Genomic DNA, 72,089 nt, shown 5'->3' on the forward strand with positions numbered 1-72,089 from the left:
ACTCACATGACATATCTTCACCTATGCCCAGAGTATAACCAACATATACTTCCAATAAAGCATACTAAACCCAGGTGCACTCACATATCAAACATAATCAAAAAGTTACCTCAGATACCACACCAAACACATATGTACATATCACAACTCAGATTAAATCGACAAAATGCCTCCATCAAAACACCACCGATGTACTTATACTACATCTCGGATTTAATCAACAAGATATCTTCAATAATACCTCCAGATACATACACCGAACTACATATCTATGATCCACAAGGAACTTCCAAACCATATCAGAACATGGATACATATACTACTTGCAAATGGACCGGCTACCACATGACTCCTACAACACATAACAATCATAATATACATGTAACATAGACATGCAAAATCAGCACACCAGCTCAATCAAAGAGACCATCCTTATGCTACCAACACTCATGGGTTCCGGTATATCTAAACAAAATTCATGCATATGTATCAAGCATGAATACATCAATCAAAAGCAACCCTAAATAAAACAGCCTAATCATCCAGTAACAACCCTGCTCTAAGTTCAAAGGAACTGGTATCGGACAAGAACGATATACACACCGTGGTATAACATTGCCAGTCAATGTCATACACTACCAAGACTATATCCAATGGGAAAAATTTTATCATCATAAATCCAAATGTACTCTCCCAGTATACACTAGTAACGATTGTATCCCATAAATGTTAAGCAATTAGCTCTACACTTCCTTACACCAGCGGGGTCACATATCCCAATGCACCCTCTAAGTTATCCCACCAGGTATATACAGTCCACGGTCAAAGTCTTCATGGAATAGGATACATCGATCCTTTATAACCTATCCAAGCCGATAATGATATATGGCTAAATCAGTCATTTTCACGTCAGTACAAAACATGTACTCAAATGTGCTCTAGATACATAATTAAGCACAAATAACCAAAAGGTTCGAACCTCTAAAAATAGAATATGGCAATCCTCTACTGATCAACCAACAAAACTAAATCATTCATCTACTAACTAATCAAGAATACCTTAATCCTCCACAAGCAACTAAGGTATATCCAACCACATAATATCATACATATAAATGTGTACGACCCAAAAGAAAAAGTCAATATTTAGGAACATCAAGACACTCTCATTTTCATCCTCAAAAATATCAGCCCACATAATATCAGATGAATCAGTCTCTACTCCCCATGAGGGCAAGTTAGCATTCAAAACATCAAATCATTATTTATCCACGAAGTCCAATATCAGAGGAAGCAATTATCCATTTTATCATCCTTTTAACTAACCACAACTAACCAGATTATTAAAATCTCATAGGCACACTCAACCATAAACTCTCTAGCACCCAATTTATAATCTGATCACCAACCATAATCATCAAACCTGTGAATATTATAAATGACACTCACTATGTCACCATCAATGACAACCCAAATAATAGATCATCAAAAAAAATAATTGACACTCACTATGTCACCATCAAAACAAATATCCAGTAATAGATCATCAGACAACTACATAACATTTACTCTCACAAACCATTAGAAATCAACATATCACAATATCTGATCTCACAGTATCCCTTAACCTCAAACCATTCTCAACAATGATCAAACTTGCTAACTCCTCAATGATCAATTTTCATCGTATCGGGTACCTTAATATCCAAAATATATGAGTATAAAAACTCTACTGGCTAAGTCAACAGGAATATGTAGGTATCATCCATTAGCCAGCTAACAATAGCAGAGGCTGGTATGTGCCTCCATTTCCTAACCATCTAGTAGTAACAAAAGCTAAAACTACTAGTGATAAGATATATAAAATCACCAGAGACTATAATCCTTGATCTCTATGAGGGTCGACCCAGATCAGTGGCTAACCCATCACATGTAATATGACTACAACAACCAGACAGGTACTAAAGATAAAGTGCTAATACATGTCATAACTATCATAAAATAAACATCATACCTATTTGCTGTCTGGAGATGTTCCGTCGCTGTCATGTCCCCAACCTTTGACCTCAAACTCCGAACGAGAAACATCGCCGGAAATCCAAATAAATCTGAAACGGAAATCCGAAACATAACCATATCGAAAATCCGATAATGCCCAGTTTGACTCGCAAACCTGACTAACCCAAATATCTAGAATACCAACAACAGGTATCCGATAAATCTCCAGAACACCAAAAGCAGGTATCATAACCCGCTCTGATACCAAATAAATTGGTATCAGATAAATCCCGAAAATCCAAAATACGAAACAAAAGATCGTAAAACTGTGCTCTGATACCACTAAATTGTCACGCCCCCAGAGGAGTCCTTGTCCGAGAAAATTTCGGCAGCATCTCCCCTGTACGGTGGACAATCTGAAACTTTTCTACATCTCACAAATACCTCAGCCACAGGCGGCTGGAATAACAACAGTAAATAAAATCAATCACCACGCAGTTTATATATGTATTCAGCCTCTGGCTGTCACAACCACGCAGTTAATAAAAATAAACAACATAGTAATACTCTGAAAACAACCCTACTCAACTACACTCGTAAAGCCCAAATCCGATTTTTCTTACCTCTTACGCCAGGCGGGCATGTAGTAGAGTAAATCCAAATCATACTAAAAGTCCATCCAACGGAAGATTCCATACAATATCCATATGTAAGTCCAAAACAAAAAAAAAACTAAAACATAGCGAAAAGCTAGAATGAAACAACTCAAAAAACCAAAGAGGGTAGCACTACGTCTTGTGGGGACCAATGGAACTCCCTCCCGGCATCAACTCGAAAATAACAACAATGAGGGCGGGTGAGTCCAACACTCGGCAGTACAATTGATATGCAAAGTAAAGAAATAACACCTAACACTAATCATACGTACGCTCCCGATATAAGAAAGATATAAATATGCATATAAGTAAGAATGTTGTCTAGCACGTACCTGGTCAACAGAAGGTCCAGGGGTATAGGAATCCAGTATGCATGTCAAACATAGGTATCCAAACAATATCAGCATATAAATGCAGCAACCACAAACACAGCAATAAATGCATCATGCATATGATGCCAATGATGCGTCCGGTCCCCGACGCCAATCGATCATCTCATACAAAAGTGAGGCCGAGTGGGTAGGGTTGTGACAACCGTGCACTCGGCGTCACTACTCCTGATGAGTGACCGAGTGGACGGGATCTTGTCGGTACACCTATCCTCCTACCCCAAATCATAGATGGGGGAGCACAATGCTCTCAACTCCCGGTACACGATGAAGGGGAGGAATCCCTGTCGGATAACACGTTGTGTCACACTACCCATGAGCGGACCAACGGTGCCTAACAGAGTCCCTGCTGCAACACACTCAGCCTGAATCGACCACTAACCCATGAGTGGTGGTGTGTGCAGATCCATGTAACTGGCGATGTGCTCAGCAATAATGGAGCGAACTATCGCACAGCATGCAATCATGCAAATGATGCATGGCAATAACCATATAAACATCCTGACCTAATCCATATATATAGAAATGTGCACCCTAGGTCAAAGAATCATATCAAATCAAGGTACACAGAAGGTATAAAAACCTAGGTCCTGAACATGGTGAAGCATGGTATATCACTACCCACTATAAGCATGTATAAGCAAATAAAGTATACATGGGATGCAAATCAAGCAATCAATCAATCATGTATCAGATATTGGGTAGTGACTAACCGAAACAAACAAAGGACATAATTAATGCAATATGTTAATTTCATTACTAAGCATATCAAAGGCAAAAAGTCAAAAGTACCCGCCTCCAATAAGAAAGGTCCAATCGACTCGAGATACTCGTCTCGCGTCAAAATCCTGTGTCACGAATAGAAATATATTTTATTTAACTACAACCATATAAATAGCTAAATAAAAATCCTTTACACTAAATTAGGGCAAAACCTTAATCCATAAACCTTAACCAACTAGGGTTAGCTTCCTAAACCCTAATTCGTTCCACTATACAATTTGATCAAGGTCTATATATATATATATATATACATCCGGCCTAACAAAATAAATTCGAATCAAATTCCATTTCTTAACCTTTCCTTCAATTCAATGCATGCTACATCAAAAGAAACCACTGCACTACATCTTACCTCAATTTCCACAACCGTTCTTGGTTGGAAATCAAAGAATTTTGCTGAAAGCAATGACTGCCAGATCTAAGAAAAAACCCCACAGCAATTTATCCTCTTCTGGAATTCTAGTACCCTGTTCGGACCAAAAAAAATGAGGTAAATAGGGGAGATCACAAAACAGATTCGAGATTCAACCACAGTACAGAATTAAATCACTATAATCCCAATACCAACCATACTTACCTCCAAGATCCGGCTAAAACACAGCTCGGTATTGTCTTCGGCACTATCAAGCAGAGACACAAGAAGAACTCGTCACTGCTTGCTCCTGTCTGATACTAAACCCAAACAGATACGCACCGGCAAGAGACCCAAAACCAGATACACTATCCTGATCAAAAACAGAAATTCAAAACCAAGCATCCAACAAGGGTAGGCTGCTCACCTCACTACTGTTTTGTTCGGATCCAACAGCAAGAGAAAACCTAGGGCACAACGCAAGAAAACCAGAAGAAGGCGAGGCTAGGGCTCGGCTCTGCCCCTGGTCGAAGATGTGCGCCGGTGAGGAAAGAAATGAGGGGATCGCAAGTCCGAGAGGAGAAGTTGGCCGGAGAAGTAGGACTGAGGAGAATAGCTCGGCCGGCGGCGACGCGACAGCAACACACCGAGAGGGAGAGGTCAGGTTGTGCCAGGAGATGCCGAGCACTGCTGGGCGCTAGGGCTTTTTGGACCGGCGGCGCTGGGTGGAGTGGCGTCGACTTCTTCCCTTGGTCACGGATTAGGCACGAGGGAGAGAGGGAAACCGCCGGGGTCGCCGGTTAGAGCTCCGGCGGTTAGGGCTCGGCGTCGGCTTCGGCTTCGGCACGCGTGGGAGAGGAAAGGGAAATGGCACGAGTTCGGCGTCGGGGAAAAAAAACCAGAGGAAAAGAAAAATAAAAGAAAAAGAAAAGGAAAAGGAAAAATTAAAACTTTTCCTCATTAAAACAGGGTATCCTAAACAGGCTTTTCCGAGCCCCGTTTTTGTCCCCGTCAACTCGTCCGTACGAGCTCCGAAAAATTCCCGAAAAATGTCCAAAAATTCCGAAAAATTCCCTTATTCATATTTCCTATTTTTTCCGGTATTTTACATAGAGAATTTATTGCCGCCCACGGTGCAGAGGCTCTTCGGCAAAATTCTCCCAAGATCCGACAACCACTCGCGTCGTCTGAAGGTGCACTCCAAGACGAACGTCACACTCGGACTCAATCTCAGATCGTGGAACCAAGCCTCCGGACAAAAGCGTACGCACACAGAGAGAGAAGAAGGAGAAGAGCAGACCATGGAACAGAGGCGCAAAAGCAGTATTCCCTCACACGCGGGAACTGGCAAAAACAAACGAGTTGGGGATTTGCACCCCCCTGCGCGCGTCGCGCCCGATTTATAAATTTCCAACTCAAACCCCCCGAAACCACCTGATTTGGGCTCGGCCCGCGCATGCATGTAGGTCCCCTTAACTTTGCTAAGCAAGGATGGAAGGGATTCATATATAAGGTCTTTCAACCTTCTTAGTTTAGCAATGTGGGACTAAATGCATTCACATATGTATTACCATAACAACTAAAAACAAGAAAAATACTTTGAATTAAAAACACAAAACTCAACAATAGTTTGTGTTGAATTAGGAGACCGGAGGCTGTCGACAGTGGACGGGTCGCCCCTAGTCGGCGTCATATAGTCCGCTCAACCACCGGCGACTTTCGACCGCCTGACTCGACTTAAACTATAACCTAGGTGGGAAGATGAACCCACGAGAGATTGTAGTCAATTTTGACCAGATTTCATCTGCGATCCGACATACAAATTATGGAAGGGACTAGAAGGAGATCAGAGATTACGGATTAGAGGATCTGAATTCTGAAATCTGTGACTCAAAAATAAGAAAGATAGAAATAAGGAAATAAATAAATTTTTAACAAATAAAAGAAAAAGAAGAGTTCGGATGTTCCGATATCTTATTCCCGATTTTCTACTGATCCACTATAAATTTCGTATCTGTGAATTCATCTAAAAAAATAATTATCTTCTAAATTGTCTCCATTCCGTATATAAATTATATTTTTAATATATTTTTACCATATCAATATATTTAATTAGATTTTTTTTTGTCAGGGATCGAAAATATATTATGTACGGAATTGAGATAAGTTAGATTTTTTTTTTTGTCAGGGATCGAAAATATATTATGTACGGAATTGAGATAAGTTAGATGATAATTTGATGAATTCATTATATAAAAGACAATTAAAAAATTAGGAAGGGATCAGGGATATAAGGAAGAGATCCGCCTTTCTATCTTCTGTGGGATATTTTGGTTTAGTATTTTGTGCTGTGTGCGTGGTCCAATTACGCGACGATTCAATTTGGAATTTAATTTGTTCACGTTGTGGGCGTGGAAAAATGTATGGATGGTCCTCCATTGATCACTACTCCATCCATTTAAGATAATAAGATATCTAGAAGAAGTGCAAAATAGATCAAGTATAATAATAAATATCTATCTTGACAATTAATGTATCTAGAAGATTTGTCAATTTAAAATGTTATTAATTGAATCAATTGACAATTTTTTAAATATTTTTAATTTTATAGGCCGTCAAATATCAAAATTTTCAAATAGCAAGAAAGTATTGTTGAATTTTAAATTTCATTGGAACTTTACAAAAAAAGGGCGATGGATTAGAGCTCAGAGAAGGGATGAATAACATACATGATGTCCACAGGGTTTTGAATGCGCACCCACCGACATGTTGAACTAAAAATGTAATAATAATATGTATGGCAATGAAGAAACCGTGTGATTATGAAAACTGAGGTCAGACACTGGACCTTTGTGTTGGACCAATGACCAACTCGACTCACAGACTTAGATTAACTCATTGTTGTGACAAAAAAAAAATACACTCATTCCAGAGGCCACTCCACACCTGCCCTGAGACATTTGGAAGGTAGGTAAATGATTGAACGCGTCTCTTGTATGGGAGATATTTTATTCTCTAAAGAATTATTTCTTAAAAAATTTGATTTCTGTTCTCTTGTGATATTCTATCATCCAGTACCAATTCGACTTTGCCTGTTGAGATTAGAAGGTTTATATCTTTATGAAAACCAAAGTTTTTTTTGCCTAAAGACTAAAATCACTTGCAAAACGATTTTAAATTTTTAAACATTCAAATATACTTGCAGATAGTCAATGTTGATAATTTATAAATTTCACACACGCAATAGTGAAACTCTGAAAATTGAGCAACGAAAAATCTTGAGCTTTGACTGTTCTTTTAATAATATTAGTATTAGGAGAAGCAATTTGACAAATGGTAAACATCGAAAGGAGAATGAAAATTAAAATTGTTCTAAAACCATAAACTCATCTGTTGGGTTGAATCAAAATTTTATATCAGAAAGATTTGAGAAAGATCATAAATTTAAAAAAATTATATGATATTTTTATTAGTATGAGGTCTTTTGAGGAGAGCTTAAGAGTAATGACATGAAGATCTAGGTCTAAAGTGGATAATATCATGTCATTGTAGAGATATATGGACATCATTCGGTCACAACAAATAGTATTAGAGTCATGATCCAGACCAGATGCAATGTGGGGTGGCCTTGAACGAAGTTGAGGATGGGCCCGGAGTAGGTTAGGATGACTGGATGCTTACGAGGAGACCCAGAATAAGTCAGGGTGACCGGATATTCGCGGAGAATCCGGAGTTGGTGAAGGTGACCAGATGTTTGCGGGGAGACCTGGAGCAGGTCAGGGTGATCGGATACTTACAGGGAAGCAAGTAGGTCAAGGTGACCAGATGCTCGCAGGGAGGCTCGAAGCAGGTCAGGATGACCGGATGCTCACGGATAAGCCCGAAGCAGGTCAAGATTGACCGGATCCAACTGCTTGCGGGGAGGTCCGGAACAAGTCAGGATTACTGAATGTTCACATAGGACCCAGACCATGAGAGTAATGGTGGTCCTTCGTTTGAGGAGAAGATTGTTGGACTTCAATAAAAGTCCCATATTGAAAAGATTTGAAAAAAAATCATGAGTTTAAAAAAGATACATGATATCTCCATTGGCATGAGCTCTTTTGGGGAAAGTCCAAGAGTAAAGTCATGAGGACCTAGATGACTAGGTCCAAACTAGACAACATTATACCATTATAGAGATATATGAACATTCTTTAGGCACAACACCGGAAAAAAAAATACAATGGTTGCTTACATATTTAATATTTATTTTCTTAATAAAATGAATGCACGTCAGTTTTATATAGTTGAATTTTGAGTACTAAAAATATATTGATATCAGGAAATTAACAGCTAATTAATTATGATTGATATCTGCTAATAATAAAAGCATTTGCTCAGGACTTTCAAAATATCGAGAAAAAAAATAGAAATATGCATTCCTTGATGTCTATCATTTTTATCGCTCGGACTTGTATCAACATGTCAAGCTCCTCCTTTGTTAATATTACCGTGGTGAGTTGTCCAGTATCCTCCATCTTCTCATTTCGAATGCAGGTTATGTTCCCACAGACGGTGTCAATATGATCCTTTCCGAAAACAGGAAGGTGGCTAGATGGGGATGTGATTGCTATGTTGACTTGATATTGACCGCGCCCCGCTTTACAAAACAAGCAACGTCAGTGCCGAGCCAGGGAAGGGGTCCCCGGTGTTGGCCCTCTGACGCTCAAGTAAGTCACCGAAACTGTAGAAGAAAGTGGAGCAATAGTAAGACAAGCGCAAACAGTGAATAACGCGTACCTTCGCCGATGTATGGAACCCCCCCCCCCCTTGATATAGAGTCATGGTGGGCGGCGTGCATACTCATCGAGGCATGGGCATGTTCTCTAATGTGTTCTATGAAAGGACATATCAAGAAAGTGTTTCTGACACCATACCTTAACAGAGCGTGCATATCTGATAAGATAATAGAAGCTTTCGTAGTACGATCCATCTGTTGACCATGTCTTGTGTCAGCAGCACTATCTCCCAAAAGGATATTGAGAGATACGACGATGATCCTGTTACTCGACTGAGTGGGGTAGTCGCTCGGCTGGGGACTCCTCCACTCGGTCGGCCTCGACGTTCATCTTTACGGCGATTTAGGTATTGTAGATTGCCGCCTCCCGATCAGACAAGTGCTTCGGTCTCCTAGCGTTCTGCCGCTCCGTACTGAGCGCCTGGCGATCTTACCATACTGTTCAGAGCTAGACGGGTGGTCAGCTTAGCCAAGCCTATTTCCGATCGAACATTGTTTGCCCCGACCGACTCTTGTAATCGGCCTCCACTCGGCCACTGTAGGTGAGCCCTTTGACACTCTGGTGTTGACCATCTTGATTTTGACCTTCACTTTGACAATTGACCCATATCGGATGGACTCCCCTTTATCACCGTATCACACCCATATCTGATGTACATGTCGATCAGCATATTGCAAATGCGCACATTGTCCTTGTGGAGTGAGCATTGCACTGCGAACGCATGGATTCGCTTCACCAAATCGAGCTCTCCGAGGTCGGCACAAGCAGCGAGGACGGCGACCACCGTCACCTCATTTGGTTGCATGCCGATGGTTGGCCCATGTCTGTCTAATAAGAAAGAGGCCTTAAGCAGAAGATCTAGCAAGGAAAATTGACATATTAGCACTGGAATCTACACAACCCTAACTCTCACATATCAATCTAGGAATAAACCGACAAGAACTAACACCTAGTAATCCTAATACTCTTTAACAATGGATATAGATGGTGGTTAAAGGTGAATATATTCGTCTTTAGTTCTTCCGTCAACTCGTCTCAAGGTCAACACGGAGGAGGTAAATCACGGGCGGCTACTAACCTTTGGAATAGTGACTAGCACATAAGTGAGACATTTACCTTGACTTTATCGAAATTCGAACCTCAGACCTCATGATGATAATACTTTATGTGCTAACCATTAGATTGTCCCGAGGAGACAACAATGTGCATAGATGAGTCATATTGTGATGGAAGAATTTGACCCTAAGACTTTTAGTAATATCAGTATTAACTACAAAATATGTAACAACAGATATATAATAATATATACTGATCTTATCATTGTTAAAATTATTATTTCTTAATGAAATTACAATATAGAATTATTTTTTTATATTGGTATAAGTAAATATTCAACTAGTATCAAAACAACTAATATATTGAATTTGTCAACTATGGTCGAACAAAAGGAAGGAGTGCCTATATGAAAAGTTGGGCAATATTTTGCTTTTATATAATTTTATAATATAATAGTATAATATTGCTTAACAATTAATATATTACAAAATTAATTATTTTATTTGGTATAATTTTAAACCTATAATATAATATAATTTAGATTACAAAAGATAATAAATTTTGTAGTCTAGATTACAAGATTAATTATATGTAATCTAGATTACATTCCAATCCTAAGATTTAATATGTTAAATATATCCTTAGTTCATTTTCTATATCAATCGGTCACTACAGCTAGATGTCGTCGTCACCGTTGATCATCGTAGCAAAAGTCATAGGATATTTTTATCATTTTATAATAATTTGAATTATATTTTTTTATAAAAAATAATGGATATCAAATTAAAAAAATATAACTTTATAATCAAATATTATATGCATAATATACCACTCTTTCACTCAACGTAGTAATATAAAATTAATTACATTATATTATAAACTTTATTATATTACCCAATTTAGTAATGTAATATTAATTATATTATATTATAAAATTTTATTATACTACGAGATTGATTATATTACTTCTAACCAAATGCACGCTTAAAGTTTTCATAACATAAGCTGAATAAGATTACAAATGTAAGAGCCTAGATTTGAATAAGAAACATATCACCAAAAAAAAAAGTGAATTTTAAAAATGGTAGCATAGATTAAAGTACAACATTAAATATAAAGAAAAAGAAAGTACAAAGTACAATGAAAAGTGGTTCCTACGATTTTTTTTATCCAAAAGTCCGAAACAAAACATTATCGTGATTATCAAAATATGGGAATTACTAACATTCAAGATTAGTACATCACATTAAATATAAAGGAAAAGGAAGGCTTAGTAATTGATTTTTAGGTCAAAATCATAAAACAAAACATTACATTGATTATAAAAATATGAAATTATTAACATCCATGATTAATTTACTTTTTGATGGACATTTAATATCATAAATACATACAATAACAAAATCATTCACACCTCTCTCTTAAGCATCCCACTTCGAGAGGAATTTCTGCAAGTCATATTTTTAGCTCTATGTAAAGTGAGAACATATACTCACATTTTTTTCCTTCCGATTTTTTTTTCTAAAACAATTCTATGAACTATTCTATACTTGTATAATTGTGCACCATTGTGACATTTAAATGTCAGAAATCTAATAAATTCGAAATGTAATAGATATTTGGCAAATTTAAAATGTAATTGATATTTGGTTGTAATAAGACCACTATAATCCTTGACTAATTCATTCTAATGATAATTATTCTTTAATGTGTTACTTTGGGACATCAATTCTCTTTTAGAAAGACCATTAGAAGTTTATTTAATGGTAATCAACTGAAAGTTGCATGCAAGACGGCTATTAAAGTTAGTAGATTCTTTTTCGGATCAAAAATTGTTCAAAAGAGACTTTGTTATTGGCTTATTCAAAATAAATTAAGATTAAATTAATCCAAACATGTTTTTTCTTTACCAATTTGAAGTTCTCATATCTGTTCATATTGATCTATAAAATAACGCTAGTAGCATCAGATGTGGCATTTAACTTGTTAAAGGGACAAACAAAGGACGGGCTCATATCAAGATGCAAATTACCGTTGCACAACATCCGAGAAAAAGAACTAAAAGAGATTACAAAATAACGTTTATATTCTTGTTCAAAAGCCACCTAGACTGCAATTGAGTTGACAACAAGCTACTAGCGTACTATTTTAACGAACGCAGATCCAACTGATGCAGTTTACAAAATTAATAAATGCCTTACTCTACACCAAATAGAGAAGCAAAAACAAAACGACATATAATCACCATGACACAAGTTTACTAGTCATGCAGGAGAATTAAGAAACCTAGAGGTTAATTGACTACTAAGAAGTTGAATTGGCCCTGGGACGGATTGGCGGGGACGCTCGGGGCTAGCGTATTCGCCTTTTGCCACAAAGAAAGCTTAACAATAATAAAATATGATATAATTCATTTAAATATAGATGATAGTGGGACAAAGGTGTGATTGGTGTTGCCCCAATCATGCAAAATCAAAAATCCTCATAATCATGGTCTTCATCTCCATAATCATATTCATCATTACCTCCCTTGTAATCATCATAATTAACATCATAATTATCATTGTCAGATGCTCCTGGCCCATCATCATCCTTGTTATCTAGAATATCTGCATGATCATCTTTCTTGTCGAGAGTTTCATGAGGATCACCAACATCCAATTCAACTTTTTGCTTTTTTGCATGGTTTTGTTCGGACTGTTGAAAGAAATGATGATCAATATAATTGAATGCGATTTAAAGGACAATGAAAGCAGATGTAGAAGATGATGCTTAAAGGATAGAATTTTATATGATGTTTGACGATATGGAATCATCTATCCAAGTCTTAAAATTGTCACGAGAATTCCAAAAGGCTCAAGTTGCCAAGCAGTCAGTAGATAAACTAAAGACAGTGGCAACTAACTTGCATACAAAACCACTTAAGTCAGCCAAAAATATGAACTCTTGTCATCATATTCTCTTGAAATTTTTTAAAACACAATCGCATAAAGTTTACACATTCGTCATGTGGAAAATTACTATGATTGAACAAAAGCTAGAAGCACCTAAATGAAATGATTGACAATATTTTCATTTTAGGTAATTTTATAATACAATATTACAATATTGCAAAACAATCAAAGTTTTGATAACATGACTTAATAAGATTACCACTGCAATCCTAGATTTGAATAAGAAAAAAATCACAAAATAAATTAAAAATTTTTATTGGTTCAATCGCTTTAAATAATTGAGCATAGATAAAGTACAACTAGCATTAAATACAAAAGAAAAGGAAGGAGAAAGTACCGAGAACATAGTTTCCAACGCTTCGTAGTTGACTTTTGCACTGAAAGTCTGAAACAAAACATTATATTGAAAATATGAGAATTATTAACATTCATGATTAATTTGTCTCTTGATGGAAATTTAATATCATAAGTGCATGCAATAATAAAGTCATTCGTACCTTTTTCATAAGCATCCGACGTACCGCTTCAAGAGGAGTCCGTGCAGGAATCATATTTTTAACTTCTGCAATACGTCTTTGTTTCTTTTCCTGCAAACGAGATAGCATGATAGCAAGACAAAAATAAATTTTACAAAGAGGGGAAAACCAATTAGAAATAAATATATTTTGAATATAAATTTGATTAAAAAAATCATGATTTTTATTGTGCAAGAAGAATCCAATAGTGGCCAAATTTGAGGAATACACACACAAATGGATGTACATACAAACACGGTTTAAGTTCAAGAAGGCATAGAGAATAGGCAGATTGGAAAATTCATATTAGAAAAGTGAGGATAGAGAAAGAAGTTTGTCGGGAGAGGACAAGGAAATTGATCCCCCTTTGTCTTCCCTTAAAGAAAAACAAATGAGGACAGCAATCCCTTTCATCATTTCCTAAAGGAAAAAGAAAGAGGGGGCAATTGAATTTTGAAATTGACTTTTTCATAAAACAAAAAAAATAAAAACTAAATAACAAACAGATTAGTAAAAAATAATAATTATAATTTCTTTTAGTTTAAATCCAGAACTTGAAATGTATTTAAGCTTTCCACTCATTTAGCCATGGCCAAAACGAGGAACTCAAGAGAAATAATTCCTCCATTTCTTCCTTCAATCTCTCAACTTAGGCAAAATCAGATGGTCAGTTGGATGCCTTATACCATTTCATTACCCAGTTTACTTCCGCTCGTGTTTCTGCCCAAGGAAACACATCCTCAAGGAGCAACTGGATGGAAGATCAGACTCCACTATTGCTCAGATACAGATCTTTTTACTAAACAATCACCTCTTGATTTGTTGCTTAGTACTACTATAAGCTTATTAGCTTTAATACATTTTAGGTATTCATAGTTCATATCCCCAAAATGCATTGGGTGTCAACCTCTATTGTATATCCACATGGTTTGGCATCAAGACCATGCCATAGTCAAGGCAAGAAATGAAACTGGTCACACAACTGCAACATTAAAACTTTTTGCAAAGGTTGGAGTTAACACTAAACATCTACCATGCAGAAAGAAAAAACACTATTCTAAATTTAGATGAATAACTACGGGATATGTATAAATTACATAGAAAGTGGAACATGAACATACACCAAATACAAACACATCTTATATAATATTCAATTAACAAATACTAGTTTTGCATCAATCAAAAAGGTACACAAAAAGTATTTCATATTAATTTGCACCTTTTTAGATTTTACTAGAGCTGCATCAGTTGCTTCCACAAGTTCCTTTGCGGCTAGCAAATCTTCTGAAGCATTTGCATACATCGCTTCATATGCCTCCTTGGCAGCTGCAGCAGCAGCTTCCTTTGCTGCTTGTTCCTGCTCAACATTTATATCACAAAACCAAACCTAATATTCAAATGAAAAAAATTATGAACATTCAAGAAATTTACTCGTCACCTCAAGATACTCTTTGTTCATTTCTTCCCATATAATCTTTTTAAGTTCCTTCTCTTTCTCAGTGTGTAGATATCCATTTACCTAGCGAAAATGATTTTTCAGAAGGAACAAAAGTTCTTGGCATGCTGACAAGATAATTATTTTTCACATAGGTGATGAATGAACACAACATATATATATTATTAGTTTTAAGTTCAAGCAATTCATGCCCAAAATTTAACACGGATGACATACCTCAGCATCATCAATGTCAGAAAAATGATCACTCCCATCATTTTCAGAGTCTGAAAAACCATATTGTTCACTGAAAGTTGATGGGTCAATCGACTCATGCCCTGCAGGATCTTTCAAAAAGGAGAGAAAAATAACCAAGATAAACTACTATTAGTGCCCAACTTCATGAACTTACAAAATAAAAAAGGTGTATGGGTTTCCATTGTACCAGCACTTCGAAGTTCCTTTGATGGTTTTCCTTCAACAGGGCTAACATATGAAGTCGAATTAACATCACAGCTTCCCTCATTCTATAATAGCCCGTTGCACACGCATTTAGGTACCCAACTAAGGTTCTTCTTAAAAAATCAACAAAAGCACAGGAAAGCTACATTTTTGCATGCAAGGAAACTTGGAAATTCTTCCATGTCAATGTAGGAGTTATAAGCTGATTTTGTAGATTCAATGATGATTCTGGGCTCTATTAATGCATTTACCAAATTTTGAAACAAAAAGCATAAAAAAGACAATGAAAAATGATAGTGTAAGGCGAATATCCAAATAACTCTAAGAAGAAGAATACATGAGGAACACCTTAAACTATCAAGCTTTCAGAAAAACTAATGTAGTAATGATAGGTCTCTATTATTGGTGCAAATGGAAGCTGATTGCCCTAACATGCAATATCATATATCCAAGCTGCTAGAGAAAGGCCAAACTGGGACATACATAGTGGAAGAAACTGAAAACGTCACTCATTTACACTTTTAAAACCATCAAGGAAAACACAAAGATAGCCTTTTCCCCAAAATGTAATGAGTATTTTTAACAATTGGTTCAATGCTCATCAATTAGATGGTAGGCTTATAAAATGGTATGTAAATTGCCTACCTCATACATAAGTTATAGGGAATGCTGATACTTATGATGTGACTCATATTACCCTCACTGTAGAGTAGCCTCAACTTGACACTGGCCACATTGTTGTGCTCATTGTAACCAGTACTCATCCTCATTGCACATCCGAGAGGCTCAATGTATGAGTGTCATCACCGAGCTCTCTAGGTTGTGAGTTCATTGATTTCGTCATGAGAGAGTTCAGTAATTAGTTCTTGAAGAAGTGAAATATGATTAGCAAAGATGTCTCTCTGCTTTGTTCTATGTTTTGTCTTGTGTCACCCAAGGATTAGTGTCTTGTATATATAATAAGACCTTGCACTGCCCTATTTAATGCTTGGAATAGTTGAGAAAATAGCAATGGTGTTGTTGAGAGGGGAAGACAATGAGGGCTAGATTCATGTGTTGATACTAGGCATACAAAGTCCATAGACCATGATGACCAAACTATTTGACAACTCCAATATAAAAATTTGGGTTGATTTGGAGGAAGAATTCATTTATTTTTATCAAATGTAATGACTAAATTTCTTTTGGTGCGGATGTTGTGTTTGTTGTTTTGCTAGAAAGACAATTGTGGACAGTGGAAAGAATTTATTAGAGTTGTTAGGGATGGTGAGTTAGGTTGAGTTGATATTTTTTGGTTGTTTTACATTTATTTTGAAAATCTAATGATTCAAATGAGAAATTGTTCGAGTGAGAGTCAAATATCAAAGTAATCATTACTAACTTAACTTCTTGTTTGAAGTTGTTTTTAGAGTATGGAAACAGGAATGCAAAGTGATCTTGAAAAGGGTTTATAGGATAATTTTATCTTTTCTATTATTTAATCCCCTATCTTCAATTTATACTCCCAATAAAGCATGTTGAAAAAATATTAAATCGTCCATCCGCCCACCTCCTCCATCTCCCCAAGTAAATAAGATGATGGATAATTTTTCACAATCTGCTCTTCTTATTATACATGCTCTTATTAGCATCCACCACTCTCTCATCCATCCTCCCAATTAATTAGGCCCAACACTTGTGTGGCTAATTTAATATGCATCTTCAGCAATTTGTGGTTTCTTTATAATTATTATTATTTATCCTTTTTTATATGGCAATTTCATTTTAATTAACTATCTAATAATAGTATAATATCCACAAATTCAGTCACCAATACTGAAATCCACTTGAAAATTTTAAGAGGAAGAATATATGATCAATTGAAGGTGTCCAATAGTGTGAAACAAAAGTCCATTTTAATGTTTCAAAATTTTTAACACTTTACGAGAGGCATCTGACTTTTCATACTGCATAAAAATAAATAAATTAACAATAGGGGGAAATCATATCTTAATTGATTCAATAAGGAACAAAAGTAGAAGATAAATGCTATAAATTAGAAACAATAAAATTTGTTAAGCAGATGACTCACAGGGATATTTATATGCTTCTCATTTGTTTCCTGGTTATCTAGGTTGGATTCATCTGGTAATTTTATTTTTTCCATCCTCTGCTTCTCAGCACGTTGAAAGGCTGGAGGATCAGTACCACCTTGAAGTCCCCCGGATATTTCAATGAACTGGCAGAAACAAAAGAATATTTCCTATCTATATAACTCTTGGCAACATAATAAATCACTATTGTGTAAAAAAATAAGGTTGTACCTCATCATAACATTCCTTGCAAAGTCCATGAGCAAAATGAGGTGCATCAGTTTCTTTGTGCTGACATAAAAGTTTACCAGGCTTAGGTAATTGAATGGATGGAGATTCTCCATCTACATCTTCAGCCCTAAAAAGGAACTCCTCCATCTACACAAAAACCAAAAAAAAGTTAGTAAGGATGTAGTCAACTTCCTCTCTATTTACCCACACCCTAAGTCTCAAACTAATGTTCCCTATGTTGATACTTACTTTGTTTAGATATATTAAGAAAATTCCTGTGAAACGCACCTTGATCAAATATCTATGAAGCTATCCATAGTGGATTACTCGCCTAATTTACTACGAATCCCTTTTTTTGTTTTTGATATAATAAGTAGCCATCACGCTTTATTTAATCATCAAGTTTTATTTCATTTCATTCTTCGACACCATGTATCTGACTTGACACTCTTAGCAGGGTTAATTTTGTTCATTAATAAAGACTTGATAATCATAAGAGCAGTCCCAAGCAATAGAATTTATAAGAGATTGTCATCGTGTTGATGGTCATGTTAACCATGGGATGGTTTTCTAGTTCCTAACAATTGATACTTATTATAGTTGCATGAACTATGCCCACTACAAAAAAAATCATGGATTAGCGACCGAAATTTCGATCGCAAATCAGTCATTAAATACACTTAGTGACCGAAATTTTTGGTCGTGAATTTTTTGGTCGCCAACGTCTCCATCACTAATTAGCTACAGAAAATATATTACGTCACTAAATTTAGAGATAGAACTAAAAACCCGTCACTAATTTTAGCAATGGAATTAAAAACCGGTTGCTAGTGACCAAATATTAAATTCCATCGCTAAATTTTAGCAATGGAATTAAAAGCCCGTTGCTAGTGACCAAATTTTAAATTCCATCGCTAAATTAGCTTTTTATCTTTTTTTTATAAGTTACCCCCCTCTGCTAGAAGTTCATTTTTTCAAGTTACCCCTCTGTGAAAGTTCATTTTATTTTTCAATTTCCACCCTCTCTCGGAAGTTCGTTTGTCGTTGTCAAAAGAGAGGAGCTCGGACAGGGACACCCTTCTTACTCCGGCTCGCCGCCACCTCCGCGTCTGCCGCGCAACAAAGGTTGATTCGCATCTTTTGTCAGGCTCAGCAGTCGATCATTTCAAGAACACCATCTTGATGTTGTTCGTCGTGTAAGACTACGAAAGCCTGGAGAAGACAACGAGGGCGGTGAGGAGGAAGACAATGAGGGAAGAAGTTGGAGCAATAATCACGACAGAAGTTGTTCTTCTCGTTCTTCTTGGAGGTCTCATGGAGCTCGCCAGTCTCGTGGAGCTGCGCAGTTGGGGTACCGGCCTCGCATCGCCTTGCTTCCGACGCCCGGCATGGGACACTTAATTCCCGTGGTGGAGCTCGCCAAGCACCTCGTCGCTCACTATGGCTTCTCTGTCACCGTCATTACTCGCTTACTCCTGCACGGGCTCAACCCACATCTCCTCCCTCACCCTCCTGCCCATCGCTCTCAACGACCCCCGACGCCTTTTTAAGACCACATGCATGGCCAAAGCTGTCACCTGCTCCCTCCCTGCCATCCGCCAAGCCCTCTTTGCCCTCCTCCCTGACCTCGTCGTAAACCTCTTCGGCCGCAACATCTTCTACCTCACCACCAACCCTCCACCCAAGCTCCAGCTCTCGAGAGAGCAAGGTTGTAAGTGGCCGGGGTGCGACTTCGATGGAGAAAGGGAAGAGGGAAGATGGGAGAGGTGTAGGAGAAATGAGGGAAGATAGGAGAGAAGACATGAGAGAGGAGAGGAAAGCGAGAGAAATTTAGGAAAGTAAGAGAGAATTAGCAACCAAATTAAATTGGTCACTAATTTAGCACGGGAATTAATTTCCATCGCTATCTTAGCGATGAAATTAATTTGCGTTGCTATTTTAGCGATGGAAAATATATTCAGTCGCTATTTTAGTCGCTATTCACTAGTTTCCTTGTAGTGGCCCTCATGTTTTCAATTAACCCAAAATTGAACTAAAAACAAGCACCAATACAAACTCATTGAGTAGCATACATATCGAATCTCACTTTCATAAAAAATTATACTAAACAAAAATCTTTTTTTTAGATGTAGTGTCCAGTATATTTCAGTTAGATCATAATTGGTGTGATGGTTTCTTAATTTCCTAACAATTGATACAAATTATAGCTATGTGAACTATCTGTTCAAGTTTTCAGTTACATAATCCAAAATTGAGCTAATAAACGGGCATGAATAGAAACTCATTGAGCATCGTACACACAGAATTGTTGAGTATCTTGCTTTCATGATTAACATCAACTTGACTGAAAAGAGCCTTTCTAGACACAATGTATAGGATATTCGAGTTAGCTCATAGTTGGTTGGATAACAGTGTTGCTCAAACTTGAGTTAGTATAAGCTACAAGATCTTTAAGGAAGACAAGGGGATCTTTTTTATCAAAATGTCTTTATTGAACAAAAATGTCTTACTATTGGCTTTGCCAAATATTGATGAAAAAGTTCATGCAAACAATGAGTTAGATTCAAGGTTTAGTTACAAGATTCAACTAACTAGCTATTGAATAAGATACTTGAAAATTTAGTTATCTCTTTCATGTGATCCCACACCCAAGATAATGTGGAAGCACATCTAGTGATGCTTATCATTGCGATCTGAAAATCGTACATTTATTAACTTTTAAGAGTATCTTATGAATGTTATTGATGTGGCATTGAAGCAACTGTCTAGCATACCACATGAGATTATTCCTCCACTAGATACCCATAATCCATGCATATAAATCTAAACATATGTTCTTAAATTCAAAAAAAAATTACTATGATTAGTGACAAGTACCAAGCCTCCTTATATCCCTACACAAAGACATAGAAAATATGTTAGTCTCCTCTCTTCAAGCCTTGAAAGAATTGGATCTCCATATAATATCATTCTACTCTTGCACTAAACAATTCCAAAGTAACAGTATTTCACTACATTAAAACAAGTAACTAATTTGCATGTCACATATACAAAAAACAATGTTTATATAGGATAGCAATAAGCAGTCAAATAACCATGGTATGGCATATTCACACCATATTTTAAAAGCTAAGCCAAGCCGATCAACATATGTGAATTTTACCATTCCACTTGATCAACACCATATTTTAAAACTGAATTTATAGATTATTTTGTCATTAGATTTAAAAGTAAAATAAACACCACAAAATATGCATGAAAATTAAATCAGTTACACAATAAGCTATATCAACATTAATTAACATTTGTTCAAGTATATGAAAACTTACAGTTAAGCTACCAGACTCTGTACTTTCAAACTCTAGTAGTCGTCTAGTTAGAGTCGCTTCACAAATGTGTACAACAGAACCCTAAGTAAACACAAAAAAAAGCCTTGCATTAGTATGAAAACAATAGATAATATTTAAAATTTAGGTTTTAGGTTTGACTCTCAAATTCCATAAAATTATAATAGTAAAGGGGAATTCCACATGACATTGAATGAAATTTACCAATTATATTCTCAAAAATTCATATGGATTAGAGCCCAGAGAAATTTAACCCAATAAAGTAGCATGATCAACACTTTTGGCCAAAAAATAAATAAATATTTTCAAAGTCGTTATATGTAACACAACAAAGAATTTCTTCAACACCGCATAGGTATAATATAATTGCAAAAGTTTCACATCCATTTCATAAATTTGTAAAGTATTTAAACTTGAACAAAGCTATTAACATTTGTCCGCCAAACAATAACAAGATCAAGCTATTGCAAGCACAAAGGAAAAGGAAAAATATATATATAAGAAAAACATAAATTAACTTAAAAATTTACTTGATAAAATTTCCAATTGCTAAAAAAACAATTGGTTAAACTTATCTTATAAATTTTCTATATTCCCGCCACAACTTCAAGATTACTTGTGTTAGCATTTACACATTGTGGTGGAAATTACCTAGAAGGTTTTCCTTAAGATATTTGATTAGGATTAATTGAGTTCCAAGCTTTTAAGTTCAACATGAAACGAGGAATCTTGTGGAACATTGGATGATGACATCCTAAATATGGATTCGCATGGTAACAGGAAATTTGGTGTCTCGTAAATTTACTATATTTTGAGATGACATCTCCAAACATACGTATGTACACATTTAGAGTGAAAAATAGCTAGAAAGCTTTTTGCTTACAATATCTGATTTGGAGTAATTAAGTCCATGAGAATGTACAGATATGTATAATGCTGCACCACATAATCCGTTGGGTTTCCTCCCTGTCTAAAACCATTAAAAGTACAAGAAACAAATTTACTTATGCATAAGCAATTGAATTTACAAATTGAAAAGGAATATGCCAATAAAGAAGAATACCTGCATCCAATCTCTTTTCATGCTTGCAACCAAGCGAAGAGCCGTATCAGAAACTGCATTATTCTTTCTGCCTAAAAGTCCTATATTTCACAATTTTTACACAATGAATTCACTCTAGTATAGTATAATCTCATAACTGAGTTACTTTGATAAATAAATAGGGTGAAAAGCAAAAAAATGAATAAGGCTCTCTTTACTATAATAATTTACTAATTATAAAATACATATTTGCAGCCATGAAAATGTAAATATATCTTTACCTTGGATAAGTTTTCTATTAAAATGAAAATAATTTGTCACAAACAAAGAGCTAGCATGTTGAGCAAAGGTGTTATTTTCTACTAAGTTTGCAATAAACATGGAAGGGAAGAGAAGTTTCTCATAAATCAACAAACAATAATATCACAATTTAAAGAAGAAACGAATAATTGACAAATAAAACTCCAATGAAAGACAGGAATTAGAGAAACCAAACTATAAGTTTGATCACTAAAAACCAAAAGAGTAAATTCAGAATAAACCAAACTGCAATCCATGCAGTCATAGGAGTCTAAGACACTAGATAAATAATGAAAGTCAAACCTTAAGATTTTCTACAGCACAAGGAATCATGTCCTGAAAAAGAATTTTTAAATAAAAAATAGAAAACAAAGTTTCCTTACGCTCTGTAAATCGATTGATAAAAAGACTAGGATCCACTATATTCTGGACAATTGGGTGCTCCAAGAGCTTCAAAGTTTTACAAAGTTGCAAAAACACAGCTCCAAGCACATATCTGAAACAAAATATAAGTGAGCATTTTATCTTGTCTGCCTAGCACTAGTTGTGCTAAGGGAAAAAACCTAAGAAATTCTTGATTCAAAAGCATGAAGAGGCAAAAAGGAGGAAGATGTACATACACACTTATCTGCAAGTAGTCAGAAAAATCAATGAGAAGATAGGCCATTTTCCGTTGCCTGAAAAAAGAAACAATTAAATTGCCTGAACGAAATTCTAAATCAAGTTGCAACATTATGAATACAGCATTGATATTTGCTTCAAATATGACTACTGTAGATTGAGATAAAAAGAATATATACAACTTTATTGAAGGGCGAGACATATTTATATATAAAGTAGAAATTTAATTTAGGAAACTATAATTAGGTTAATTAACAATTAGCCTAATTGACCTATATATATTAACTAATTTGCACCAATAATATGATAATTAATATATAGAGATATATGAACTAATATACACAAATATGCTAACTAATATATACCGATAATACTCCCGTTGAATTTTCTCATGAACAAAATAACAATCAATTTCAATGTACTTAGTTCACTCATGAAACATAGAATTCGATGCAATTTGAAGAGCAACTTGGTTATCACACCATAGTTGGTATTGAAATTTTAAGTCCTACTTCAGTCAAGAGTTGATATATCCATATTATCTCGCACACAGATTGAGCCATAGCCAGCACTAGTTCGTGACACAACATTTTGCTTCTTACTCTTCCATGAAACTAAATTTCCTCCAACAAAGATGCAATAACCTGAAGTAGATCTTCTATCAATTTTAGAACTTGCCCAATCTGCATTTGAAAAACATTCAATATGAGTATGCTCATGATTCTTATATACGATACTTCGCCCGGGTGCTCCCTTCAAGTAACACAGAATTTGCTCTAACGCTATCAAATGATGAATTGTTGGAGATGACAAAAACTGGCTAACAACATTAACGGAGTATGCAATATCTGGACGAGTCATGGTAAGGTAATTTATCTTCCCAACCAACCTTCGATATCTCTCAGGATGTTCAAATAGTTCTCCATCTCCTGTAAGATACATGTTCTGAGTCATTAGAGCACTAGAAGACTTTGCCCCTAATTTTCCTATCTCAGTTAATAAGTCAAAGACATATTTTCTTTGAGATAGAAATATACCATTTTTACTCCTCACAACTTCAACACCCAAGAAATACTTAACACCCAAGTCTTTAGTATGAAACTGAGTATAAATGAAAGATTTAAGAGATAAGATTCCCGTAGTATCACTTTCAGTGATAACAATATCATCTACCTCCCGTAGGATCACTTTCAATGATAATAATATCATCTACATACACAACTAATAGAATGATACCAGCACCTGACTGCTTATAGAACACAGAATGATCAGACTTGCTTTTCATCATACCAAATTTTCTCAAAACCAAGTACGAGGACTCTATTTCAAACCATACAAAAATTTTCGAAGACTGCAAACTTGCCTAGACTCCCCTTGAGCAACAAACCCAGGAGATTGCTTCATATATACCTCCTCCTGAAGATTACCATGAAGAAATGCATTATTGATATCAAGTTGATGTAAAGGTCAATGATGAGTAGCAGTTATTGAAATAAACAATCGAACTGATGTCAACTTTAGGAGAAAAAGTATCAAAATAATCCACCCCATAGATCTGAGCATAGCCTTTAGCGACAAGATGAGCTTTAAATGTGGCAACTGACCCATCCGGATTGACTTTAACTGTGAATACCCATTTGCATCCAATAGCTCATTTCCCTAAAGATAGATCGACCAAGTCCCAAGTGTCATCGTCATCTAAAGCATTCATCTCCTCTATCATTGCATATTTCCAACCAGGATGAGATATGACCTCACACACAGTCTTAGGAATAGAGATAGAATCAAGTGAAGCAATAAAAGAACAAGAGGAAGAGGAAGAGGAAGGAAGACGACAAGTTGTTATAAGAAACAATAGTAGGATAAGTACACTGCCATTTACCTTTACGTAACACAATAGGAAGATCATCACTCAGGATTGGATCTGATAATGAAGTAGTAGGTACAGGACATGAATCTAGAGGGTGACGCCTAGAATAAACTTGAATAATAGGAGGCTTGACAAAAGCAAGTTTCGAGACAGGTGCTGGTTCTAAGACAGGTGCAGAGGCTGTGATCGAATGTTGGGAAATAAGGTGAGAAGAATATACCAACAAATCATCATCCTCCCTTTGATGAGTCAAAATAGGTGAGGATGGGAAATAAGGTGTATCTTCCATGAATGTAACATCTGTTAAGATAAGATATTTGTTAATACTGGGACAATAACACCTATAACCTTTAAAGACGAGAATAACCAAGGAAGATACACTTCAAATACTTGGGATCTAATTTAGTGACGTGTGGATAAACATTCCGAACAAAATAAGTGCTACCAAATATCTTGGGGTTAATATAAAACAATAACTTATTGGGAAAAAGGATCTTGTAAGGGATCTCACCATGAAGAACAGAGGATGACATGCGGTTAATTAGAAAACATGTTATAGAAACTACATCAGCCCAAAAGGATTTGGGAACATTCATTTGAAATAAAAGAGCCTGTGAACTTTCTAAAAGATGTCTATTTTTTCGTTTAGCTATACCATTTTAAGATGGAGTGTCAACACAAGAGGTTTCACGAAGCATGTCATTCTGACCCATATACGACTAGAATAAACCGGACACGTACTCCTTAGCATTATCACTCCGCAAAGTACGGATGAATGTATTGAACTGAGTTTTAATCACAGCACAAAAGCAACTAAACCGAGAAAATAACTCAGAACGATTTTTCATTAAATATAACCAGGTTACACGAGAGTAATCATCGACAAAGATAACAAAATACCTAAAACTAGGTTTAGATAAACCAGGACAAAGACCCCAAATATCAAAATGAACTAATTCAAAAGGAATAGTAGCACGTTTATTTACTCTAGGACTCGAACTAAGACCATGATGTTTTGCAAACTGACAAGTCTCGCAATCTAATGAAGACACCTTACCATATTGTGGACAAAGCTTTTTGAGCAAAGGTAGAGATGGATATCCCAACCTACAATGAACCTCAAACGGAGAAGTGATACTTGAGCAAGAAAAAAAATTTAAGAGTGGTGTGTCAAGAATGTAGAGTCCTTCAGACTCATATCCTTTACCAATAATTTTCTTCATCAAAAGATCCTGAAACAAGCAATGGTGAAAAAAAAGAGATGCAACAGTTACGATTACGAGTAAATTGACTGATAGAGAGTAAATTAAAAGATAAATTAGGTAAATATAAGACAAAGAACAGAGGAAGCAAAGGAGTAAGATTGATATTACTAGATCCACAAACACGAGATAGAGACCCATCGGCTAAGGTCACTGTATGAGTGTTAGCTTTGGACTGAAAAGTAGAAAATAGACTAAAATTACCAATCATATGATCCATTGCACCAGAATCAATGACCTATTTAGAGGATGAGGAAAGAAGACATGTCTTTACCTGAATCAGCAATAACAGTCACAGACGGAGATGACGACTTGAATGATTCCTGATATTTTGAAAATTTGGCAAATTCTTCTTCAGAAATAAAGACTGATTTATCAGAAGTATCATTAGTGAACGTAATATGAGCCAAGCATTTTTTGCTGATTTTTGTACTTAAGCTTTCTACACTCAAACTTTGTATGACCTAGCTTACGACAGTAATTGCATACAATACCACCAGAATTTGGCGTTCAAGTTTGAAAGTCCTGGGAACCTCCTCCTTTGTTTCCAATTTGACTAGTTGATCTTCTAGGCACATAATTAGTATTGTGACTTATTAGAACACCACTGAGCAAAGTGGGTATAGTATTTTCTGTACGGAGAAAGCGAGTAAATACATCTTGTAGAGAGGAAACCTCAAAATCAAAGAGAACTTGTGACTTAGCAGACTCAAAGTCAGGAGATAGGCTAGCAAGGAAGCTCATGACCGCCATCTACTCTCGTTGGATTTGTTGAACCTTCACATCAGGGCTAAAAGGCAACAACATATTAAATTCCTCATGTCTTTTTGAACGCCAGAAAAAAACTAAGGCTGATCTTGTTTTTCCACACAATAAAAGACTTTGCAAACCTCATACATGCGGAAAAGTTCTTTAACAAATTTACAGTGATTAATCAAACCAATTACCTCACTATCAATACTATTCTGGATCTGAAGGAACAAGTGAGCATCCTCTCTTAGCCATGTCTGTTTTGAATCGTCTTTATGGGGATCATCAGTCAAATGTCCATTTTTATCAATACTTCATAGATAAAGACGAACAGTCTTACTCCAATCCAAATAGTTTAAACCATTAAACTTGTGGTATATGATCTTAGAGATCACGGGCACTACATCCGTCACAAGATAGGGTTTATTCTCGGCCATAAGATTTTTCTCACGGGAATGCAGCAACAGGAAATGGAGTGCACAGATCTGTATCTTGTGTTGGAAAGACAAAACATAGTAAATGGAAGAAAGCGCAGCAACAGGGGAATGATCTCTTACTTGCGTCGGGAGGATCTGAGGGTAGACACTGGTGGTGGTGGTGAATTAGGACAAGAGACAACGTAGCAACAAGAAGAAAGCACAACTACCATGCACGGATCTCTTTCTTGCGTCGGGAGGATGAGGGCAAATTTGCCGTGGACAAGAGGAACAGACAGCGCGATTGACAATCTTAGCGTTGCTTCCTGTTGGACGATGGCAGCAGCAAGGGAGACCTTCCTCCTTGTTGTTGCCGTCCGACGACTATTACTTCTCTCCGGCAGCTTGGTGGCTAACAGAAGGCAGCAAGGAAGGTGGCCAAAGGTTGGTCAGCAACAGCAGGTCACCAGGGCGGCAAGGGCAGCGGCTGCTGCTGTTGTCTTCTTTGGGCAGCAGTGCAAGGAGATCAAATCTCCTTGTAGCTGTTGTCGGGTTGCATGCTGGCCAGAGGGACCTACTGGCTAGCCGACAGCAAGCAGTCCTCCAAAGGTGGCGGCAACAAGGAAAAGGGAGCGCCCTTTATCCTTCTTCGTGATCGCCAGAAAACGGCGAAAGAAAAAAAAAGAGGGGAGAAACCTAATCAAGAGGAGGCTGTCAAAGGCGAGGAGGGTTGGAGCTCATACGATGCTATGAGTCAATCCTTGTTTTGGTGAAGGCAGAGAGGGTGTCGACAGAGAGCATCGGTAGCAGGAGCAGAGGGTGTTGAAGGAGAACGAGGTGTTGTCGATGAAGCTGAGTCGTGTCTTGGCTAGCGAGCGAAGAGTGTCAAAGGAGAAGAGGAAAGAGCGGTCGAGGGAGAAACGGCGGAGAATTAACCCAAATTTCTAATCACAAAAGCTCTGATACCATGTAGATTGAGATAAAAAGAATACATACAACTTTATTGAACAGACATATTTATAATTTATATACAAACTAAAAATCTAATTTAGGAAACTATAATTAGGCTAATTGACAATTAGCCTAATTGACCCATATATATTAACTAATTTGTACCGATAATATGGTAATTAATATATAGAGATATAGGAACTAATACACACAAATATGGTAACTAATATATACTGATAATAACAACCAATGCTAATCACCTTCAAATTAGTTAGTTTTTAAGTGATAACATAGAATAATCTAACTTATTCGCTCTCATCTCTACAATAGAGAAGTATGATGAAAAAAGAAAAGCATGGTTGCATCGTGTAATATATAAAAGCAATCATATAACCCATAAGCACACTAGAAATTCTCAGGAATATTTACGAATAAAAATTAGAAACACTAACTAGATTGATATCAAAAGTAAAAAACATGTAAATTGAAGGCTTGAAGTTTAAAACATAGAGAATTAAGGAAACAACTCAGATTTTTTAATTGCAGATATATCTGGACATGGAAAGTTATGAAATGTTCTAATATTCATACAATGAGGCTTCGCCTACCCCTCCCCTACTCCAACATGATATTCTAAATGAACTGCTCATAAGTTTTTCAGATTTAGTATATTGATCAGTGTTAAGAAACAGTAGAGCAAAGGAATGGCCTTGACTACTAGGCAAGCTAAGCCACCACTAGTCAAAATGAGCAGAGTTAGATTGGGCACATATGCATCAATATCCCATGTGTAACAAAATTCTTGTCCCCCATGGTTAAACCACTTCTAAAAGCTTAAAAAACATATAAGCAGTGTGGCATTATTAATTGAGTGATGGCAGTCTACAACCAGATTCATGAATTAATAGTGTCATGCACAGTGAGTCTTTGAATGTACATTTACTTTATCTTGGTTGTCTGCATGCTAGCATAAGCAAATCCATCAGTAATCTATTAATATGTTTACATTGAAAGATTTGGATATCTTTTATCTAAGGTTGGTAGTGGAGAAAAAAGGGGATGACCTTAATGATAAAAGAGTGCATACAAATACTTGAAAAGCATAATTGAGACCACTATAGTGGTGGCATGACTTAATCATAACCAAACATTAACATGCATTTCTCACCTGCAAGCAAGATAGAGACAAGCTGCTGCAACATAAGGTAGCCTGCGTCCTTTGGTGAAATTCTTATCTACCGCCAACTTCAGAAATGGAAATGTGAGACTAATTGCTTTTCATGTATTGCAACCAAGCTATAAAAAAAAGTACCTGATAGAAAACATGTGCATTGTCGATTAAAGGATCTCCGCCGCTAATGTCCAGGCCACTTACAATATAGCTAATCTCATCTTTTCCTGGCCAAATAAGGGGTGAAAGGAAAAAAACAATATTCACACAAAACTAAGAATCAAATAGGAATTTCTAGAAATATTAGGCAGGAAAAGTTAGAGAAAAAGTGATAGGAACATAATTTGAAACTTAATGCTTATAAGAAATTTTAGTCTTAATTACATTAGGCAAAATAACAAATTAAGCGCAGAAATATGAACTACTTGTATGCAGAGCATACTTGGCGGTTTCTCAATCAAGAATCAGCTAATTTAGCTACAATATTTGTGTTATAAACAAAAGTTTTCTATTCCCCCATTGATTTGAAATGGTTTACTTGGTCGAAATTTGATCATCAATGTGCCTCCACAACAAGTAACTAGTAATTCAAATGAAAGCATTGATCTACTTGCAAATTTTAAATGAATTAAAAAAAAAACAATAAACAATCAAAAGAGTAGCTACATCTATCCTCTTAGAACACCAAAAGTCTAACAAGAAAAAAAAAGTCCTTTAGAACCTGGAGAGGGTTGAAACGTTGCCCTTGGGTCACAGTTTTTCTAGTTAAACCTCTCTGGTTCAACAATTTTGTAAACAGGAACTGAATGGGCTCTAATTCTAGGTTTAATAGGTTGGAGATGTTAGTCAACTAAAAAACACATCAAACAAAACCAAGCACAAGAAGATCAGATGATAGAAGACAAAACATAAACAGACAAGTCCTAAATCACACACGCCACGTGATAACTGAAACTAAAATCACAACAGGATGTTTGTAACTAAAAAATTAGTGCAGAAGTTTTTTACTAATTGATGAACATTAAAATTGCAAAACACAGAAGCATAACCATGGAATTCCATCACAAATACACCCAGATTTGCATAAACGATCAAATTACGTATCCTAGATTACAAAAAGTTAAGATTTTTTCCTATGTGAATTTACCTCTCTTTAGAGTTCTTTCATATGATCCAGATAATTCATGTTGCAAAATCTTCATGAGATTACCAGTTAGTTGACTCTGCGAAAAAAAGAAAAAAAAATAAGTTTAGGTGAAAAAATAAATTTAGGTTACTTTAAGGCTCCATGGGCCAACACATGACAAACCTGACCACTACTATCCTTCGCAAAAGTGGGACCAGTGTAGTAAATATCTTGATCGAGAATCCTTCCACATAAGGCACAGCACCTGAAACAGTATCAAAAAGAATTTAATGAAATACAATAAGAATAGGTTATCCTTCAAATCCTATTCAAAAAGTGCCAACATAAACAAACAAACAAACTTGCTCATATCAATAATATAGAACAACTAACACATATCCATTGTCAGGATCCCTAAAGATTGGGCATTCGTCGTCACAATGACTACACCAACCCATTGCCAATGACTGAAATCAACCTACACACGATCAGTAAATTAGCAGAGTATTGAGAAAAATGAAATATACTATTTACAAAGTAGTGTGCGCATTTATAAATAGAGAGTATTACAAATATCAATATGCTAACTCAGACCAATAGAAGGACATGTGAGAGAAATTAGACAACATCCATAGATCAAAAAAGAAACACACTAAGAATCTGAAAGGACATAACATCAACACAAACACTAACAACAATTGGCATGCCCGATCGCATGTAAGTACTAAGCAGCACAAGATAACAAGAGAAAAGATCACATACAACGATATCAAATGCCAAAATACCTTACAATAAAAAATATGCAGATTAATTACAGAAAATATCCATGAAGAATCATAAATAACAAGAAATGACAAATCTGACTGATGAGAATACCACGAGGTAACAAAATCAGTAAGTAAATAATCCAATTTTTCATAGTATGCCCTAACCTAATGTAAACATCTGTTCTACATCGGCCAACATTGAGAAAAAAAAATGCATGATAAATCTAAAATACCACATAACAGTCAATAATTAATAGCTGATAATGACAACATATACTAAACGTACAATAAACAATAACTAATTAACATGAATAGAAGTTTATAGGCTAACACGATGCAGATGATCAGCAAAAACAACCAGAGTTCATGAAGGATATATGAGCAACTACAAGAAAAAACTACATAAAGTATCACAATTCTAAGTGTGCATACGATGTGCTCCAGATTTAACCTGTAGGCGAACTAGGGGAAGGTCGTGAAACCCCTAATAAAAATAAATAAATAAATAAAGTATTACAAAAATCTCTTGTAAAGTTAGGCTTACCAATCCCCGATAATACAAGCTCGTACAATTCAATAAGAAAGATGAAAAGACGCTAACTTCTTCCTCGTGATTTACCGAAGCAGAACGCTCCCTTGCTACAAGGATCAATACTCGATCACAGAGGGTTTCTCAAGACAGAGAACAACGGTGAAACCATATCACATCGATCCTATTCAACAATGCCACAAGGAAACAAAATCTTACCCGACAAGGAGCACACGTTCTCACAGGCGTGTCGCGAACTCGCAGCTGCCGAATAAACGCCAGAAGGGGAGAGGGAGAGAGAGGCGGAGCAAACTGCGCGGAAAGGAGAAGGAGAGAGAGGCTCGCCGCGGCGAGAAGGGAAGTTTCGGCAAGATTGGCGGCCGACGTTTTTCCGAACGTGGGAGTAGGAAAGGGTTTTAAAAAGCCCCAAAACTTTTACTTAATCAAACCCGGCTAAACTGAATATTTAATTGAATATTATATAAGTTTTAATTACTCCATTGTTATTTTTAGAAATATTAAATTTACTTAATTCCGCCGGGTGTATTTGTCAGATTTACCCTATGTTTGAATGGGATATGCAAAAGTTAATTAAACGAAGGAAGGGAAAGGGAGGAAAAATAAAATATTTATATTTTTTTTGTTGGGAGGGATGGAAGGTTTAACATATGTTATTGTATTTGGGAGAAAAATGAGGATAATAAAGGTTAAATATATAAAGTTATAAAATTATCTTCACTTTTGTTAAAGACATACGTGTTCAAAAACCTAGTGCATCTTGCATACATTTATTAATTAAAACATGTGTTTAAGTAACTATAGCTCAATTGTTAAAGTCAGTGTCGGCATCGAAATCGACGTCGACGTTAAGTCGGTGTTGACGTCAAAATTAGCATTGAAGTCGGCATCGACGTCGAAGTCAGCATTGGCATCTACAGAGTGTGAGTGGCGGACGGTACAAGTCCAGCGGTGCGAGTATTTTTAGTCACACCACAAAGTATACCTAAAATAATAATTTTTGAAATTAATATAATAAAACATGAAAAAATTTGAAAGATAAATTTTTTTAGTTCACTTTGCTCTTACCTAAGAAATTCCTTTGTTTCATGGACAATGAAAGTTAAAGTTTAGCTTTCCTTTCCATAGCTCACTTTCTTCCAAACATAATTTCAAATTTCTCTTCTCCTTACTTACCCTTCCCTCACCTCTTTATAATTTTTTTTTTTTAAGTTTTACACTAATCCAACGGGTGTTCAATCCGATCCCACCAAAATTTTCCTTATCCTATTTACTTCAGAGCACAGATGATATAAAGGATAGATTACACATCAATGGATACATTTTCCATTGTTTTACTCATAATAAAAAACATGGACCGATAAATTTTACATACATTCATGGATCGAATTTGATATGTTTTTCCGTCCATCTAAAAATAGACAGAAGCAACTTTCCATTCGTCCTTTACTTCCAGATTATTCGATAGTTGCACAAACAAATGGAGGATGATAGCTGTGGCCTTGTTCCTCATGTCACGAGGTCACAAGTGAAATAAGACATCTCTGTGGGGTCGCAGACAAGCGCAACCTCACCTGCGACGACCTTGCCTAGCACGTGCTCGTCGCACCGCGAGGTCAAGGGTGCGACGAGACCTCTCTGCGAGGTCACAGGAAAGCACAACCTCGTCGGTGATGACCTTGCATGCGGTCGTGAAGTCAAGGGTGCGACGAGACTTCTATACGAGTTCGAGGGTGAAACAAGACCTCTCTGCGAGGTCGCGGGCCAGCGCAACCTAGTCGGTGAGACCTTTCCTAGCATGCCCTCATCATGCCGTGAGGTGGAGAGCGAGAAGGGACCTCTCTACGAGATCGTGGGTGAGAGCAACCTCACCGGCCACGGCCTTGCCTAGCGCGCGCTTATCGTGCATCAAGGTTACGAGGAGATAAGCGACCTCCCTCATGTTTGCAAGCGACACGTGACCTCGCTCGAGGTCGGGGGCGAGGCACAATCTGTCCACAAGGTCGCAACCACGGCCTCACACCTCGCCTACGACCTTGAACGAGGCAGTGATCATTGCAGCAAAAGGCGAAACCCTCGCCCCCAGGACCCCCACCGACCGGACCACGATCATTGTGAGGGAGGTAAATCGCAGCACCCGAGCTAACATGGGACGGACCGGGTGGGATACAGGGATAGAGGATTTATTCCCCCGTTGCCACTGAATTTCGACCCGGCGGCCTTATTGCAACAACCTTCACCCCATGTCATCTCGGATGACCCACGGGGTCAAAGGCGAGGCAGCGATCATGATCTCACCGAAGGAAGTCCAACAACGAAGAGGTGATGCCGTCGCTCACCTTTCCTTCCTCTTCTTCCCTTCCCTTTCTCTTTTGCAGTTTACTTTTATTGTTTTTCTCTTTTTTTCATCTTCCCATTCCCTCCTCTAAGGATATATTTTCATGGTTAGATTTCTTTCCCTCCTTGATCTGCGCCTTCGAATAAATAGAGCTTTAGTGATTTGAACGTGAGAGGCGAGTTTCTTATCCTCTTTGGATTTCTGACTCAGCCTTACAAAAATTTCCCATGGATTTTGAACCATGGGTGGATCGGGAACCCCACCTAATGAACTAAGATTCACGAACAATATTGTAAATAATATTCATGAATATTAATAATTCATAAATTAATTTATTATTGTTTTATATAAAATTTAACTATAAAAAACTTAATATTTATAAAACTCATTTATATTCATTCAATTGTAAAAAATATATAAAATAAATAAATTTATATTTCATTTTTGTGAATAATTTTAAAAAATATTTATTAATTTATATAAAAATGTAATTATCAAAAATAGCACATATAAAAATGTTTATGAATTATCTTATATTTTTTTTCAAATCTAGGGGTGACAATTCAAGTCGAGTTTGGATTGACGGGTAGATTGATTGGAACATCAAATGTGAACTCAAATTAATTAATATTTTAGATCAAATTATTCGACCCGAACCCATTTCGTTTATTTGTATTTGACTCGAAGGCGACCTGATATGATCCACAATCCGAATCCAATCTGAACCCGACCCGAAGTGACCCATTTATAAAAACATGATTATCTTAACCCGAACTCAACCCAAATCCGACCCGAAAAGATCTATTTTATTAAAATATACTTATTTTAACTAAATTTAACTAGAATCAGATCTAAATCTGACCCAAAAATATTTATAAATAGGTTTACGAGTTGTAATCAGATCATTTCAGGTTGATTCGAACCTGATCTATTTATTAATTGTGTCAATCAGGTTGATCCAAACTCGACTCGAACCCAATAAAACTTAATCCTAACCTATTCATGAATAAATAAAAATCTAAAATAAATTCTAAAAATAATAACTTTGATAGTTAAATTTGATTAAAAAATTGAACAGAATATTCATGAAATTAAGTTAAATTCATGATCATATGATGAAAATAAATAAATTGCAATTGTATTATATAACTAAAGAAGGCACATTTCAAACACACACATAAGAAAGCAATCTGTATTTCGTTAAAAAAAAAAAACAATCTTTAGTTGAACAGATTGATGAGAATAACAGACAAACGAAACTTTGTAGTCAAAATTTTATTTATTTTCCTTTCAAAAAAGGAAAATCATGACATCAAGGAGATACAGTGGGCGTCTCGACCGAAAAAGCACCTTTGCTACCTTTCTTTCATTCTTGCGTATGGATTTGTAGTAGCAAGCGTAGAGAATCAATTGGGCAAAACCGAAAAAATAACCCAAACCATTGGGAATCTGCAAGGCAAGAAAAGAAGTTTAGATCGATCGTCCCGGTGAGTTTAAGATCTATCGAAAAGTAGTAGTGATGCTTACGAAAAGGTTAATGTCAAAAGGCAGGAAAGCATAGGTGGTCCAACAAGCTGTAAGGGAGAGTGTGAAGGGAATGTACTCTACACTTTTAGTTTGGATCACAAGTTTTTGCAACAATGAATTATATATCATGCCAAAGTCATTTGAAATGAGAATTAAAATATCAAAATACACTCCACAAGGGAGAATATGAAAATATCATGCCAAGCTAGATTTTGGAGCTGCATGATTATTGATTCTGTCCTAGAGTTGAGTCGATGGACGCTGGACACGTGGCGCTCTCTGCTGACTCCGCGTAGACTCTGGGATGACATGGTCTCCGGTGAACCTGCAACAAAACCGAGCCGGGAAAGGGATCCCGGCGATGACCCTCCGATTCTCAAGTCAGGCGAGGGGAAATCAAAACAGCACAACGAGACCAAGAGCTACAGTATATGAGAATGCATACCTCCGTCGAAGGTTGGGGGCCCTTATATAGGGCTCCCCGGAGGCGCGTGCACGCTCTTCGAAGCGTGCATGCTCCTCAAAGCATACCTAGAAATGGTCGTGTCAGAAAAGTGCGTCTGACGCCATACCGCAACCGTCCGAGCATATCTCTGACGTGACAGTGGAAACTTCCACCGTACGATTCTCTGTCTAATCCAGCCGTTGACCCTGCTATCTGTCTCCTTTGTCCTTTTTTGCATCTTGTCTATTCCCGGGTCCGCCCAGGCGCCCAGGTGGTCGGACGCATAGGCGTGGCGAACCGAACGGGGAGCCCCTAGTTGCTCAGATGGGCATACGTTCTTTAGTTGGTCCACAACTTAGTCGAGCGGAAGAGTCGCTCGGCGCAGCAATTCCTTGGTGGGCTGATTGAGCGTCGGAAGCCCGACCCATGGTCGAGCTATATTCACGCCGCCTCCGGCGACTCCTGGCCGATCGGACTTTAGATCTGGCCGATCGGACTTTATATTCTCTCCACTCGGCGAAATCTTTAGGTTGGTCATGACCTCCACGCGTCGTTGACCGTCGCCCATGTGAGCCCCTCCCTACGCTTACCACCGGATCACGTGTCTCCCCCTCGAGTCTAGTCGAAGGAGGCTGTAAGTCTGACTGATTGGACTGGTTTAGTGTTTTTCTGGCCGTCCAGCAGCGATAGTAAAAGGATTGAGGTGGGCTTGGGCGACCCGCTCGACCGAACCTCCTTTAGCCAGTCGGCGAGGCGTGCGCTTGTACTTGTTTAAATATTTTTGCTACGCGTCCGAGTCCACTTGTGGTCAAAAGCTATCGTCATCGAGATCCCTTTGGAATTTGTGCAAATCCTTCGTATTAACAACGAGCACGCGACCACGCCGGATAATGGTCTTCCTTAAATGCTGCCTAGTAACCTAGTGACACGTGGAAACCCCGCTGTCATCGTACGACAAAGGTGACAGCATCGATGCGACACGTGACTGTTCGAATTTCACGGCCGGATGCAAGCCTCGATTCTGGTGACCTAAATCGAACGGTTCTGACTGGCCGGGCTAAACGCTTATAAAACCTCAATGTCAACCTCTGGTCCATCGCTACTGTCTTTGTGCTTTGGTGATTCCTTTCGCTTCCAGCTCTCCGGCGAATTGTTCATTCGGCGCTCCGGCGAACTCTCGACACCCTTCCCCTTGCGCTTTGCTTCCCTAGTAAGCTTCTTCATTGCTTTACCTTGTCGCCTTATTCCTTCGTTTTGGTTCTCTCTTTGTTCCTATTCTTGCCGGTTCTTCTCTGTTGAACCACCTGAAAAAACATCGAGTTTTTCCCTCTCCGGTCATGACCAGTTCTTCTGCCCCCTCTCCCGGCCTTTGGTATCAAACCATGGAGAGTCGGTTTGATTCGGGGGATGCCTTTAAACTGATCAATACCTATGACATCCCTGCTGACCACAAACTAACTTTGGCGGAGTCATCCGACCGGCCTTATGACCCGCCGACCGACACTGTTACCTTCTTCTGCGACCAGTTCGTAGGTGGCCTTAGGTTTTCGATCCACCCATTCATCATAGAAGTTTGCAACTAGTTTCGTATTCCGCTCGGCCAGCTCATGCCCAATTCCTTTAGGCTGTTATGCGGTGTAGTTGTGCTCTTCCGAGTGCATAACATTCCCCTTAAGCCCCAAATTTTTCATTATTTTTTACTACCCCAAGCAATCAGAGCTGGGCACCTTCTTGTTTCAAGCTCGGATCGGCTTAGTTTTCTTTGATAAAATGTCTACCTCCAACAAGCATTGGAAGGATCATTTTTTCTTTCTGAGTTTTCCCGAGCCACCACCCTTCCAAACCAAATGGCAAACTTCGTTGCCGACTCCCCCCGACCTGAAAAGGTACCGAACCGAGCCCACTTTTCTACACGTGGCTAACCTGCTAGCCAGGCTAAAGCTGGACATCCATAAGCTACTGCCCGAAGGGATGATGTACTTATTCGATTTAAGCCCGATCCGAACGCGGCTTCTGAACGGCCCTGGTAAGGAATAACCTTCTCTCCTTTTCTTTGCGTCTAACTGATTTCTTTTCTCTTTCTTGCAGCCGAGACCATGATGAAATCAGTGGTGTTCGGCATGCTGAAACGCAAGGCCACTGAGATAGAGGTGGCTGCAGCGTAGGAGGCGGAGAAACTTGGCCTCACCCCGATCGGCTAGCATGAAGGCGAAAGTGAAGAGGCACAAACGGCGGGCGAGGAGTCTGCCGCTCGGACGGTTACCACTGATGCAGCCGGGGAGACCGCTCCATCGAGTGCGCAACCGACCGCTCGGCCTGAGGAAGCCGAGTCTACTGACGATGAACTTCCGTTGGTTGGGCGCAAACACCGCTGAATGGGCACCCCAACCCGCTCGGCCACCTCAGCCATTCACGTGTCCGAATAGATGGGCGATCCTCCTCTAGCTCCAGCGTCTGTGGAAGCGCTGTCGTCCGATCGGACCCTATCTCAAGGAGACTAGCCTTCCGACCCCGTCGCTGCTTAGCCTCTCAGCTCGCTCCCTCCAGCTCGCCAGATAATCAAGCGATCTCTCATTCGCTCAGAGCCGATCGGACAATCTTCTGCCCCTTCTGCGTCCGCTCAGTCTACTCCGAGCCGGCACAGGACTATCAAAGCTTTGCTCCACTTACTGACAGAGGAATATTTACAGAAGGTCGAGCAGCTGTCGAGCCCCGAACACTTGATAACCATTCGGGGACCCCTCGTAAAAGTCTGGGAGGACGACCGAGCGCGCGTGAGCGTGATGCCCCCTGGGCTGCTCGGCAATAGTTATATGCAACAAACCACCGGGGTAATTCTCTCGAGCCTTTATTTTTACGCCCCTGTTCGACACTAACTGTTTTTCTTTTGACCGGGTTGCAACATTAGGTGGAAAGTATAGCGGTATGCCACCGCTTGGCTTTTCTTGAAGAGGAGTTCAAAAAGCTCAAGGTTTCAGGTGGGGCTCCCCTTCAAGGCCCCTCTTATGCAGAGCTAAAGGCCGATTTTGATAAAACCAACAAACTGCTGGAGGCTGAGCGACACAAATCTTCTGCCTTGCAAACTATGGTGGACCGGCTTGAAACCCAGGTCAAAACATACGACAAGAAGATCACTTTGGCCACCAACAGGAAGAATTAGGTCATCACCGACCTGGAGGCGAAGAATGCTGAGGCCTGGGCGCTTGAGGTGAAAGTCAACGAGTTGACCGACCTGCTTACTGCTGAGAAGAAAGGACGTTCGGCGGAGGTGGCCACTCTTCAGAGTGATCTGAAGACCCTTCAAGACGCACTGGAGGCCTCCCGAGCTGCCTTCAAAGAATATCAGGATGCCGAGCCGAGCCGGGTGGTTGTCATGCAGCAGAACTACATCCGCTTGGAGAAATTCGTGGAGAAAACCTGCGCTCGTCTTGTCCACACATTTGAGCTAGCCAATACTTCCACGGTCGACTACCTGAAGACCAAGGGTCGGCTGCTTAAAGAATTCACTATTCCCATCCGCGATCATGCTGACCTTCTGACCACGATTCTGGATGAGATTTTTAATTACTTAGAGTGAAGTCGTGGATGTATATTAGCCGTTCGGCCTATTTCACTTTTTGTACTCGCCACTCAACTAATTTTGATCAATGAACCTTCTATGGCCCTTCCTTGGTTGCACGTCCAACCGTCGTGTGTAGTCGAGCTGTCTATCTCTTGTGAGTCTTTGCCTCTCAATTTGCGAGTTACCGCTCGGCAGTCGAGTACAAGACCATCACTCTTCCGTAAGTTTCCTTACGATTACGCGATGCCAAGGCTAGAGCCTCCGGCTACCGCTCGGCGATCTACGAACCTGGGGGTTTATAGTCGCCGGTCCGACTCTAAAATTTAATGTCGCCGCTCGACGATCTTCCGAGCGGGATATTTATGGTCGCCGCTTCGACCCTAAAGTTTAACGTCGCCGCTCGACGGTCTTCAGGCCGGGGGGTTTATAGTCGCCGGTTCGATTCTAGAGTTTAACGTCGTCGCTCGACGGTCTTCCGAGCGGGGTATTTATGGTCGTCGCTTCGACCCTAGAGTTTAACGTCGTCGCTCAATGGTCTTTAGGTCGGGGGGTTTATAGTCGCCGGTTCGACTCTAGAGTTTAACGTCGCCGCTCGACGGTCTTCCGAGCGGGGTTTTTATGGTCGCCGCTTCGACGCTAGAGTTTAACGTCGCCGCTCAACAGTTTTCAGGCCAGGGGGTTTATAGTCGCCGGTTCGACTCTAGAGTTTAATGTCGCCGCTCGACGGTCTTCCGAGCGGGGTATTTATGGCCGCTTCGACCCTAGAGTTTAACGTCGTCGCTCGACGGTCTTCAGATCGGGAGGGGGGGGTTTATAGTCGTCGGTTCGACTCTAGAGTTTAACATCACCGCTCGAAGGTCTTCCGAGCGGGGAATTTTTGGTTGCCGCTTCGACCCAAGAGTTTAACTTCGCGCTCGACGGTCTTCAGGCCGGGGGGTTTATAGTCGCCGGTTCGACTCTAGAGTTTAACGTCGCCGCTCGACGGTCTTCCGAGCGGGGTATTAATGGTCGCCGCTTCAACCCTAGAGTTTAACGTCGCCGCTCGACGGTCTTCAGGACGGGTGGTTTATAGTCGCCGGTTCGACTCTAGAGTTTAGCGTCGCTGCTCGATGGTCTTCCGAGCGGGGTATTTATGGTCGCCGCTTTGACCCAAGAGTTTAACTTCGCGCTCGACGGTCTTCAGGCCGGGGGGTTTATAGTCGCCGGTTCGACTCTAGAGTTTAACGTCGCCGCTCGACGGTCTTCCGAGCGGGGTATTAATGGTCGCCGCTTCGACCCTAGAGTTTAACGTCGCCGCTCGACGGTCTTCAGGCCGGGGGGTTTATAGTCGCCGGTTCGACTCTAGAATTTAACGTCGCTGCTCGATGGTCTTCCGAGCGGGGTATTTATGGTCGCGGCTTCGACCCTAGAGTTTAACGTCGCCGCTCGACGGTCTTCAGGCCGGGGGGTTTATAGTCGACAGTTCGACTGTAGAGTTCAACGTCACCGCTCGTCGGTGTTCCGAGCGAGGTATTTATGGTCGCCGCTTCGACCCTAGAGTTTAACGTCGCCGTTCGACGGTCTTCAGGACGGAGGGTTTATAGTCACCGGTTCGACTCTAGAATTTAACGTCACCGCTCGACGATCTTCCGAGCGGGGTATTTATAGTCGCCGCTTTGACCCTAGAGTTTAACGTAGCCGCTCGACGGTCTTCAGGCTGGGGGGTTTATAGTCGTCAGTTCGACTCTAGAATTTAGCGTCACCGCTCGACGGTCTTCCAAGCGAGGTATTTATGGTCGCCGCTTCGACCCTAGAGTTTAACGTCCCCGCTCGACGGTCTTCAAGCCGGGGGGTTTATAGTCGTCGGTTCGACTCTAGAGTTTAACGTCGCCGCTCGACGGTCTTCCGAGCGGGGTATTTATGGTCACCGCTTTGACCCTTGAGTTTAACGTCGCCGCTCGATGGTCTTCAAGCCGGGGGGTTTATAGTCGCCGGTTCGACTCTAGAGTTTAACGTCGTCGCTCGACGGTCTTCCGAGCGGGGTATTTATGGTCGCCACTTCGACCCTAGAGTTTAACGTCGCCGCTCGACGGTCTTCAGGCCGGGGGGTTTATAGTCGCTGGTTCGACTCTAGCTCGGTCGTTCGACCATAATTATGTAAAACCTTTTTGATTCCCCTTCCTGTGGTCGAAGGAAATAAAAGATGATAACAAGTATATCACATATTACATTGGCGCACTTTTCATCCAGCTCGGTATGGCTGGAGGTGGCTTGCATTCCACGATCGCTCTATCTTCCGCCCGTCTTCGTCCTAGAGGTAATAGGCTCCCGACCGGAGTTGTTCTACAATCTTGAAGGGCCCGACCCAAGGAGCTCCCAGCTTAGTCACATCGCCAACCGGCTTGACTTTCTTCCAGACGAGGTCGCCGACCTGAAAAGATCTAGGAATTACCCGCTTGTTGTAGTTTTGCTTCATTCTCTGCTGGTACACCATTAGCTGGACGGCGGCCTTGGCTCGCGTCTCGTCCACTAGGTCCAGCTCCAGGCGCCTCCGCTCGGCATTGCTCTCGTAGTAGTGTTCGGTCCAATCAGATTCTATCCCGACCTCCACTGGGATGATGGCCTCTCCACCATATACCAAGTGGAACGGGGTCTTGCCCGTTCCTTCTTTGGGCGTTGTTCGAAGTGCCCATAATACACCGAGCAACTCGTCTACCCAACTCCCGCCGTTGTTGTCAAGCCGAGCCCGCAGAACTCGTAAGATCTCCCGATTGGCGACTTCTGCTTGCCCATTGCTTTGGGGATACGCGATGGAGGTGAAAGCCTACTGGATGTCGTACCCCTCGCACCACTCCCTAAGTTGTTGGCCCGAGAACTGCCTTCCGTTGTCTGAGATGAGTCACCGCGGGATGCCGAACCGACAAATGATGTGCCGCCAGATGAATTTTTTGACCATCTGCTCGGTTATTTTAGCCATTGGTTTAGCTTCGATCCACTTAGAGAAATAGTCGACCGCTACTAGTAAGAACTTCCGTTGTCCGATCACCATTGGAAATAGTCCCACAATGTCCATGCCACATTGATCGAACGGGCAGGACACTGTGGATGTCTTTAATTCTTCCGCGGGACGATGTGAGAAATTGTGGTACTATTGGCAGGATAAGCATGTGGCGACTGTCCGGGTGGCGTCCTCCTGTAAAGTTGGCCAAAAGTAGCCGGCCAAAAGAATCTTTCTCGCCAACGAGCGGGCGCCGGATGCCCACCGCATGAGCCTTGGTGTATCTCTTACAGAATATAGTCAACATCCTCCAGGCCAACGCATTTAAGCAGAGGCCTGGAGAACGCTTTTTTATAGAGCTGGTCGCCACTGAGGATGAACCGACCAGCTCTCCTTCTGAGCACATGCGCTTCCAACCGATCGGACAGCGTTGCTCCTGACATCAGAAATTCTGTTATAGCCGTCCGCCAGTCATTTGGAAATGTGAGCCCCTCCATCCGGTCGATGTGGGTGACCAGCGATACCTGTTCGATTGGCTGCTGGATGACGATCGGTGATATCGAGCTGGCTAGCTTAGCCAACTCATCCGCAACATGATTCTCCGCTCGGGGGATCTTCTGGATGAGCACCTCTTGAAAACTGGCCTTCAGTTTTTCGAAGGCCTCTGCATAGAGCTTGAGCCTGACGCTGCTCATCTCGAAAGCTCCCAAAAGTTGCTGAGCAACCAACTGCGAATCAGAATGAATCAAGACTTTGTCGGCTCCCACATGCCTAGCGGCTTGTAGGCCTGCTATCAATGGCTCATACTCTGCTTCCTTATTGGTCGCTCGATAGTCCAGCCGTATGGATAAATGCATCCGTTCACCATGGGGAGGGATCAACAGCACTCCGATCCTGCTTCCTTGCCGATTGGATGATCCGTCCACGTACACCTGCCAGGTGGCTTCGGGCTCGGGCTCTTGTACCTCCGTGACAAAATATGCTAACGACTGTGCCTTGATGGTCGTCCGGGGCTGATACCGTATGTCGACTCACTAAGTTCTATGGTCCATTTGATTAGCCGACCGGACGCCTCTGGATTGAGAAGGACCCTCCCCAGGGGCTGTTTATCATCACCACGATTAGTGCACCAAAAAATAAGGGCGGAGCCTCTGAGCGGCAAGTATCAGCGCAAAAGCTAACTTCTCGAGACCAGTGTAGCGGGACTCAGCATCCTTTAATATGTAACTCAAGAAATACACAGGTTGTTCTTCACCGTCCGACCTCACAAGAGCTGACTCGACGACATATTCAGTTGAGGATAAGTAAACTCTAAGGGCTTCCCCGGCGACCGGCTTGGCTAACACAAGTAAAGAATTAAGGTATACTTTGAGCTCCTCGAAGGCTTTGTCGCACTCTACACCCCACTGGAACTTAGTGGCTCGTCGCAGAATCTTGAAAAAGGGCAAGCTCTGGTCAGCGGTCTTCAAGATGAATCTGGATAGCGCAGTTATTCGTCCCGTCAGGCGTTGAGCTTCCCTCATATTTCTGGGAGGCGGCATGTCTTGCAGCGCTTTCATTTTACTGGGATTCGCCTCTATACCCCGCTCGATCACGATATACCCCAAGAAGCGCTCGCTTTTTGCTCCGAACAGACATTTCTGGGGATTTAGTTTGACCCCGTATGTCCTCAGCGTCTCAAAGGTTTCCTCTATATCTGCACAAAAGTTGACCGCTCGGACTGATTTAATAAGTATATCATCAACGTATACCTCCAGGTTTCGCCCGATCTGCTTCCGGAACACTTTGTTCATGAGCCTCTGGTATGTAGCACCCGCGTTCTTCAATCCGAATGAAATCACGTTGTAGCAGTAAGTACCATCCGTAGTTATGAAGCTTACTTTCTCCTGATCATGACGGGCGAGCGGCACTTGATGCTACCCCTGATATGCGTCCAGCATGCATATCAGCTCGCACCCAGCCGTCGAGTCCACCATTTGATCAATCCGGGGCAGAGGATAAAAATCCTTCGGGCATGCCTTGTTCATATCTCGGAAGTCGATGCAGACTCTCCATTTGTTACCCGGCTTGGAGACCAGCACCACATTTGCGAGCCAGCTCGGGAATTGCACTTCTCGTATATGGCCGACTTCCAGAAGCTTCTCGACTTCCGCTCGGATGATGACATTCTGCTCCGCGCTGAAGTCCCTCTTCCTCTTCTTTACGGGCCGAGCGTCTGGTCGGACATGAAGCTCGTGCTGTGCGACGCTCGGCAAGATGCCTGGTAGCTCGTGTGTTGACCATGCGAAGACGTCATTGTTGCGTTGTAGGCATTTGATCAGCTCCTCCTTTGGGCTGGCTTCCAGGTCGGAAGCAACGAAGGTGGTGGCATCCGGTCGGCCATCCTAGATCTGCACTTCTTCCTTTTCTTCATAAACTAAAGTGGGAGGCTTTTCAGTTATAGCATTTACCTCGATCCGGGGAGCCTTCCGAGCGGACCTTGACTCGACTCGGACCATTTCCACATAGCAGCGCCGTGCTGCCAACTGATCGCCTTTGACCTCTCCCACTTGGTCCTCGACAGGGAACTTGATCTTCTGATATAATGTTGAGACGACAGCCCGGAATTCGCTGAAGGCTGGTCGGCCCAAAATGAGGTTGTATGCCGAGGGCGCGTCCACTACGATGAAGTTAGTGGTCCGCGTCCTTCTGAGCGGCTCTTCTCCGAGCGAAATGGCCAATTTCATCTTGCCGACCGGCTGAACCTCGTTACCCGTGAATCCGAATAGGGGCGTTGTCATAGGCAGCAGCTCTGCCCTGTCGATCTGAAGTTGGTCGAATGTTCTCTTGAAGATGATGTTGACCGAGCTCCCTGTGTCAACAAAGATGCGATGAATAGTGTAGTTCGCTATTACCGCTCGGATAATGAGGGCGACGTCGTGAGGCATTTCAACTCCCTCGAGGTCGCCAGGGCCGAAGCTGATCTCAGGCCCGTTCGCCTTCTCTCGGCTTCACCCTACGACATGGACCTCCAACCGTCGGGCGCACGACTTACGAGCTCGGTTGGAGTCTCCACTGGTTGGCCCCCCCAGTGATGATGCTGATTTCCCCCCGAGCGGTGTTGCTTCTATTTTCTTCCTCCTTAGCAGACGGTCTGGCCCGTTCGTGGGAGGCTCGGGGGTTGCTTCTTGGTTGGTGTGGATGTCGCTGCTCGGGTGACTGTCTAGCTGTTCGCCGTCCAGCGTTTTGATGGTTATGATGCCGGTCAGGCGAAGGCGATCGACGGCGATAGTTCCTTGGCTTAGCGAGCGGGGTGAGACTCCGACAATCGCGGGTGTTGTGGGTTGCCGACTGATGAAATGAGCAAAACATGGGAGTCCATACCTTTCCTCGAGGCTTAGGTCGTTCGGCCTCCACGTGTTGGACAGTGTGCGGCCTTGATTCCTGATGCGACCTCATCCCCTCGACCCATGGTCTTCTGGGTGGTTGATGAATGGCTTGAGACCGTCGCTCGGCCGGTGCTACTAACTCTGCTGGTGTTTCCTTCTTTCGGGCCGCTTGCGCTTCCTCCACGTTGATGTATTCGCTCGCCTTTTTCAACATATGGTCATAATCACGTGGAGGCTTCCTGATCAGCGAGCAGAAGAAGTCACCATCCATCAGCCCCTGGGTGAAGGTGTGCATCATGGTTTCGGATGAGATTGCGGGAATGTCCAGAGCGGCTTGGTTGAATCGCTGGATGTACGCTCGGAGAGTCTCTCTGGCCTCTTGCTTCATGGAGAACAGACTAACGCTGATCTTTTGGTAACGCCTGCTGCTTGCAAAATGGTGGAGGAAAACCGTTCGGAAGTCCTTGAAACTTCGAATCGATCCGTCCGGCAGCCTCCGTAACCAACGTTATGCAGAGCCGGACAGGGTGGTAAGGAAGACCCTGCATTTTACTCCGTCGGTGTATTGATGAAGAGTGGCAGCGTTGTCAAACTTACTGAGGTGGTCGTCCGGGTCGGTTGTACCATTATACTCTCCGATCGCCAGCGGGGCGTAATGCCTTGGGAGCGGGTCTTGTAGAATCGCCTCAGAGAACTGATCCGCTCGGGAGATGACTCGGATCGAGGCGCCTTTCCTTTCTTAGCATCCCGCACGGACGCTTCATCGGATGATCCCTGGTTGGCTTGGGCCAACTCGGACGGAGTGTGGAACAGGGCCCGATGGAAGGGAATAGGGGCAGTGGACGCTTCTCCTGGCGTGCCAGTCTTCCCTCTATTCTGCGCCCACGTGGAAAATTACTCTGGTCAATCTTCTGGTGCCGCTCGGCCCCCTGATGCTGAGGTGGCATGTTGTGCCAACCGCTCAGCGTGAGTCTTTTGCTGCTGTTCCACTATATTCACTGCTCGTGCCTGAATGAGTGCGTCGAGCTCTTCTTGGGAGAGCGTCACGGTGTGTTGACGTCCAGCTTCTTCCATCGCCTCGGCTCCGGATTCAGGTGCGTTCCCACAGACGGCGCCAATTTGATCCCATCTGAGAGTTGAGTCGATGGACGCTGGGGACGTGGTGCTCTCTATTGATTTCGCATAGACTCCGAGATGACGTGGTCTTCGGTGAACCTGCAACAAAATCGAGCCGGGAAGGGGATCCCGGCGACAACCCTCCGACGCTCAAGTCAGGCGAGGGGAAATCGAAACAGCACAACGAGGCCAAGAGCTACTGTAGATGAGAATGCATACCTCCGTCGAAGGTTGGGGGCCCTTATATAGGGCTCCCCGGAGGTGCGTGCACGCTCCTCAAAGCATACCTAGAAATGATTGTGTCAGAAAAGTGCGTCTGACGCCATACCGCAATCGTCCGAGCATATCTCTGACGTGACAGTGGAAACGTCCACCGTACGATTCTCTGTCTAGTCCAGCCGCTGACCCTGCTATCTGTCTCCTTTGTCCTTTTTGCGTCTTGTCTATTCTCGGGTCCGCCCAGGCGCCTAGGTGGTCGGACGTATAGCATGGCGAACCGAACGGGGAGACCCCCTAGTTGCTCAAACCGGTATACGTTCTTTAGTTGGTCCACAACTCAGCTGAGCGGACGAGCCGCTCGGCGCAGCAATTCCTTGGTGGGCAGATTGAGCGTCAGAAGCCCGACTCATGGTCGAGCTATATTCACGCCGGCTCCGACGACTCCTGGCCGATTGGACTTTAGATCTGGCCTATCAGACTTTATATTCTCTCTGCTCGGCGAAATCTTTAAGTTGGTCATGACCTCCACGTGTCGTTGACCGTCGCCCATGTGATCCCCTCCCTATGCTTACCACTGGATCAATTATCTATGCAAGCATAATACTTGTATGAAAGATTCACTTTCAGTCGTCCAATCTACCATAACTTAATCTAGGTAATTGACGCATTGGTAATGAACCATCAAGAACCAAGAGTTATGATTCGAAGTCAAAGAGAAGAGTTATGATGCTACATTTCCGACGGAATCTTATATTCCGTCGGAAATGGAAATAATACCGACGGAATTAAAAATTCCGTCGATGATTACGAATATTATCAACAGATATTGTTTTCCATCGGTATGACCGTCGGTAAAACTATATTTTTTTGTAGTGATGCTAGCTTGTAGTAAGAAATGATGATCCAACGAATGAAATAGGAAACAATGATAATCTCATTGCAATGATAATAAGATTGTTCTTACCATGACTGAAAGGGGAGAGATATACGTGCAAGTTCCAGAGATTATGCAAAAGATACCCACAATAAAGGACCTCTTATCGTAAGTGGGGGCAAAGTGAAGCATCAAAGTTGCAACTACAAACACAATTTCAACTATCAATACTGAAATGACCCTTACTCTACTTTATTTAAATTATATTAGAATTTTTTTTTATAATATATATGGCCAAAATATATACTTATAAGATCAATATTTAAAAATTATTTACTAACATTTTTGAAATAAAATCTCAACTACATTAAAATTCAAATTTACCAGTCATGCACACAAACATAAGTCTAAACAAACTATCTAAAATCATTCAAACCTCAATCTTCAACTTAAAAATTCAACATTTTAGTTCAAAAATATTCGGCTCTCTCAATTTAAAAATCATCTCATAAAAATTCATTTAACGTAGTTTTACAAAAATTCAAGGTCCTCAGGAGTGTACTATTATGTCCGGTCCAATTAAGAGTCAAAGCCTTCCGTCTCCATTTTTTCATCACATACAGCCATTCAACGTAACCCTAGTGAGTCTAATGACTCAACACACTCAAATCCTAATAGTAAATACATAAATATACTGTCACATGCATTTAAAAATACTTTTAATAAAAGTATATAACTTTAAATCATTTGCATTTACATTCACATAAATATTTAAAATACGTTAAGCATTATATACCTTTTCCTCATCATTAATCTTAGACATTTTAGGAGAAGTTTGATCATTAAAAGTGACTCCTCTATCCTCTATTCGATTGATCGATCTATAAATCATAGTACCAAGAGGTGGAGTTCAGCGACCACTTCTTCGTCACATCCCTTTGGCCTATATATGATAATTCGATACTGGGCTCTCTTTAGGGTCTTTTCCCATAATCAAGCTCCCTTTGGGGTCTTTTCCCTCGCGATATTCTCATTAATCATTTTGTAAGTTCACCGGAGTTCAACAACCACTTCTTTGTTGCATCCCTTTGGGCTATATATATGAGAATTCGATACTAGGCTACCTCTGGGGCCTTTTCCTGTAACCCGGCTCCCTCTGGGGTATTTTCTCTCACGGTATTCCTATTAATCATTTTATAAGTTCATCGACAACATCTTCGTTGGATCCCTTTGGGCTATATATATGAGAATATGATACCCAGCTCTCTCTGGGGCCTTTTTCCTCACGATATTCCCATTAATCATTTTGTAAGTTCACCGGAGTTCAACGACCACTTCTTCGTTGTATCCCTTTGGGCTATATATATGAGAATATGATAATAGGGTCTTTTCCCGTAACCAAGCTCCCTCTGGAGTCTTTTCCCTCACAGTATTCCCATTGATCCTATTCGAGTGTGAGTATACGGACGCTGGGAAGATGGTGCTCACGTTGACTGGATGTCGACTGAAGATGGCGTGGGCCTCCGATGAGCTAAGCCTGCAACCACAGAGTCACTAGTATTGAGTCGGGGAGGGGTTCCCCGACAATGGCCCTCCGACGCTCAAATCAGCTACCGACGACGAATAAATGAAGTAGAGAAGAAAGGAGCAGCGTAACCGTAGCAACAGTAGTAAAAACATACCTCCGATGAAGCTCTAGGGCTTCTTATATAGAGCAACCAGGGGGTGCATGCACGCTTCCCAAGGTGGGCACGCTTCTCAAAGCATACATGGAAAAGACGTATCAGAAAAGCGTGTTTGACGTCATACCTTAACAGCCCGGGCATATCCCTGATGTGACAGTGGAAGGTTTCACCGTACGATTCTCTGCCAAGCCATGTCACCGATCATGTCATATGTCGACGACACTGGTCCCTAGGAAAATATTGTCAACTGCTCCCTTTGTCTGCTATTGGGCCGAGCGAGAGAGCCGCTCGGCCAGTCTGCCGTCCAGGTGATGCAATGGCTGAGCCGAGCGTCCACTCGACCGATGAGATGCTGTCCGGCTCTATCCTGTCGAGCGAGGGAGCCCTGCCTGCCAGGTCGAAGTCGCGTCCATTGCTTAGCCGAGTGGGATGGTCGCTTGGCCTTCGTCTCTTCCTGCTTTGCCTTATGAGCGTCGGAAGCTCGGCTTCAGACCGAGCTGTCGAAGTGTCGGGCCGGCTACTCTTCCTACTGATCGGGAAGGTAGCTCGCCGGATCGGACGCCTACCCAGAATGTTGACCACTTTGACCTCCTGCCAGGCGGGCCCCGCCTTACCACCGGATCACATGCCTCCCCCTCAAGTCTAATCGAAGGAGGCTGCAAGTCCGACTGACTGGACAAGTAGTCTGGTGACCGATTGGTTGATCGGCTGATAAATGAGTTGGATCCTGATCGGCCTCTGTAGGACTGATCTTTATCTTCCGATCGGTGCCTTGAGCCTTTGTACTTGGATATTTTTCCTTATCACTTTCAGAGGGGCACGAGCCGGACAGTCAATGCTGACGTCACCCAAATCTCCTCGGGGTACGTGTAAATCACTTCCATTAAGGCCGAGCACGCACCCATTAAATGTTGCCCTATGGGAGGATGCCACGTGTTGCTGGCACAGCCGTCGCATGTCCGAGGTGACAACTGTTGATGTGACGTTTGACGGTTTGAATTCAACGGTCGGATGTGCACTCCGATTCCTGTGCCCTAGATCGAACGACTCTGGTCGGCCGCACCCATCTTTATAAAGTCTCAGTGTCGCCGTTTCTTCCTCTGCGCTCTCTTTCTGCTCTTCGACAGTTTGCTCCGACAATTTTGCTTGCTTCCAGCGTTCCGACGACTCTCGGCTTCCTCCTTCAGTGACCTTTCTCTTTATAAGCCTTTCGACCTTTCCCAATCTCTCCGTTTGTGCGTAGTTTTCATAGCTTTCCTGTTTCCCATGTCCGCCTAGTTTTTCTCGATCATCTTCTCCATTGAACCTTCTGCCTTTTCATTTCCCGGCAATGGCGAGCTCCTCGTAGCCGTCCGACCCCGCTCCCGGTCTCTGGTACACTACCGTGGAGACTCGGTTCGACGCGGGTGACGTCGCGAGTCTCATAAACGTCTATGACATCCCGTCCAACCATGAAATAGGTTTAGCCTCCCCGTCCGACCGGCCCAACGACCCACCAGTCGACACAGTTTGTTTCTACTGAGACCAATTTGTGGTCGACCTTCGGTTTTCCATCCACCCCTTCATAATTGAGGTTTGCAACTACTTTCGTGTCTCGCTCTCCCAGCTCGTCCCCAATTCCTTCCGCCTATTGTGCGACGTGGTGGTGTTGTTCCGAGTGCACAACATCCCACTGACCCCTCGGGTCTTTCACTATTTTTACTACCCCAAACAGTCCAAGCTGGGCATGTACCTTTTCCAATCCCGGATCAGTCTAGTCTTCTTCGACAAAATGTCCACCTCCAACAAGTACTGGAAGGAGTACTTCTTCTATTTGAGACTCCCCGAGTGGCCAAGCTACCGGACCAAATGGCAAGTCAGCCTCCCTACTCAACCTGATCTGAAGAAGTACAAGACTCAACCTGATTACCTCCACGCGGCTAACATATTGGCTGGGCTGAAGTTCGACATTCACAAGTTATTGATAGAGGGCGTGATGTACATATTCGGGCTGAGTCTGATCCGAGTGAAACTCCCAAGCAGCCTAGGTATGACATTTCTCAACCTTTTTCCTTTGAATCTAACTGATTCTGTTCTTCTTTTGCAGCCGACATCATGATGCGCGCCCGAGCAGCCGACATTATGAAGGCCAAGCAAGCTAAGATTGAAGCAGCTGCGTTCAAGGAAATGGAGTGGCTCGGCCTGACCCCTGTCGACTCACAAGAGGGCACAGCCGGGGAAGCTACAAGTGCGGGCGACGGGACCGCCGAGCGGACGCCCAGCGCAGGAGGGGCGACCGACCCAGGATCGGTCCGAGAAGCACTACCCGTCATCCCTGCTGAGGGTTCGGGGTCCTCGGGCAACGAAGTACTGCTCTCCCGCAAGAGACTCCGAACGGGCGTGCCTTCCCGTTCCGCTACCTCGGCCGTCTAAGCCTCTGCAAGAGGCACCCAGTCTCCAGTCGCTCCCGCAACGGTGGAGGTCACTTCCTCCGAGCGGACTCCGTCCGTGGCTGAGCTGCAAAAGCCGCTCCTCGTTCAGCCGATTGCCTCCCTTCCTCCGACTAGGCGGAGGATAACCCGATCCGCCATTCTTCCAGCCCCCCCTGCTTAAGCTTCCAGCCCGTCTGCCTCTGCTCAATCGAGGTTAGGCGGGAAACGATCCATCACTGCCACCTTTTACCTGCCAACTGAGGATCTTCTTGCGCCAGGCGACCAACCCAGCTCTCCTCAGCATCAAGTTTACATCTGAGGTCGTCTCGCCCACATCTGGGAGGAGGCAAGGGCGCGAACAACCATGAAACCCTCGGGCACGTTGGCAGCCATCTGGAGATGTCCATCGGGGTTAGTATTTGTAAATATCAGTTCATAAGTTACCTCTGCTCGGCACTAATTTTTGCTTGTGGTACTGGGTGGAGAGCATCACCATGTGCTAGCGGCTGGCCCAAGTGGAGGATGAGCTGAAGAGGCTTAAAATTTCCGAAGAAGCCTCATCCTCCCAGGGACCGCCGGTCACCCGTCTGAAGGCTGAGTTGGAGAAGGCTCAACAACTCCTCATCGAGGAGCAGTAGAAGTCGGCCGAACAGGGCAGTAGGATGGGCCAAATTTGATCCTATCCAAGTGTGAGTAAACGGACGTTGGGAAGATGGTGCTCACGTTGACTGGATGTCGACTGAAGATGGCGTGGGCCTCTGATGAGCTAAGCCTACAACCACAGAGTCGTTAGTGCCGAGCCAGGGAGGGGTTCCCCGTCGATGGCCCTCTGATGCTCAAGTCAGCTACCGGCGACGAGTAAATGAAGTAGAGAAGAAAGGAGCAACGTAACTGTAGCAACAGTAGTAAAAACATACATCCGATGAAGCTCTAGGGCTTCTTTTATAGAGCTACCAAGGGGCGCATGCACGCTTCCCAAGGTGTGCACGCTTCTCAAAGCATACATGGAAAAGACGTGTTAGAAAAGCGTGCTTGACGCCATACCTTAATAGCCTGGGCATATCCCTGATGTGATAGTGGAAGATTTCACCGTACGATCCTCTGCCTGGCCATGTCATCTTTCGACGACACTGGTCCCTAAGAAGATATTGTCAACTGCTCCCTTTGTCTACTATTGGGCCGAGCGGGAGAGCCGCTCGGCCAGTCTACCGTCCAGGTGATGCAATGGCTGAGCCGAGCGTCCACTCGACCCATGAGATGCTGTCCGGCTCCACCCTGTAGAGCGAGGGAGCCCTGCTTGCGGGGTCGAAGCCGCGTCCATTGCTTAGCCGAGCGGGATGGCCGCTCGGCCTTCGTCTCTTCCTGCTTTGCCTTATGAGCGTCAGAAGCTCGGCGTCAGACCGAGCTGTCGAAGTGTCGGGCCGGCTACTCTTCCTGCTGATCGGGAAGGTAGCTCGCCTGATCAGACACCTACCCTGGATGTTGACCACTTTGACCTCCAGCTGGGTGGACCCCACCTTACCACCGGATCAAATGACATGACATTTATAGATATAAAATAATGCATGTACATAGTAAATATGCAGGTGTCAAATAAGTCAAACAATTTATAGTTGATTTCTAAAAACACATCACATTCTTGATTTAATACACTCCGTGTGAACCTGCGAATGTGTCAACCCACTTTGACACATTTTAATTTTAATCAATTTAATTGTTTCATTGGATAAGATTTTATTAATTAGTTTAACATTTAATTTCATGTTTAAATTTTGGTTTGGGTTGTTAAAATTTGTTGATTTATATTGTTGAATTATGGAAATTAATTTCAAATTTTCTAGATTTAATCTTGAATTCATAGCTTTAAATGGCATCTAATTATAACAAATTGATTTCATATTTTTCTATTTAAATTAAAGTTTATCATTTGGTTTGAATTTATCAAATTTGTGTTTATTTTATTATTAGTAATATTTTTTTGGTTTAATTGGTTAAAATTTCTAGATTCTTTTTCTTAAATTTTGGTATTTAAATTTCAATTTATTATTCATTGTTTCATAATTAAATGGCAAATTAATATAATTAATTAAATTTGAATTTTAGCATAATTTAATTTTGAACTTTTATTTCCTAAATTTTTAAGAATTAATTTTTAATTTTTAAGACTTACATTTAAATTATTTATTGTTTCATAATTAAAGGGTACTTTATTGTAATTAATTAAATTTGAAATTTTAAAATTAAAATTTTAATTAATATTCTTAAAATTTGTAGATTTGATTTCTAGATTTTTGAGATTTAATTTTAAATTGTTAAGATTTATCTTCTTTAGATTGGAGTTTATTTTATTTGTAGTTTGGTCTTTTGAATTTATTTTGTTTGGATAATTATTATTCAAAATTTTAAAATTATTATTAAGATCAGAATTCATGTTACTAAAATTTGAGGTTTTATCTTCTAAAATTTTGTGATTTAATTTCAAATTTTTAGTGATCCTGTCCGAACGCTGAATCGAAGGACTCTGGGTATATAGCGCTCTCCCAACCGATGACGTGGCTCTCTGACTGACCGTATGGAGTTCCAGTGAACCTGCAAAGAAGTCGATCCGGGAAGGGGTTCCCGGCGACGACCCTCCGACGCTCAAGTCAAGTAAGGGGAAAACAAGAAGGTGGCTCCAAGGATCGAAGATTGTGTACCTCCGGCGAAGTGTGAGGCTCCTTATATAGAGCTGTGAAGAGGCTCACGCACATATACCGAGGCGAATACGTGTCCTCTAACCATACCGCAGTATGAGCTTGTCAGAAGAGCTTACCTGACACCATACTGCTACAGTCTGAGCACATTTCTGATGGGACAGCGGAACCCTCTGTCGTAAGATCCTGCGTATGGCCTGGTCGTTGAACATACCCGCTGTTAGAGGATGTTCCCTTGTCCTTTTGTCTTTTCTTACCCCATCCCGAGCGTTCGGCCGGTCGGCAGTCCCCTCACGTTCGGCCGGTCATATGTGCTAGTCCGCTCGGGAGTTCCCGGTTGTGTGCTCTGTGGAGATTGTTTGCAGTATTACTACTTTAAGCCTTCGGCCGAGCGGGTTACCCGCTCGGCCATAACCCCCTGTTCAACATGAACGTTGGAACCCCCACTCCCGACCGGGAACTTTCGACCGGTCGCCCCAATCTTTGTCCTCTCGGACAAACCCCTGGTTGAACTTTTACCTTTCGACCTCCACGTGGCGTTGACTCTGCTTAAAGGGGGTCCCCCCTCCTTATTACCGGATCACTTGCCTCCCCTTCAAGTCTAGTCGAAGGAGGCGCTAAGTCCGACTAACTGGACCCCCGGTCTGACAGAGTAACGGCGCTCGGACGGTCCTTGGAATGCTTATCCGTTCGGCTTACATTCTTCATCACGCCCGTTCGGCGGCGTCAACGGATGGACGGTCAAAATTGGTGCCTTTGGGATCCCCTCGGAATGCATGTCAAATCCGTCCCATTAAGGCCGAGCATGCGCGCTGCGCGCGGTAATGACGCTCATTAAATGCGCCCCATGCGGTAGCGCCACGTGGCATCTCTGATGCCGTCAGCGTACAGCGGCGGCGTTACCTCCGATGGGATTGCTGCTGTTTGAAATGGACGGTTAGATGTGGGCATTGATCCTCGTGACCTGCATCCAACGGCTGAGGCCGTCCGGGCCAATCCCTATAAAATCTTCTCCTTCTCCTCCGCCGCGTTCCTGCCCTCGCGTGTTCCATAATTCTCCCTCCGGCAACCTTGTTTCTCTGCTTCCAGGCGATCTCCAGCGCCCTTGTAACCCCTTTTTCCGATCGTCTTCGTCCTTGTAAGCTCAGCTCTCTTGTTATTCCGTCATTCCTTCGCGTCGTTCTTTAGCTGTTCCTCCTTCTGCCGTCTGTTTTCTTGCTTCTTTCCGTCTTTTATCGCATTCACTTTTCCGATCATGTCGAGCACTTCACAACCGTCGGCCTTTGCTCCTGGTCTTTGGTATACAACCACGGAGAGTCGGTTTGATGAAGAAGATGCATTACGCCTTGTGCGTACTTATGAGTTCCCCACTGACCTTGAAATAATATTAGCCACTCCTTCCAATCGGCCCCATGTCCCGCCGTCCGACACTGTTTGCTTTTTCTAGGATCAATTTTTGGCCGACCTGCGGTTTCCTCTACATCACTTTATCTTGCAAGTATGTAATTATTTTCGCATCCCGCTCGGCCAACTCGTTCTGAACTCCATTAGGCTGCTGTGCGGGGTGGTGATTCTTTTCAAGTTGAACGATATCCCTCTGGACCCCAAAATCTTCCATTACTTCTACTATCCAAAACAATCCGAGTGGGGCACCTTCATTTTCCAAACTAAGATTGGTTTTGTTCTTTTTAGCAATATGCCGAGCTCCAACAAGCACCGGAAGGAATACTTTTTCTATGTGCGCTTCCCCGAGCAGCCGACTTTCCGAACAAAGTGGTAGACCGCGGTGCCGACCCAACCAGAGCTCAACAAGTACAAGAGCGATCCGGCCTACCTCCATGCAGCTAACCGCCTAGTCGGCCAACGATACAACATTGATAAGCTGCTACTTAAGGGAGTGATGTACTTGTTCGGCTTATCTCCCATTCGGGCCGGCATTCCTTGCAACATGGGTAAGAGTTTCTCTTTACCTTTCTCCTTTGCTCTAACTGATTTATTTTTATTTTCCGCAGCCGAGATCATGTGGCGCGCTAAAGCTACCGAGCGTCTGAAGTTGAGAGCCACTGAGATTGAGGCGGCTACCGAAAAGGAGGTCGCTGAGCGGGGGCTTGTCCCAGCCAGCTCAGGGATTGAAGGGACATAGTTCGCCCCTGAAGTATCAGCCGCCCGAGCCCCTGTACCAGAAGCTGCGGGTGATGCTACTTCATCTGCCCCGGTCGGGGTGGAGATTCCACCTATTGATGATGTTCCACTAAAGACCCGGAAGAGGCGCCGGACGGACCCAACGCCACCATCGATCACTTCTGGTGAACAGCTTTCTGAGCGAGGGGGTATCCCTCCCGAGCGGGGAGAAGGGGCGCCGGCGTCCGTCGAAGCGATCTCTTCAGATCGAACACCCTCCCAGCTTGGCTTGCCCGCGGCGCTCCTCGAAGTGGAACTGACTGGTTCTCTCCCTCGCATCCGCCGTCACCTTAGGCGCTTGGGTGACCTCTCTACTATTAGGGAGCCTTCCGGTCAGGCAGCTGAGACCGAGGATGATCCGAGCGGCCCTCGGGTGATCAAGACTGTTTTGCGTTTTACTTCAGAGGAATATCTTTTGGCGGCTGATCGGCCCGCGAGCCCTGAGCAACAAATCACCCTAACTAGGCCTCTTGCCAAAGTTTGGGACGACGACCGGATTCACGTTGCGCTGATGACTCCCAGTCAGTTGGGAGACAGCAATCTGCAGCAGGCCACCGGGGTATGTTCTTTCTTTCCTTTTTTGTTTTTGACATCCCTTCCTCTACGCAGAACTGGGTAGAACAGATTGCCATTAGCAATCGCCGGGCCGAGCTGGAAAACGACCTAAAAAGCTCAAACTCTCGAGGGAAAGTCAGGGGCAGTCATCCGCCGAGCTGGAGAAGACTAAAAAGCTTTTGGAATCCGAGCGGCAAAAGTCCTCCGAGCTGGCGGCGGAGGTGACTCGGCTCGAATCTGTGGTCAAGAAGCGCGACGGTCAAGACTAAAAAGCTTTTGGAGTCTTCCGCTCGGAGGGTTTATAGTCGCCGGCTCGACTCTCGATTTTTAACGTCGGAGCTCGACGGCCTTCCGCTCGGAGGGTTTATAGTCGCCGGCTTGACTCTCGATTTTTAACGTCGGAGCTCGACGGTCTTCCGCTCGGAGGGTTTATAGTCGCCGGCTCGACTCTCGATTTTTAACGTCGGAGCTCGACGGCCTTCCGCTCGGAGGGTTTATAGTCGCCGGCTCGACTCTCGATTTTTAACGTCGGAGCTTGACGGTCTTCCGCTCGGAGGGTTTATAGTCGCCGGCTCGACTATCGATTTTTAACGTCGAAGCTCGACGGCCTTCCGCTAGGAGGGCTTATAGTCGCCGGCTCGACTCTCGATTTTTAACCTCGGAGCTCGACGGTCTTCCGGCCGGAGGGTTTATAGACGCCGGTTCGTCTCTCGATTTTTAACGTCGGAGCTCGACGGCCTTTAAAGCTAATTTCAACACTGCCGTTCGGCGAAGACTGCCAAATGCGTTTACCATTTTGCTTCCTGCATTAAAAGAACACAGGCAACCAAGAGATACACCAAATGAATTACATCAGCGCACCTCTCACCCAGCTCGGTACGGCTGGAGATGATTTGCGCTCCATGGTCGGTCCAGTTGCCGTCCATCTTCATCTTCTAAATAATAAGCACCCGAGCGGAGCTTTTCGATAACTTTGAAGGGACCCGCCCAAGGAGCCTCTAGCTTGCCAACGTCGCCGACCAGCTTTACTTTCTTCCAGACTAGGTCGCCGACTTGGAAGGCTCTAGGGATCACGCGACGGTTGTAGTTCTGCTTCATCATCTGCCGGTACGCCATCAGCCGGACGGATGCCTTAGCTCGTTCTTCGTCGACCAAGTCTAACTCCAGCTGCCTCCGCCCGGCGTTGTCTTCATCGTAGTTTTGGACCCGGACGGACTCTACGCCCACTTCAACTGGAATCACTGCTTCACCACCATACACTAAGTGGAATGGCGTCACGCCCGTTCCCTCCTTCGGGGTCGTTCGGATGGCCCATAGGACGCTCGACACTTCATCCGCCCAGCTTCCTCCCAAATGGTCGAGCCGAGCGCACAGAATGCGAAGAATTTCCCGGTTGGCTACTTCGGCTTGACCATTGCTTTGGGGATATGCCACGGACGTGAAGTGTTGCTCGATGTCGTAGCTTTTGTACCATTCTTCGAGCAACTTTCCCGCGAACTGCCGCCCGTTATCAGATATGAGCCGACGAGGAATGCCGAACCGACAGATTATATGCTGCCAGATGAACTTTTTGACCATTTGCTCGGTGATCTTCGCCAGCGGCTCGACCTCCACCCATTTAGAAAAGTAGTCGACCGCCACCAGTAGAAACTTCCGCTGACCGGTCGCCATAGGGAACGGACCCACAATATCCATTCCCCATTGGTCGAACGGACAAGATACGGTAGATGCTTTCATCTCCTCTGCCGGTCGGTGGGAGAAGTTGTGGTACTTCTGGCAGGAGAGGTACGTCGCGACGGTCCGAGCGGCGTCTGCTTGCAGCGTTGGCCAGAAGTACCCGGCCAGCAGGATCTTCCTGGCCAGAGATCGTCCGCCCGGATGTCCTCCGCACGATCCTTGGTGTACTTCCTGGAGGATGTATTCAGCGTCCTCTGAGCTCACGCACTTCTAAAGTGGGCGGGAGAAAGCCTTCTTGTAGAGTTGGTCGCCAACGAGTGTGAACCGACCGGCTCTCCTTCTCAATAGATGGGCTTCCTCCCGATCGGACGGTGTCACACCCGAGCGTAGAAACTCCATGATGGCTATCCTCCAATCGCTCAGAAACGCGACGCCCTCCATCCGATCGATATGCGCCACCAGGGATACTTGTTCAATTGGCTGTTGTATGACGACTGGTGATATTGAACTTGCAAGTTTGGCTAACTCATCTGCAGCCTGGTTCTCCGCTCGGGGTATCTTCCGGATAATTACCTCTCTGAAGTTGGCCTTGAGCTTTTCAAAGGCTTCAGCGTAGAGCTTAAGTCAAGCGTTGTTAATCTCAAAAGTGCCCAAGAGTTGCTGAGCGGCCAATTGGGAGTCCGGATGGATTGTCACCCGACCGACTCCTACATGCCGAGCTGCCTGCAAGCCGGCTATGAGGGCTTCGTACTCCGCTTCGTTATTTGTGGCTTTGTAGTCCAGCCGAACGGATAAGTGCATCCTTTCTTCTTGGGGAGAGAGTAATAGCACTCCAACCCCGCTCCCGATCCGAGTGGATGATCCGTCCACAAATATTTTCCACATGGCTTCGGGTTCTGGCTTTTGCACTTCGGTGACAAAATCTGCCAAGGACTGCGCCTTTATCGCCGACCGGGGTTGTTACTGGATATCAAACTCACTCAACTCCATTGTCCACTTGATGAGCCGTCCGGACGCTTCTGGGTTCAGCAGCACTCTTCCCAATGGGCTATTCGTCCGGACTATAATGGTATGTGCTAGGAAATAAGGACGAAGTCGCCGAGTGACGAGGACCAAAGCAAAAGCCAGCTTCTCGAGCCCAGTGTAGCGAGATTCAGCGTCTTTTAAAATATGGCTTAAGAAATACACCGGTTCTTCTCCGATTGCCCTCACTAATGCCGAGCCTACTACCTTCTCGGTTGAAGATAAATAGATACAGAGCGGCTCACCCATAGCTGGCTTGGCTAGCACGGGCAAAGAGTTCAGATATGCCTTCAATTCTTCAAACGCTCAATCACATTCCTCGTCCCAATGGAACCTGGTAGCTTTGCGCAGGATTTTGAAAAAAGGGAAGCTCCGGTCGGCAGTCTTTGAGATGAATCTGGACAATGCTGTTATCCGACCGGTCAAGCGTTGTACTTCCCTTAGATTTCTTGGGGGCAGCATGTCTTGTAATGCTTTCACTTTGCTGGGATTGGCCTCGATGCCCCGCTCGGTCACTATATAGCCCAAGAAACGTCCGCCTTTTGCCCCGAATAGACACTTCTGAGGGTTCAGCTTAACTCCATACTTCCGCAGCGTTCGGAAAGTTTCCTCCATGTCTTTAAAGAGGTCGGCCGCTCGGACGGATTTGATGAGAATATCATCCACGTACACTTCCAAATTTCGTCCGATCTGCTCCTTGAACACTCTGTTCATCAGGTGCTGGTAAGTTGCTCTAGCGTTCTTCAGTCCGAACGGCATCACATTGTAGCAGTAAGTGTCGTCTGCTGTAACGAAGCTGACCTTCTCTTGATCTTCTCGGGCGAGCGACACTTGATGGTAGCCCTAATAGGCGTCGAGCATGCATATTAACTCCCAGCCGGCTGTGGAGTCCACCAGTTGATCGATCCGGGGTAGAGGATAAAAATCCTTTGGGCATGCTTTATTGAGATCTCGGAAATCGATGCAAACCCTCCACTTGTTGCCCGGCATGGAGACTAGCACCACATTCGCCAGCCAGCTCGGGAACTGGACCTCGTGTATGTGGCCGGCCTCCAGGAGCTTCTCAACCTCTGCTCGGATGATGACATTTTGTTCAGCGCTGAAGTCCCTCTTCCTTTGCTTCACCGGCCGAGCGTCCGGTCGGACGTGGAGCTCGTGCTGCGCTACACTTGGCGAAATTTCGGGCAGCTCATGCGTCGACCAAACGAAGACATCACAGTTTTTCTGGAGATATTTGATCACTTCCTTTTTCTGGCTTGCCTCCAGATCGGCTGCGATGAAGGTGGTTGCTTCCGGTCAGGTCGGGTGAATCTGCACTTCCTCTTTTTCTTCATAAACCAAAGAGGGTGGTTTTTCGGTTATGGCGTTCACCTCGATCCGTGGCGTTTTCCAGGCGGAGTTAGCTTCTGCTCGGACCATCTCGACGTAGCATCGCCGAGCCGCCAGCTGGTCTCCTCTTACTTCTCCTACTTTATCCTCCACCGGGAACTTGATTTTCTGGTGGAAGGTGGAGACGGCCGCTCGGAACTCGCTGAGCGCCGGTCACCCTAAGATGACATTGTATGCTGAAGGAGAGTTGACCACGACGAAGTTGGCAGTCCTCGTCCTTCTGAGCGGCTCTTCTCCCAGCGAAATGCCAGTCGAACCTGTCCGACCGACAGAACTTCATTGCCCGTAAACCCGTAGAGGGGGGTTGTCATGGGCAGCAGCTCGGCTCGATCAATTTGCAGTTGGTCGAAGGCCTTTTTGAATATAATATTGACTGAGCTTCCTGTATCGATGAAAACACGGTGAATAGTATAGTTAATTATTACCGCTTTGATGAGGAGAGCGTCGTCATGTGGCACTTCGACTCCTTCCAAGTCCCTGGGCCCAAAACTGATTTCGGGACCGCTCGCCCATTCTTGGCTGCAGCCGACCGCATGGATCTGAAGCTGCCTGACGCTCGCCTTCCTTGCTCTGTTGGAGTCGCCTCCGGTCGGCCCGCCAACAATGATGTTGATTTCGCCTCGGGAAGTGTTACTTCTGTTTTCTTCTTCCCGAGCGGACGGCCTAGGCCGCTCCCTAGACACCCGGGGATTGTCCTCGTGCCTTTGAGGGTAATGCCGTTCGGGAGACTGATGCTGTCGCCTGTCGGGTATCCGCCGATCGGCCTCATGATGTCGTTGTCTCCTATCGGATGATGGTGATCGACGGTGGCCACCCCGGGGCACGGGGTGGGCGATCAGGGGAAGGCTCCGGCAATCTCTTGTATTATGCCTGTCTGTCCAATGGAATGAACAAAACATTGTGGTTCATACCTTCTTTTTAGGTTTGGGCCGCTCGACAAATACTTCTTGAATGGCGTGGGATCTTGCATGTTGCTGGGGGCGGACTACTTCAGCTCGCGGTCCTCTGGGCGGCTGATGAGCAGTGTGCGTCTTCCGCTCGGCAGGGGGTGGACGCTCGGTTGGAGCTTCCTTCCTTCGGGCCGCCTGGGCTTCCTCCACATTAATATATTCATTAGCCCGGTATAACATATGATCGTAGTCTCGGGGCGGCTTTCGAATAAGTGAACGGAAGAAGTCACCGTCCACGAGGCCCTGTGTAAACGCGTTCATCATCGTTTCTGAGGTGGCCGTTGGAATATCCATGGCCACCCAGTTGAACCGTTGGATATAAGCTCTGAGCGGCTCTCTGAGCTCTTGTTTGATGGCAAATAGGCTCACGCTAGTCTTCTGATAACGCCGACTGCTTGCAAAATGGTGGAGGAAGGTCGTGCGGAAGTCCTTGAAACTTGTGATGGATCCGTCCGGCAGCCTTCGAAACCACCGTTGCGCCGATCCCGAGAGGGTGGTAAGGAACACTCGGCACTTTACTCCATCTGTGTATTGATGAAGGGTGGCTGTGTTGTCGAACTTACCCAGGTGATCGTCCGGGTCGGTGGTTCCATTGTATTCACCGATCGCCGGGGGCATATAGTGCTTTGGCAGAGGGTCCCGCAAGATGGCCTCCGAGAATTGACGGTTGATCCGCTCGGGAGAGGTGTCAACTCGGGGGGCCTTGCCTTTTCTGTTGTCTCGTATCGGCACTTCGTCTGATGAAGATCCTCGATCACGATTGACTGCTGCGGCTTCAGGAGGTGTGCGGAATAGGGCCCGATGAAACGGAACCATGGCAGCGGGTGCTTCCGCTCGGCCTCCCGATGCGGACGTCGCTTGTTGCTCCATCCGCTCGACTTGTGCCTTCTGTTTTTGTTCCACAAGCTTAGCTGCTCTTGTCTCGATCAGAGCGTCGAGCTCCTCTGTGGAGAGCATCACCGAGTGCGGTCGTCCAGCTTCGTCCATTGCTTCCGATCGGATACAGGAGCGTTCCCACAGACGGCACCAAATTGATCCTATCCGAACGTTGAATCGATGGACTCTGGGCACGTAGCGCTCTCCCAACCGATGACGTGACTCTCTGACTGACCGTATGGAGCTCCTGTGAACCTGCAAAGAAGTCGAGCTGGGAAGGGGTTCCCGGCGACGACCCTCCGACGCTCAAGTCAAGTAAGGGGAAAACAAGGAGGTGGCTCCAAGGATCGAAGATTGTGTACCTCCGGCGAAGTGTGAGGCTCCTTATATAGAGCTGTGAAGAGGCTCACGCGCATATACCGAGGCGAATACGTGTCCTCTAACCATACCGCAGTATGGGCTTGTCAGAAGAGCTTACCTGACACCATACTGCTACAGTCTGAGCACATTTCTGATGGGACAGCGGAACCCTCTATCGTAAGATCCTGCGTATGGCCTGGTCATTGAACATACCCGCTGTCAGAGGATGTTCCCCTGTCCTTTTATCTCTTCTTACCCCATCCCGAGCGTCCGGCCGGTCGGCAGTCCCCTCACGTCCGGCCAGTCGTATGTGCTAGTCCGCTCGGGAGTTCCCGGTTGTGTGCTCTGTGGAGACTATTTGCAGTATTACTACTTTAAGCCTTCGGCCGAGCGGGTTACCCGCTCGGCCATACAACCCTGTTCAACATGAGCGTCGGAACCCCGACTCCCGACCGGGAACTTTCGGCCGGTCGCCCCAATCTTTGTCCGCTCGGACAAACCCCTGGTTGAACTTTTACCTTTCGACCTCCACGTGGCGTTGACTCTACTTAAAGGGGGTCCCCCCTCCTTATTACCAGATCATTTAGTATTTAAATTTTTATGATTAAAATTGATCAAATTATTTTTAGGATTATCTTGATTAATTAATTCATTATTTAATTACAAGTTATAAAAATTTTTAAGATCAAAATTTGAATTAATTAAAATTTTATCTTGATTGGTTGAATTACTATTTATTAAGATAGACTTATCTTAATTATTAATTAAATTATTTGAAGTTTTTAAACTAGAATTATCTTAGTCATTCTTACTTGAATTTTTTATTAAATTCGAATTAATTTTATTACTTAGATCTGAATTTTTTAATTAACTTTTTTATTATTATTCTTTAGATTTTCTGAATTAAATATTTTATTAAGTATTTTATAAATTTCATCGTTGTTGACTTAGTTATTTTCTTTAGTCGAGCCTTTAATAATTTTAATTATATATGAATTTTTAAAATTTAATTTCGAATTTTTAGGATTTAAATGTTTAGAATTTGAATTTAAATTATTAAGTTTATTTTGATCATTATTTATATTTGAATTAGTAAAATTGTTTTTAGAATTATCTTGATTAATTAGATTTGAATTTTTAAAGTTAATATTTTTATTTATTAAATTTAATTTCAAATTATAGAAATTATTAAAATTTAAATTTTCCGCGTGCATATTTTTATTAATTAAATTAAATTTAGAATTATTAGAATTATTTAAAAAATTTAAATCTAATTTATTATAAAATTATTCTCTAAATTATCATTCATAGGGGTTGATCATGTCGGGAAACTGAGAAGACGAACCTGCCGGAATGACGTGTCTGGAAGGTTGACCGCATCCCCATGGCCCAGAAGTTGAGCTGTCTTCTGCGTTGACCAAGCCGTCATATGTTCTCCGGTCGGCAGTACCTGTAGCCAACGACCGGGTTACCCCGGTCCCTGGTACCTCGATGCTCGAGGCGAGTCCCAATAATGCATAAGAACAAGCTGAATAAATAGTGGAATAATGAAGTAAATAGAGAACGAGTACGATGATGTACCCTGGCCCCGGGGACGTCCTCGGATGGATGGATGAGCTGATCGCAGTGCTGATCTAATCCTCGTGACCACGAGAGATAGGTAAATGTCCACCGGATGAGTGGCTGGCTCCTGTGGCTCAAAGCCAGGCACGACATGAATCACATAAGATATAGCAAAGTTGTCCTTATCCTCCATGCACCTTGTCCTCAATTCAAACCTGATCATGTAAATGACCCCAGAGTAGTAACGAGAGTCACAATGTCTGGCACTGTGCGTATATCATATTCCATCATGAAGCTACAATAGAGTCTGTAGCAACTAAGAATAAGGCTGTTAGATCCTGCGACTTCACTGAAAGTCCGGCGTAGGTCCTCTCTTCGATGAGCTTATAAAATAAGGACGGAGATCTTTAGAGCGTGAATGGCCTCGCCTGCGACAAACAGGTTGTCGTGGTCGTGGACGATGAAGCGAAGGAAGACGAGGGCGCCGTGCCCGCCACTACAGAGAGGAACGCCTTCACTTTCGGCGACTGCCGCTTCATCCATGTCACCACCGCATGGATCGGCCGCCTCGCCCCCCTCTCTCTTGTGCCGCCCCTCTGTGTACGCCTCCACAGTGGTGTCCAAGCAAGGGGAAGCCAACTTTGGAGGAGGCTCCGGCTAGAGGAGAGGTGGCACCTCTGTTCCGGCGAGCGTCGACTGGTGAAGGAGGAGAGGAGCGGTCGGTCTACCCGACGGCGTCATCGCGAGGAGGAGAAGTCCCACAGCAGAGTCGCGAGGAAGAGAAGGGAAACGGCGGCAGGCGGCGGCACGCGGCGGCCGATGTCAGCGCTGGCGAGGAGGGAGGAAGAAGAAGTGCGGTGGCGGCGGGCTCAAAAACACGAACCGGCCTCCCCCCTGGACACGAAGAACAATGTCCACTATAAACTCCAAGCCCTAATCATCAAAAGATCAAAACGCCCCTCCCTTATTCCCTAATCACTCCACCTACCCTTGCTAACATCCGGATCAGGGGTAGTTTTGAGAAGCAATATTATCATGTAAATTTATAGACCTATTTTTGAATGTATTACTATTGTAAATAATCGAATTTGCATGAAATATAAAATTATTAACCTTTTTTGTAATTTTTATTGTTGGGCAACGGTTCTTGTAGTGTTCGAACTCCACACTTGAAGCATTTGATGTGATCTATGCACCTCAGAACTCCGAGCATCGATTCCTCCCTTGCCACTGGTTGTGTCATTCGATTCTTACGAGTAGAACACTTATTGTTATAGTGTTCTCTTTTCCTGCACTTGAAACAAATTATGTGAAATTTAAAAACCATAATTAAAATTTATACCTTGCACTCCCTCAATCCTTGGCATGTTTGCTCCTTCAGTGATTAGTCCGATCAAAGCCTCCTGCTCTGATCCAATCGATAAAGGGGGTGAATATCGACCGTTCTTTTTAGTATACTTTCGTTTACTCTATCAAAGTCGTCAATATGCAACGGAATAATAATAAACAAAATAATAAGAAAGGCACACGAGATTTACTTGGTTCTCAACCCTCCACACTATGTCCAAGCCCTACGCACTCAAGCGCTAGTCTACTAGTGGTTTTCTTTCCGAAAACTTTCTAGAGGCGTAGAAAATCATTTTACAATTTATCAATCACAAGCATAAAAGAATAATAAAATAAGTACAGCTTATAATAATAAAAGTACAAACAAACACTTTGTCAAACTGGTCCAGAAGTCCCGAGCGCAATGCACCCTTCCTAGAGCTGCCCCAGTCACAGAGCTTCACATTGTAGCTTTCCTTTTGAGCACATGGAGTATGAGTAGTGTTAGGTTGCAATGGTTGTAAATAAAGTCTCACATTGAAAACACATGGAAAGGATCATGGACTTATAAGGAAAAGATATCTCTATTGGTATGAGACCTTTTGAGTAGAGTCCAAAATTAAAACCATGAGGGCTTAAGCTAAAGTGGACAATATCATACCATTATGAAGATATCTGAATTCTTTTGATCCTAACAATTAATATCAGAGTCCGGACAGACAGAAGGACTAACTGTCGACATTGACCTCTAATGAAGGAAGTGGGGGCTCCTATGTCTGGATCAAGATGACCAGACATCAGGCATAGAAACCCTAGTTGTGGCTAGGCAAGGAAGTCCTAGTAGGTAAGGTGGATCAAGGGGCAAGGAAGTCTTATTAGGTCGGTTGAACCGAAGGGCAGGAAAGTCCTGGTGGTTCAAGGATTAGATGACATCAAACAGGTAGGCTTGAACGGGTGGTCCTTCATTTGAGGGGGGGGGGGGGGGGGGGGGGGTGTTGGGTTGCAATGGTTGCAAACAAAGTCACACATTAAAAACACATGGAAATGATCATGGACTTATAAGGGAAAGATATCTACATTGGTATGAGACATTTTGGGTAGAGCCCAAAAGTAAAACCATGAGAGTTTAGGCCTAAAGTGGACAATATCATACCATTATGGAGATATCTGAATTTTTTTTATCCTAACAAGTAGTAGTGGAATGGATCTCTTAAATGTAGAGCCTTCGTCTCCTTTTATAGAGTTGGATCATATCTTTATCTCGATCAACTCTTATCTAGATGAAGTCATTTTTAGATCAAGTCTTATCTGGATCAATCCTTATCTCTATCCACATCATCTAGTTTATCTTTATACTCATCCAAATAATAAAAATGAACCAGATCTTTTATCACATCATCATCCATATCAACATTTCACAACTCAATAATTTAGACCAAACCCAGTCGATCTATCAAACCACTGGTTCAGTCTACTGAACTGGTTTGGGTCTGATTCGACCCGAGTCAAGTCTAATTCACCCATTTGTGGCTATCTGCTCTCTATTTTACTTCCATCTTTAGGTTTCTGCAAAATAACCATACAAAATACAAACAAACAACCTAGCCTATATTTGTAAGTTTACCTTACCTACTAGGTTTACTTTTAGCTTGGAGGTCTCTCCTTCAAGTCTACCATCTAAGGGTCAATCCCTTATAATCAAGTTGCACTCCTATAAATCTACCTGACTTACTAGGCTTACTTTTTACTTAGAGATCTCTCCTCTAAGTTTACCACCTAAGGTTCAATCCTTTAGAATCAAACTGTACTCCAATAAGTCTATCCGACATACTAGGCTTCATACTTGGAGTTCACTCCTCCAAGACTTCTCATTACCTAGGGTTACCTCCCCCTAGGGGTTTCCACTGCCTAACTTCACTCACTAGGACTTTCACCACCTAACTTCACTCACTAAGATATAGCTTTACTCACTAGGACTTTCACTTCCTGACTTCACTTACCAGGACTTCCATCACTTAGCTTCACTCACTAGAGCCTAGTTTCACTTACTAGAACTTCTCCTTACCTAACCTCCAATTAGGACTAGTCACTCAGAAGACTTCTCACTTGCTTAGCCTCTAGTTAGGACTTACCCTTGCCTAACTAAGTTTGGACTTTTCCTTGCTAGTCATCTAGTCCTAACTAGACTTCTCTCTTCCAAACATCAAGTCCTATTTAGATAAACCCTTGGTCAAACTGATCAGACTTAGGTATATTGTCAAACATCAAAACCCTAAAAAATGATTGTACCAACAGAACACTCTATTGTTGATCCAAGGAACATCAACAACACTGTGTTGCTGATAGACCTAGAACAACAACAACGTGTTGGATGAAATTTTATTCTAGAAATACAGTACAATACATGGTAGAACGCACTGTTGTTAATCCTAGTAAGACCAACAACACATTATTGTTGTAATTGAAGTTGAGACTAATGCAGAGATACCTATAGCTGAAACTAAGGTAAAGATATCTAAGACAGAGATGTATGTAGCTGGAACTGAGGAAGAAATGCCTAAGACAAAGATGTCTATAACTGAAATTGGGACTTCCAAGTCACTAGCACATGACTAGGTTCCCGAGAGCCTGTGTAAGGTGGATTGCTAACGCAGAGATAGGTCCTCCAAGCCTATCGTAAGGCGGAGTCGTTAGCAGGGGCTAAGAGGGCATGTGCTCCACTAGCATGGGTCTAGGTTCTCCAGAGCATGTGTATGGTGGGTCGTTAGTGCTGAGCTAGTTCCTTTAAGCATGTCGTAAGGTGGAGCCGTTAAGGAGGGGCTAAGAGAGCATGTGCTCCACTAGCACTTCGCTAGGTTCTCCAGAGCCTGTGTAAGGCGGGTCGCTAGTGCGGAGCTTGGTCCTCTAAGCCTATCGTAAGCAGGAGCCGTTAGCGAGGGCTAAGAAGGCATGTGCTCCACTAGAGTGGGGGATAGGTTCTCCATATCAGAGATTGGGTAAGGCGGGTCGCTAACGCGGAGCTAGGTCCTCCAAGCTTGTCATAAGGTGGAGCCATTAGTGAGGAGCTAAGAGGGCATGTGCTCTGCTAGCACATAGCTAGGTTCTCTGGAGCTTGTGTAAGGCGAGTCGCTAGCATGGAGCTAGGTCCTCCAAACCTGTTGTAAAGTGAAGTCGTTAGTGATGGGTTAAGAGTAAAATGACTTCCACTAGAACGAAACTAGGATCACCATGTCTGTCGTAAGGCAGAGCCGATAGCGAGAGGCTAAGAGGGCAATGAGCTTCGCTAGCACTGACTATTAGCAGGGGGCTAAGAGGGAAATGAGTTCTGCTAGCATGGAGCTGGGATTGTCATGCTTGTCGTAAGGCGGAACCATTAGCCCAAGACGAGGGGGATCCTGGCCTATAGTGAGGCATGCGTCGGTGGATTCCAAGGGAAATGAATGCTCGATCCACGATTATATCAGAGTTGGGATAGAATAATAAGCTCGATCTCACAACTCCTGAGTACTCATAGAGTCGGAGAGAGAATAGTTCGATCCGCGACTATATCTGAGTCAAGAGAAAATAATAAGATCGATCTCACAACTTTCTAGTACCTGTAAAGTTGGAGAGAGAATAGCTTGATCCATAAATATATCTTAGTCGGGAGAAAATAATAAGTTCGATCTCATGACTCCCGAGTGTCTATAGAGTCGGAGAGAAAATAGCTTTATCTGTGACTATATCCAAGTCAGGAGAGAATAATAAGCTCGATCCCATGACTCCTGAGTACTCGTGGAGTTAAAACGAGAATAGCTCGATCCGCGACTATATCTGAGTCAGGAGAGAATAACAAATTTGATCTCATGACTCCCGAGTTCCTGTGAAGTCAGAGAGAGAATAGCTCTATCCGCGACTATGTCCGAGTCGGGAGAGAATAATAAGTTTGATCTCACAACTCTCGAGTACTTGTGGAGTCAGAGAGAGAATAATAAGCTCAATCTCATGAGCGTACGAGTCAAGAGAGGTAAAGCGCCTTCAAGTAAGCTGCAACGAAGAGCAACAATTCATATTTGAAAAATAAAACTATATGCACTTGAACCTGATGCGTATTTTTGAGGTGACTTCGCCACTGTCCTAGAGACAATATCCCGATCCCTCGACTCTCAAGTATCCGTGAGTTTGGGAAATAAGAATAGCATTAGTCTTGTTGAGAGAGATAATAGCTAGATCCCGCTGAGGGAGAGAATAACTCGATCTCACTGAGGGAGAGAATGACTCAATCTTGCTGAGAGAAAATAACTCAATCCACAACTTCCAAACGTCTACAAAGTCGGAGAGAGAATATGATAAGATTTGATCCCGCTGAGGGAGAAAATAACTTGATCCCTCTGAGAGAGATAATAACCTGATCTCATTAAGGGAGAAAATAGCTCGATCCTACGACTCCCAAGTGTCCATTAAGTTAGGGAGAATATGATAAGACTCGATCCTGTTGAAAGAGAGAATAACTTGATCTCGTTGAGGGAGAGAATGTCCTAATCCCGCTGTGAGAGAGAATAACTCGATCCCATGACTCCCAAGTGTCCATGAAGTCGGAGAGAGAATATGATAAAACTTGATCCCGCTGAGGGAGAGAATCACCTGATCCCATTGAGAGAATATGATAAAACTTAATCTTGTTGAGAGAGAGAATAATTCGATCCCGCAGTGAGAGAGAATGACCTAATCCCACTAAGAGAGAGAGAAAAACTCAATCCCATGACTCTCAAGCGCCCATGGAGTCGGGGAGAGAATATGATAAGACTTGATCCCACTGAGGGAGGCAATAACTCGATCTTGCTAAGGGAGAGAATAACCTGATTCTATTGAGGGAGAGAATAACTCGATCCGGACGAGAGAGAGAATCACTTAATTCAATGAGAGAATATGATAAAACTCGATCCCGCTGAGGGAAAGAATAATCCGATCCCACTGAGGAAGAGAATCACCTGATCCCGCTAAGGGGGAGAATAGCTCAATCTCACGACTCCCAAGCGTCCATGGAGTTGGGGGGGTGGGGGGAGACCTCCTACTAATGGTGGTTGCAGGAATGGGTATTGCCACAGGAAACCCTACAATGCCTTGGACACCATTTCATC

The 72,089-nt window shown here is 42.8% G+C and overlaps 2 protein-coding genes and 1 pseudogene across 3 annotated transcripts; all 3 read right to left on the minus strand.

Moving 5' to 3' along the window:
• Nucleotides 1-4,244: 4,244 nt before the first annotated feature.
• Nucleotides 4,245-9,764, minus strand: LOC122048773 (pentatricopeptide repeat-containing protein At2g20540-like). Its single transcript, XM_042610297.1, has 4 exons — nt 9,591-9,764; nt 4,606-4,875; nt 4,404-4,498; nt 4,245-4,293 (listed from the first exon to the last, which is right to left on the minus strand). Exons 1-4 carry the CDS (start codon nt 9,762-9,764, stop codon nt 4,245-4,247), a joined length of 588 nt encoding a protein of 195 aa, XP_042466231.1.
• A 2,319-nt stretch (nt 9,765-12,083) lies between these two features.
• LOC122047438 (transcription factor IIIB 60 kDa subunit-like) lies at nt 12,084-32,253 on the minus strand. Of its 2 annotated transcripts, none has more exons than XM_042608745.1 (21): nt 32,056-32,253; nt 31,852-31,946; nt 30,934-31,018; nt 30,724-30,805; nt 30,562-30,637; nt 29,556-29,641; nt 29,412-29,488; nt 22,994-23,050; nt 22,757-22,869; nt 22,095-22,174; nt 21,915-22,001; nt 21,014-21,094; nt 17,685-17,831; nt 17,453-17,599; nt 15,365-15,446; nt 15,157-15,257; nt 14,923-15,003; nt 14,704-14,841; nt 13,467-13,556; nt 13,307-13,354; nt 12,084-12,712 (listed from the first exon to the last, which is right to left on the minus strand). In XM_042608745.1, exons 3-21 carry the CDS (start codon nt 30,996-30,998, stop codon nt 12,488-12,490), a joined length of 1,863 nt encoding a protein of 620 aa, XP_042464679.1. In that variant the 5' UTR covers nt 30,999-31,018; nt 31,852-31,946; nt 32,056-32,253; the 3' UTR covers nt 12,084-12,487. The 2 variants fall into 2 exon arrangements, with proteins under 2 accessions (XP_042464679.1, XP_042464678.1); XM_042608744.1 differs by having other exon boundaries at nt 15,157-15,266; nt 32,056-32,251.
• A 33,295-nt stretch (nt 32,254-65,548) lies between these two features.
• On the minus strand, nt 65,549-66,384 carry LOC122048774 (annotated as a pseudogene).
• Between the last annotated feature and the right edge of the window lie 5,705 nt (nt 66,385-72,089).

Source organism: Zingiber officinale, chromosome 2B (assembly GCF_018446385.1).
Source record: "Zingiber officinale cultivar Zhangliang chromosome 2B, Zo_v1.1, whole genome shotgun sequence".
NCBI classification, from domain to species: Eukaryota; Viridiplantae; Streptophyta; class Magnoliopsida; order Zingiberales; family Zingiberaceae; genus Zingiber; species Zingiber officinale.

Coding starts and splice junctions, on each gene's coding strand:
- LOC122048773 (XM_042610297.1), bottom strand. CDS start 9,764: ATGCAACCAAATGAGGTGACGGTGGTCGCCGTCCTCGCTGCTTGTGCC. Junction 4,876..9,590: donor TCAGATATGGGTGTGATACG/GTGATAAAGGGG, acceptor AAAAAGCCCTAG/CGCCCAGCAGTGCTCGGCAT. Junction 4,499..4,605: donor CCGAACAAAACAGTAGTGAG/GTGAGCAGCCTA, acceptor GTTTGGGTTTAG/TATCAGACAGGAGCAAGCAG.
- LOC122047438 (XM_042608744.1), bottom strand. CDS start 30,998: ATGGGTTGGTGTAGTCATTGTGACGACGAATGCCCAATCTTTAGGGAT. Junction 15,447..17,452: donor AGAAGCATATAAATATCCCT/GTGAGTCATCTG, acceptor GGGCTATTATAG/AATGAGGGAAGCTGTGATGT. Junction 14,842..14,922: donor TGAACAAAGAGTATCTTGAG/GTGACGAGTAAA, acceptor AATGTTGAGCAG/GAACAAGCAGCAAAGGAAGC.